Source organism: Budorcas taxicolor, chromosome X, assembly GCF_023091745.1.
Source record: "Budorcas taxicolor isolate Tak-1 chromosome X, Takin1.1, whole genome shotgun sequence".
Classification (NCBI taxonomy): domain Eukaryota; kingdom Metazoa; phylum Chordata; class Mammalia; order Artiodactyla; family Bovidae; genus Budorcas; species Budorcas taxicolor.
This window is the reverse complement of record NC_068935.1, coordinates 124,275,790-124,347,878: the sequence shown is the minus strand read 5'-3', so window position 1 is coordinate 124,347,878 and position 72,089 is coordinate 124,275,790.

The window sequence follows — 72,089 nt, the reverse complement described above, 5'->3', positions numbered from 1 at the left end:
CCTTGCTGTTTATCATTTTTATGGATAGTAGCGTGTATCTATTAATCCCAAACTCCCAGTTTATTGTCCTTGCCAGTAGTGCTGCTTTTACCTTTTAGCAAATCTCTTTTAAAGCCTGGCTTAATAGAAGATTCATGGATTATCTCATCTGCTTCTGTGATATCACAAGTCAGGTAGCTTCAGGAGAACTCCACTGTACATTCAGAAGGCATGAAAATGAAAAAGATATGTCTTACTTATTTTATTACTATGAAAATAGCTTGATCCTGCAGACCCCCTGAAAGGGTTGTGGGGGCCCTCAGGGATCTCTGGGCTCTACTTTGAGAATGACTGACATAGATGAACTTATTTTTAAAGTGATTTCAGGCAGTTAAAAGTCATAGAGAAACTAAAGGATGACACTAAAGGCAAAAACAGTTTCTGTATAATTAAGGAGGAAAACTTTTTTTCTTTCTAGGTGACTCTGAGAAATAAAAGTTTTGAAAAAATCAAGGATAGGGAAAGCCACTATACCACCACTGTCCAATGGAACTCTCAACAACGATGGAAATGTTCCTATCTGTGCTGTCAAATACTGTAGCCACTGGGCGCAAGTGGCTAATGAGCACCTGCACTGCGGCTAGTGAATCTGCAAACGGAATTGTTAATTGTATAGTTTAATTGATTTAAATTTAGTCTGAAATAGCCACATGTGGCTGATGGCTATCATATTGGATGGCACAGTTATAGACAAAAGAACTGCCTGGAGGTAGCCATTCACTCCATCAAAAGAACAAGAAATCTTCCCATTGGAAAGAGATGCCATTACCTTTTGAAAGAGACATCTCATATCAAAAGAAGCCTCCATTCCCAAGTGACCTTTAAGGACAGAGTTGAGGACATAAAAATGAGGCTACGGATGGCTTTTCTGGGTGGCTGACACCACACCCTTTTTTACAAAGGAGTTTGTGATTCTGAGAACCTAAGGGTAACTTCTCATTGACCAGTATTTTGCACAACACCATCACTTCTTAAGGAGCACTCTTCTGCCATGATCACATGCACAATGTCACTTGAGAGGATTTGACTTTGTCAGGGATGCCAGGAGCAGGGCATCCCCAGAGGGTGGCTGTACCCACCCTGAAGGTGATGGTCCTGGTCAGGCTTGGGACTGCATACTCCTCTTGCCTCACATTAGTCCTGGCATTGGTCTTGGTGAGATGTGTAAGGGAGATAAAGAGGTGGTATGCATGATGACTCTGGTACCTTGTCTCAAACACACTAGGGTCCCCCTAAGTGTTAGTTACATTGTTTCTTAGGGATGAGGAGCCTGGAAAGCAGGAAGGTGGATCTGGAGTTGGTGAGCTGACAGCTGCTGAAGTTCTTGGGCTGTAAATGGCCCAAACTTGGGTTCCTCATCTTAGATGCCAGAGCTGGGATTCTCCCAGGACAAGGAGCTGTGTGCCACTCTAAGGCATGTGACTGTGAGCAGGGCCTCAGGTTCCTCATCTTTAAAATGCAAGGCGTGGAGATCAGTGACCTTCCCCCCAACCCCAGTTCTGAGAGCTGTTCCTTTGCACCACAGTGCCACCGGCCCACAAAAACTATTGAACTTGATGATCTGTATACATTTCCCTAGAAAAGAACATGGATCACTGGTAAGGAACTGCAGTAGTTCTTTCACTGTTTGAACCCATGTCAAGCCCTCCCTTGGAGAAGGCGATGGCACCCCACTCCAGTACTCTTGCCTGGAAAATCCCATGGATGGAGGAGCCTGGTGGGCTGCAGTCCATGGGATTGCACAGAGTCGGACATGACTGAGCGACTTGGCAGCAGCAGCAGCAGCAGCAAGCCCTCCCTGTGGCACTTAACGGACAACTAGAGTGAGATAATTACTCTGTGGTTTTAATCAGGGTAGCCAGTAAAGGTAATTCACAATAGGCCCTGCCCTTTTTTGTCTATGGAATAAATACCCTTAGTCTAGGTCTTGATAAAATAAGGATCTGCCGTGGAACATCAACCATGAGAATGGAGAGGAAATACCTTGCAGAAGATTCAAAGGGAGATAAGAGGGTCCTGATACTGGCTATGGAGGAAAAGAACGGGCAACAATTCTGTAGGTCAGTGGTTCTCCTAACGTGGTTTCTGGACCAGCAGCAAAGCATCACCTGGGAACTTCCTATAAATAGCAAGGCCTTCTCTTCTCTCTCCATTTTCCCCCACTTACTGAATCAGAAACTCTGGGGCTGGGGTCAGTCATTTGTTTTGAGAAGCCCTCCATGGGCCTCTGATGGGCATTGAAGGTGGAGAATCCCTGGAGCAGGGGAGGTGGCTGGTGCCCCATCTTCACCCCTCCCCAGGCCATGCGCCCACCCACCAGCTGCCAGGAATATTGGTTGCTGGCTGCTCCCAGCTGGCCCATCGCAATCTCTGGAGACTTGCCTTTGGCCGAACAGGAGTCACATGGCCTGAGAGATTACAGTCCCCTGCCCCTGCCCCCACGGCCCAGAGTCTGACATCAAGGTACAAAAGCGGGCTCTTCAGTCTCAAATAGGGACAACGTGTGATGCAATTTATGCTCTGGATCTTACCTGAGATCACATCCTTGCCTGGCTCTTTCCCCACCCTACTGTGCCTCCCCTCCCCCATAACAGGCTTTCAGAGAGCAGTCCTCCACTCCATCATGAGCATCTGGATGCCTGTCTCAGGCTCTGCTTGCAGGCAGAGCAGATGGGAGGCTTGAAGAAGGCTTCCAAGATGGGAATGAATATGTAGAGAATATGTGACTTAGGGGGTTTCTCTGGTGGCTCAGCAGTAAAGAATCCGCCTGCAATGCATGAGATGCAGGAGATGTGGGTTCGATCCCTGGGTCAGAAAGATCCCCTGGAGCAGGGCATGACAAGCCACTCCAGTATTCTTGCCTGGAGAATCCCATGGACAGAGGAGTCTGGTGGGCTAGGTCGTAAAGATGCGGACTTGACTGAAGGGACTCAGCACACATGCATGCATGTGGCTTAGGATCACTTAATCTGACCCTGAGTTTAAAAAAATATTTTTTCAAAGAGTAATACCTTTACATGCTTCAAAAATTGAAATGTATAAAATGATATGTGGCGAAAGGTCTCTCTCATAACCTGTTCCCTGCCTGCCCATTCACTTTCTTTCACAGGTCACTGCAGCTTCTAATTGCTTCTGAATTATTCCACAGATTCAAAAAGTACATATACAAACAAATACAGATTTCTATTTTCTTCCTCATCCCTTTTACACAAAGGATAACCTTCTATACCCAGTGTCTGTATCTTGCTTTTTCCCCTTTACACTATATTTTGGAGGACTTTCAATACATGCACATAGAGAGCTTCTTTATTCTGTTTTTATAGATGCACAGGATTCTACTGTAGGGACATACCATGGCTTTTGTAAAGAGCACCCGTATGAAAGTGGCTCAGTTATGTCTCACTCTTTGCGACCCCATGGACTGTAATGGAATTCTCCAGGCCAGAATACTGGAGTGGGCAGCCTTTCCCTTCTCCAGGGGATCTTCCCAACCCAGGGATCAAACCCAGGTCTCCCGCATTGCAGGTGGATTCTTTACCAGCTGAGCCACCAGGGAAGCCCAAGAATACTAGAGTGGGTAGCCTATCCCTTCTCTGGCAGATTTTCCCCACCCAGTAATCAAACCGGGGTCTCCTGCATTGCAGGTGGATTCTTTACCAGCTGAGCTATCAGGGCACCCCTACACACAGCCATTTAGGTTTTTTTCAATCTTTTGCTTCAGTCCATCTTTGAAAACTACTGGACCACATAAAGTTGCCTGTGTAAATATGATTCTCCAAGATTTGGCTGTCCTACATTTTTAATAGTCAGGGGTTCAAGAGGAATGGTAACTCTTTGTTTGGGGGTAGATGTCTATCCTAAACGTTTAGGGTTGTATTGTGGGGAAAGCTCCCCTTTACAAAAACCTAATATCTGAAATGACATGTTAAAAAAGCACACAAATTAAGAGCTGATGATTTTCTTTGAAAAATGCTTTTTTTAATAAGAGCTTTGTCAGAGTTCTTTTGATGGAGAATTGTTAAGTCTTAAAAATATGAGTTAATCTAACAAAACTTAAGTTACTGTTTTCATTGCAGGAACACATCTGCTGCTGCTGCTGCTAAGTCGCTTTGGTCATGTCCGACTCTGTGCGACCCCCATAGACGGCAGCCCACCAGGCTCCCCCGTCCCTGAGATTGTCCAGGCAAGAACAATGGAGTGGGTTGCTATTTCCTTCTCCAATGCAAGAAAGTGAAAAGTGAAAGTGAAGTCACTCAGTTGTGTCCAACTCTTAGCGACCCCATGGACTGCAGCCTTCCAGGCTCCTCCACCCATGGGATTTTCCAGGCAAGAGGAATGGAGTGGGGTGCCATCACCTAGTGTATTATATAAGGCAAGCTACTCCTATATTGTTTTGTATTTATCACACACTCCATTGGAATTTGTAAGGACCATTTAAACATTAATACTACTGTGCTGAAATTTAGTTCAGAGGTTAAAGCGTCTGCCTGCAATGTGGAAGACCTGGGTTCAACCCCTGGGTCGGGAAGATCCCTTGTAGAAGGAAATGGCAACCCACTCCAGGATTCTTGCCTGGAGAATCCCATGGATGGAGGAGCCTGGTGGGCTACAGTCCATGGGGTCGCAAAGAGTTGGACACGACTGAGCGACTTCACTTCACTTCACTTCACTACTGTGTTGAAATTTTGTTATAGTGAATGGGTACTGGTTAGGGTTTTGGCAATCCTATTGTTGAATAAACATTTTTTTGCCAAAATGGTACTTATTTTTATGAAATTCAATCTGGAATGATCCTTGGGGATCCTGAAAGATCTAGTTCACTTTTCAGAACCTGGCTTTGGAAAATATTTTGGCTTGGCATTGTAGATATTTTGTTTTTAATCTGAAAAATCTTTTCAACTTTCTTTACCAGTTTTTTCTTTCATTTGTATAATCCTATAAATAAAAGAATGATTAAAGTTTTCTCCCAGAAGGAAAGAAGCATTCAAAATATTTAAAAAAATTGATTTCTTAGGAACAAATAAACATATTTTTCCAATTTGTGAGGGAAGCCTAATTAAGTTAGAACTATTCATGGGCAGAGGAACCTGGTGGGCTATGGAGGTCTCAAAAAGTCGGACAGGACTGAGGGACTAAACACTCTTGTGATATTCCAAGTAGTTTCCTGAGCATTTTCTCCCTTTTTGGACTTATTAGATTTACCTGGCATACATTAAAATTTCAGGTTCAAAATTTGTTGTTTTAGTTCACTTAAAGTAACACCTTACAGTTAATTCCAACAATGTTACACCTAAACAGATTGCAAATACAGAGAAGTGTTAGCAATACTGTTTCCAAAGAGCAGGGAAGCTGTAGAATGTTAACTGAATGGGGGAATTTCGGCTTTCTACTAGATGAGTGGGTCTTTGCTAGCTCAGTTACCTGGGAAAGTGGGATTCTATATATTAACCCTTGAAAGTGCAAAATAAAAATAGGAGTTGTTGCTGCTTAAGCATACACAGGTAAACATGAGTTCAGGTAAGAATGTGTTACCTAAGGTGAGAACAAAGACTTTCATTACACTGGGGAGGAGTTTTAACTGAAAGGGCACTTTTAGAATTTCCGGATGAGCCCACAGAAATGACAGACAGTGAAGAGTCGCAGACTTTTCTCAACAGAATTTAGTGGCAAAACATGGAAAACAGGGAAAGCATTTCATGTTTTATCCATGTGCTCGGTTGTGCCAATATTGGCTGAATGTTGCATAACAACACAGTAGCTGTACTTACCGCAGCTGTCGTTTAAGGAATGTGGCAGATTTGCTTGACTTAAAAACTCTTCCAGCAAAAATTCCATTTTTACTTTAGGAATTTTACTTAGGAATTGGGGCAAAGGCTCAGAAAAATGCAGCATCAAATGCCCACGCTATTGACCTGTCCCATCCATCTCCCCTGCTATTTGGGGAGGGCACAGCTAGGGTGTGATCCTAACGGGCTAGGTGGGGTGGGAAGGGGGAAACTCAGTGCTTCACACAAGGCTGCAGTCTGCAAAGCTGGTGGGCAAATAGGATCAATTCCGTTGGAGCTGGTGAGGGAGGTGTTCACCTCCAAAAAAGACAAAATATAGCGACAAGGCCCTCTGCCTAATAAGGGCTTAGGAAGCCGGTGGCGGGAAAGGGAATCTGCAGGCGCTGTGGAGCCAAGGGCACTTTCTGTGCAGTTTCCTTGCGGGCTCTCCTGGGTGGGCACGTGCCTCTTAACTCTCCCTTCTCTCCCTGTCTTCACAGTCCCTTTCACCAGTTGACCTGGTGTGGAACTCCGAAAATCTAAGAGCTCACCCATCTGGAATGTTAAGAGGCAGCATCTAGATAAGAGGGTTTGAATTACATGACAGAAACAAGGGGGCTTTTTCCTTCTCCTTCTATCTTTTCTTTTTTTACCTTCTATCAACTTGGTTTATCAAAAAATATAAGATACACATCACATACATTGACCATTCTAATTATTTTTAAGTGCACAGCTCTGTGGCATGAAGTACATCCATACCACTGAGCAACCATCACCACCATCCATCTCTGGAGCTTTTTCATTTTCTCAAACTGAAACTATGTCCCCCGCTTAAACCCTAACTCCCAACTGCCCTTGCCTCTGGCCCCTGGCAACCACCATTCTCCTTTCCGGCTCCAGGTGACTCAGCTAAGTGGCCTCATCATTTTGGGGAGCATAAAAATCCTTCCCTTGGCTCTGGACTTGCTGGCTGAGGGCTCGTATTTGAATGGAGACACTACTGATGGGGACAGGCAGGAGGGTGTCTGTCCAGTTGGGCAAATGCTGAGCGAGGACACACAGCACATCAACCACGTGCCCGGCCGCCCATGAGGACCCAGCCAAGAGGAGCTGCCATTTTAGACTGGAGCTGGTGATGGAGGGTCCTTGTATTTTGGTTACTCGCTGGTAGACAGAGGAAGCTGAATTTTAAAAGCTGTTTAATGAGGGAATGGTGAGGGTTGGGCAAACACGATTAGTCACCGAGCTCCCGGCCTAGGTTATGTATTCTCTGAAGGTGCCCAGCATTTGTGAGTGGGATGGACTGCCGACTGGGAAGCTGAGTAAATGTGACCAAGAGGCCTAAACTGAGGGGGAAACTGGTCTCTTCATGAGCTCTATTGACACTGAATAGAAATGTGGGCTTAACTCCAATTTGTTTCCTAGCAAAAGAAATACACAACTATCAAGGGAACTTCCTTGTTTTCAGAAAGAGGAAAGAGTCAAAGTTATTGCAGGTATAAAAGGCAAATGAAAAGGAGATGAGTGGTTTTGGGGCTACGATAAAAATATCTTGGGAGGCAGTTCCATGAAAGTGTGAAAGGATGCTCTGAAATCTTTCCTGGCTGCAAGGCCGAGGAGGAGTGAATTACATTCCCCAGAAAGGCTGTGGGTGCGATTATATTTGCCGATATGCCGGGCTTGGACACCAGACCAAGTCACAACATAAACCTTAGGGAAAAATGCATTTGTTTCTGCTAAAATCACAACAAACTGGTCTTTCTTAGAATGCCAACATTATGCTCAACTCTAGAACCAAATATGCACGAAAATATTTATCGAGTGGATAGGTGGGCAATAAAGATCCTTTAGAACTATGATGAGTTCCCAGTATAAAGAAATCCTATGCATTTTAAGATACATGGACAAAGTCCCTATTAGCTCTCAGATCTCATTGCTGCATTTGTTTTCATTAAGGATCTTAAGACTATGAAGTGGACCCCTTCTCATTAGGAGCGCAAATGTTACAACCAACATTTTGCACTTGTAAGCAGAGACCAATCTGTCCACGGGCAGTATCTGTTATTACATATAATAAACCAAACATTAAAAAGTGAACTGAGAATTCAAGGTGGGTCCTTTCACACTTCTAGTTTCTTGTAGCATTTCTGAGAATTTATTATTTACTTAACATTTTCATGGCCTGCATCTAAAAAATAACACATGCACACCTGCAACAAAAATAAAAATCACTGGTAATCCACTGTTAGGAGATAAACACTGTTATATTTTGATATATTTTCTCTAATCTGATTTGCGATAGATATATATATACTAAGTCACTTCAGTCATGTCCGATTCTGTGACCCCATGGACTGTAGCCCGCCAGGCTCCTCTGCCCATGGGATTCTCCAGGCAAGAATACTGGAGTGGGTTGTCATGTCATCCTTCAGCGGATCTTCCCGACCCAAGAATCGAACCCTCATCTCTTATGTCTCCTGCATTGGCAGACAGGTTCTTTATCACTAGCACCACCTGAGAAGCCTATATATATATATATATTTACAAACAGAAACAGAGATTACAGTTTTGTATCTTCCTTTTTGATTTAACATTTCATCACGAGCATTTTTCTCAGCCATTAAAATTTTTTCAAACATGGTTATGATAAGACAAGCATCATTTTATCATGTGGCCATAATATACTTTATTTATCTATCCCTCTGGTATCAGAGATTTAGATTCTTTCAGTTTTTGTTATCAGAAATGGCTGTTTGATGAGCATTTTCCCCCCAATAATCTGAATTTTCCTTCTGGTTAGAATCCCTAAGATTGCAAATATACACTTTTAAAAAATTTTGAAAACTTGTGCTACATTCTTTTTCCTCAAACACATTCTCACTAGCAAAGTATAAGAGTGCCTGTTAGTATCTTCAAAATAGAGTAAGCACGGAATTTGAAAATCAACCTTTCCACTTTGGCAGGTGTAAGATGAGTATCTCAGAGTTGTTTGAATTTGTATTTCTTTGCCCTGTGGGCTGAAGAACTTCAATATGTTAATTGGTTATTTGTCTTTCTCCTGAAAATGCTGTCTGTTCATTGTCCTTTGCCTACTGTTTTTAGTTATTTATTTGCTTTTTAATACTTGATGAGAGTTTTTATTGACACTAAGAGTAGAGTCCTTCACTACCGGGAGTAACCAACAGAAAACTGAACAGGAAAACAGAGATTCATAATAGCAATAAAAACTTTAAAGTTCTTGGAAGGATTCTATGGAGAAAAATTTTAACTTTATTCAAGGATCTGAATATATGGAAAAAGTGTTGAAGTGTTATTGCTCAGTCATGTCTGACTCTGAGACCCCGTGGACTGCAACCCGCAAGGTTCCTCTGTCCATGGAATTCTTCAGGCAAGAATACTGGAGTGGGTTGCCATTCCCTTTTCCAGGGGATTTTCCTGGCTCAGGGATTGAACCCAGGTCTCCCACATTGCAGGCAGATTCTTTACCATCTGAGCCACCAGCGAGCTTGCTACATTTATACTTAGGAAGACTTTATAGATGTAAATTTTCCCTAGGTTAAGCTATGTATTTAGTGTAATTAAAACCAAAAACCTTAGAGTATTTTTCCAGTGGTGGTGGGGAACGCAACAACAACTGATTCTAAATTTAGCATGAAACAATGAAAGTATACCACAATCTTAAATACTTTTGAAAAAGAACAAAATACAGTAGTGGTGAGAAGGGAGAAACTCATCCTTTTAGATATCAGTTCAGTTCAGTTCAGTCACTCAGTCGCATCCAACTCTTTGTGACCCCATGGACTGCAGCACGCCAGCCCTCCCTGTCCATCGCCAACTCCCAGAGTTTGCTCAAACTCATATCCATTAAGTCGGTGATGCCACCCAACCATCTCATCCTCTGTCGTCCCCTTCTCTCATGCCTTTAACTTTCTCAGCATCAGGGTCTCTTCCAATGAGTCAGTTCTTCACATCAGGTGGCCAAAGTATTGGAGTTTCAGCTTCAGCATTAGTCTTTCCAATGAATATTCAGGACTGATTTCCTTTAGGATGGACTAGTTGGACCTCCTTGGAGTCCAAGGGACTCTCAAGAGTCTTCTCCAACACCACAGTTCAAAAGCATCAATTCTTCAGTGCTCAGCTTTCTTTATAAGTTCAACTCTCACATCCATACATGACTAGTGGAAAAACCATAGCTTTGACTAGATGGACCTTTGTTGGCAAAGTAATGTCTCTGCTTTTGAATATGGTATCTAGGTTGGTCATAACTTTTCTTCCAAGGAGTAAGCATCTTTTAATTTCATGGCTGAAGTCACCATCTGCAGTGATTTTGGAGCCCAAGAAAATAAAGTCTCTCACTGTTTCCCCACCTATTTGCCATGAAGTGATGGGACCAGATGCCATGATCTTAGTTTTCTAAATGTTGAGTTTTAAGCCAACTTTTTCACTCTCCTCTTTCACTTTCATCAAGAGGCTCTTTAGTTCTTCTTCGCTTTCTGCCATAAGGGTGGTGTCATCTGCATGTCTGAGGTTATTGATATTTCTCCCAGCAATCTTGATTCCAGCTTGTGCTTCATCCAGCCCAGCGTTTCTCATGATGTACTTTGCATATAAGTTAAATAAGCAGGGTGACTATATACAGCCTTGATGTACTCCTTTCCTGATTTGGAACCAGTCTGCTGTTCCATGTCCAGTTCTAACTGTTGCTTCCTGATTTGCATACAGATTTCTCAGGAGGTAGGTCAGGTGATCTGGTATTCCCATCTTTTTAAGAATTTTCCACAGTTTGTTGCAGTCCACACAATCAAAGGCTTTGGCATAGTCAATAAAGCAGAAGGAGATATTTTTCTGGAACTCTCTTGCTTTTTTGATGATCCAACAGATGTTGGCAATTTGATCTCTGGCTCCTCTGCCTTTTCTAAATCCAGCTTGAACATCTGGAAGTTCACGGTTCATGTACTGTTGAAGTCTGGCTTGGAGGATTTTGAGCATTACTTTACTAGCATGTGAGATGAGTGGAATTGTGCAGTAGTTGGGCATTCTTTGGCATTGCCTTTCTTTGGGATTGGAATGAAAACTGACCTTTTCCAGTCCTGTGGCCACTGCTGAGTTTTCCAAATTTGCTGGCATACTGAGTGCAGCACTTACACAGCATCATCTTTTAGGATTTGAAATAGCTCAACTGGAATTCCACCCCTTCCACTAGCTTTGTTTGTAGTGATGCTTCCTAAGGCCCACTTGATTTCGTATTCCAGAATGTCTGGCTCTAGGTTGGTGATCACACCATAGTGATTATCTGAGTAGTTGAGATCTTTTCTGTATAGTTCTTCTGTGTATTCTTGCCACCTCTTCTTAATATCTTTTGCCTCTGTTGGTCCATACCATTTCTGTCTTTTATTGTGCCCATCTTTGCATGAAATATTCCCTTGGTATCTCTAATTTTCTTGAAGAGATCTCTAGACTTTCCCATTCTATTGATTTCCTCTATTTCTTTGCATTGATCGCTGAGGAAGGCTTCCTTATCTCTCCTTGCTATTCTTTGGAACTCTGCATTCAAGTGGGTATTTCTTTCCTTGTCTCCTTTGCCTTTCACTTTTCTTCTATTCACAGGTATTTTTAAGGCCTCCTCAGACAACCATTTTGCCTTTTTGCATTTCTTTTTCTTGGGAATGGTCTTGATCCCTGCCTCCTGTACAATATAGTGAACCTCCATCCATAGTTCTTCAGGCATTCTGTCTATCAGATCTAATCCCTTGAATCTATTTCTCATTTCCACTGTATAATTGTAAGAGATTTGATTTAGGTCATACCTGAATGGTCTAGTGGTTTTCCCTACTTTCTTCAATTTAAGTCTGAATTTGGCAATAAGGAGTTCATGATCTGAGCCACAGTCAGCTCCTGGTCTCGTTTTTTCTGACTGTATAGAGCTTCTCCATCTTTGGCTGCAAAGAATAGAATCAATCTGATTTTGATAGTGACCATCTGGTGATGTCCATGTGTAGAGTCTTCTCTTGTGTTGTTGGAAGAGGGTGTTTGCTATGACCAGTGCATTCTCTTGGCAAAACTCTATTAGCCTTTGCCTTGCTTCATTCTGTACTCCAAGGCCAAATTTGCCTGTTACTCCAGGTGTTTCTTGACCCCCTACTTTTGCATTCTAGTCCTCTATAATGAAAAAGACATCTTTTTTGGGTGTTAGTACTAGAAGGTCTTGTAGGTCTTCATGGAACCATTCAATTTCAGCTTCTTCAGCATTACTGGTTGGGGCATAGACTTGGATAACTGTGATATTGAATGGTTTGCCTTGGAAATGAACAGAGATCATTCTGTCATTTTTGGGATTGCGTCCAAGTACTGCATTTCAGACCCTTTGTTGACTATGATGGCTACTCCATTTCTTCTAAGGGATTCTTGCCCACAGTAGTAGATATAATGGTTATTTGATTGATATTTAGATATCAAGACATAATAAAAATTTTTAACAATTTGAATAGAATAGTATTGGCATAGAAATAGACAAACTAATCCATGAAACAGAAGAGAGACCTCGCCCATTGGCTCATTTCGAAAATCAATTGAGGAAAGATCAATTATATTCAATAAACAGAGTTGGGACAGTTGGCTCTCCATATGGAAAAAAGTTAAAATTAGATCCCTACATCATGTCCCCAAATAAATTCTGCTACATAAATGTCCTAAAGGTTAAAACAGCAGCAGCAGCAACAACAAAACAATGTCCTAGAAGAGAAGAAAATGTAAGAAATGTAGGAAGATGGTGATGACCTAGTTCATGCAGCTATTATCTCTTGCCTGGACACTGTGGTCCTTTCCAACTAGTCTCTCTGGTTTCTCGCATGCCTCCTCTCACCTGTTCTTGGCATGGGAGAACACAGTGACTCTTTGAAATTGTAAGATAAGGTCTCTTTCTTGGCTCTGCACAGTGACCCCGGGTGGCCCCTGCCCTGCTGACCTCTCTCGCTTCATATCTTACCACTTGCCCCTGCTCACTGGATTCCAACTCCACTGGCTTCCTTGCTGATGGCTCCTCCAACACCTCAAACATTTGCACCATCTCAGGGCCACTTCTGTGGCTTTCCCTTCTGTCTGGAAGGCTTCAGTCCCTGATACGTGCACTGCGTACTCTCTCACTCCATCCAGGTGTCTGTTCAGTGGCATCTTCAGACAACCCTCTGAGAGGTAGCTCTCTCGTCCTTGTCTATCCACTTACCGTGCCCGCTTTCCTTCCTAGTACCTTCATTTTCCACAGTCCATTCTACATTTACATCAGTTCTGCAGGGCATGTTAGTTGCTCAGTTCTGTCTGACTCTGAGACTCCATGGACTATAGCCTGCCAGGCTCCTCTGTCCATTGGTTGCCAGGAAATGGCAACGCACTCAACCCAAATTTTCAGTATTCCTGCCTGAAAAATCCCATGGACAGAGGAGACTGGTGGGCTACAGTCCATGGGGTGGCAAAGAATCAGACACGACTGAGTGACTAAGCACAAGCACACCACAAGGGCAGGCCTTACTTGTCTTATTTATTGCTGCAAGTAACAGCAGAAGAGAGAACAGTGCAGAAACTCAATAAACATTTGTTCAGTGAATGAATGAGTGGACGATCTTGGCTTGGATGATCTTGCTCAATCCCTCTCTTCTTTCTCTTCCTCCTTCCATCCTCCTTTCCTCCCTCCCTCCCTTCGTCCTCCTTTCTTTCAACAAGACATAAAAAGTACGACCCATAAAGGAAAAGATCAATAAATTTGCATATCAAACTATAAAATATCTGCTTGGCACATGATATCACAAAAATGTTAAAAGCCATATTATGAACAACAGAAGACACTCAAAAATGATGCATATCCGGAATATACAAAGCAGTCCTCTAAATCAATATGTGAAGGACAAATAACACTATAGTAATGAATGCAAAATATGGCCAGGCAATTCACAGGAGACGCTAAGGACTACCACCCCCAGGAATGACAGAGGAGAGGCAAAAGGTTAGAAAGTTTAAACCTTACAGGCTTAGAGCAGGGGCCACATGGGGCTTGGACTTAGACCTGTGAGGAGGTGGGAGCTGACTAGCTGATCCTGGTGTCCTTGAGCTCAAGGGAGCATGAGGACCTCACTTTGGGAGCATTGGAAAAATTGCAGTCTGGAATCTTCTACCACTGCTGGGGTGAAGAAGCATTCCTGGATTAATGCTGACAGGCACAGGAAGTAAATAGGAAGGAGCATTAACTTTTCCTTCTTCCCCAGACTTCAAGTTTTCTTCTAGAATCCTCCATTGGCAGTCAATATAGGGAGCAGCTGGCAAAGGAGAAATGTGGTTTACAGAAACTCAGTCTCAGCATCACAAAGTGGTATACAGGAAATAGGGTTTGAAGCTGAGAAAAAATAGCTTAATAACTGATACTCCAAATTTTGTGAGTCAGTGAGAGGAAGTCTTGTCTCTGCCAAGTGGGTCAGATATACCCTCTCCCCAACTTCGACAGCTAGAGCATGACCCTGGGCATTTGAATGTACTTTGAATCTTGAGAGAGTGATGCTAAGATTAAGGAAGAGTTGCAAAATTACTCGGGGTTGAAACAGCCACATTGAGAGTCCAGAGATAGAGGTGTCTAATGTAGGCAGTGGTAGCATCAGCGATGGCTCCAAATAAGACTATTCCTCTGCCATAACTTGGTTGTGCTACCTACCGTCCAGTAGCCCTTGTACTTGCCTGTCTTAAGAGGCCATCTCCAGACTTTGTTTCTGTGCTTTAATGACCCAATAACCAGTGTAACCTTCTTTTGCTTACCTGAATTCAAAATTTTGTTGTTTAGTCGCTAAGTCATGTCTGACTGTTTGTGACCCCATGGACTATAGCTGGCCAGGCTCCTCTTTCCATGGGATTTCCCAGGCAAGAACACTGAAGTGGATTGCCATTTCCTCCTTCAGGGAATCATCCCGACCCAGGGATCAAACCTGCCTCTCTTGCATTGCAGGTGGATTCTTTACCACTGAGCCATCAGGGAAGACCCTGATTTCAAATACTCAAACTAATAAAAAAATACCATGCATGAGAATTTTAAACAAATGACTGGAAGCAAACATTAGAAAATACCAACAGTTATCAATTTTGGGTGATGGGGCTATAGGAGTTTGTTATATTTTTCTTTCTATTTTTATAACTTTTAAGTTTCTCAAAAATAGAAAAAAATTAAAATTTAACAATGATGTGTAAATTACTTTAAAAATTCATAAAAGGCAGAAGTCAGCTAAATAGTCACCCATACATTTTCCTATATTTTAAGAAAATGCATTTAACTCTGAAATATATCTGAAAATGAATTGGTAGATATAGGAAGTGAAGCCGATATTTGAAAATGTTTTCCCTAGGAGTCAATTTTCCCAGTGGCTAATTTCCTAGTCCTATTTGCCAAGTAATATTAACTTGAGTTAGTTTTTGAAAGTTATTATGCATTTTAGGGGAATTTTTCTGGTGCTTTACAAATCTTATACTAATAGGTTTGGACAAGCTGTATTAGTGCTAGCCAGAGCTATACACCATTTTAAACCCTCAATTCCATACTCTCCTACTGCAGGCGGGGCTGCCTGGGAAGCAGGCTCTGAGACAGGGTTGAGTGGGCAGGATGTTTATTATGGTGCCCTGGGGTCAAAACTGTGGAGGAGAGGGGGAGGAAGCAAGAGCGGCCAGAGGGAGAAGCTGTGACCCCTTAGGCCAACCCTACAGGGAGCAGTTTGACTAAATGGCCCATCGAAGTTGTCCTAAGTTGGACCCAAAAGGTTAGGCCTTTATACTCCTGCCTTTCCAGGGTGTGGGCCACCCCGGATAGGGTATGCCTCTGCCAAAGGGGAGCCCCAGCTGAGGTGGTGTCTGGACAGGCCAACAGCACTTCTGGCAGCGGGGCCCACCAGCCTTTCCCAGAAGGGGGCTCTGGGTCTACCACATGCTCTACCATTCAAGAAGCACGTTCTCTGTGTCAGGCCTGTGCTGGGGCACATTCACATTAGTTACATCATGCCATTCTCACAGCACTCTGAGGTACAGGTTGTGTTTTGCATTTTACACATGAGGAAACTTGGCTGGTGTTTGTTTTTCCTGATGAAAACCCAGCATGGGGCAATATTTCACAGGTGGCCAACTGCGTGGAGCAGCCCGCCTGCTTCCAGAAAGGAAGAGGGCCAGCTCTTGAGGGGAGGGACAAAAATCTGGGCTTGCTGTTCTGCTTTGAACTTTCTCTTGTACCCTAGAGTAATCGTTCTCTCTCCTTGCTCTCATTCCCTCTTTCATTTCAGTTTCTCATTTTTACAAGATGTGTAAATTAAAACAAAACCAGTCAGAGCTAGAAGGAATTCTCATTTCTCTTTTCCCACTCAGGTTTTTGCAAAGGGGTGGGTTGTCTTGACCTAACAAGCACAATTGTACCAAAGAATCAATCCCTGCTTCTCTGACTTGTTGCCCCAGAATCGCTTCCCTGCCCTTCACGGCATTTCTCGTCAGTCAGCACAAGTGGAGGGCCTAGCCGCTTGGAACACAGAGATGACTTAATTTGTTATCTGATGATTTGGAAAGTTAACACCAGCAGGGCTGTGCTTTAGTCATCAAGGAAAACAAATGGGTACCTATTCAGAAGCTGTTTTTGCTAGAAAGCACAGACATAGCCTTCTCTGTGAGCAGACTGACAGGGAGACTGAAGGGAGCCAGGTATCAGGAGAAAACCAGTGGGAAGGAGGCCAACCCCAGGCTGAACGGGAGAGCGGGGGTCAGAGGGAGGGACTCTCACATCTCTCTGGGCTCTCTGGGCCTCATCCTTTTCCCTGTAAAGGTTCTCCTAACCTCTGTATTTCTCTAGAGAGTCCCTTGGAAAGAGAGGCATAGCATTGGTGAAAACATACATTTTAAAATAAATTGTGTAAAAGCATAAAAGATGAAGCAAAAGGATTGAATTAGATGTTCTTATTCCTTTTTAAAAAATCCTATGAAACCTTTGAGATGATCCAATTCTTTTCTTACTAAGATTTGATGATCATATGAACTGGAGTGGGAAGGGAGGACTGCTCAATCTTGTGGAAAATGAAGATTCAGTCCATTTTCTTCTGGGGAGGGTTATAAAATTGAGCCTTGAGATGGCCACCTTTATACTTGGAAAGGGTAAAATGGACATTTTCACAATGAAAAGAGGAATTTGAAAAACTTGGTACATAATAGAGAAAATGAAAAATTCCTGGAGATAGCAAACTGTGGCTCATGTTTACGAAAAATGCACTGTTGGCTCAAACAAAATGATGAGAGAATAATTCACATGAGTGGAGGCACTGGAGGTAGAATTAATTTTTAAAATACACAAAGATAGAGATTTAGTGGAGATTCTCTGCTGCAACAACAAAAGGAAACAAGGCCTCTACCTTTTACTGAGTCAAAGTGATGTCAATGACTTCGAGGACATTAGCACAGAGTCCTTGCCTTAGACTCCAGCTCCCCGCTACTAGCTTTGTGTCACTGGGAAATCTACTGAAATCTCTTTTTTTGAGTGTTAGTTAGTTCAGCTATAAAATGGAGAAAATATTAGTACCTATCCTCTGAGGATTAAAAGCACCCACACAGTGCCTGAGACAAAAGAGAAGCGTAAAAATATTAGAAGATAAATCTGAAATGAATGCCTTAATTTTTACAAAGCTGTTCTGAAGTTGGTAGCAATTACAGAACAGATAGGGAAGCAAATCGAGGATGTCTGACTAAAGTGACGAAATTCACCTACAAATTCAATTGTTGAGATTTTAGTGCAGGAAAGAGAAGCCAAGAACTGAAATTCTATATTCTAGTCATTATGCCTTTTCACGGCAGAACACCAAAGCTTCAGTAGTATTTCCTGTCGTTTTAAATATTGCACTAATTACTATGTCCTCTAAGAATGAATGAACAAAATTCTGTCTAGATTTGTGAGTGTAGAAATCACCTGATTTTTATAAAGATTTTAAATGGTGTCATCTTGCATAGATACACATGCAACAGGCTATGCACGTCACTGATTCTCTTATCTTGCAAAAAGGTTAATCAAATGCCCTGTTTGAGAAAGAGAAAACAGCCGCTAATGTTTGTGCTGCTTTAAAATGCTTTCCTGCTGTTATCAGTTGGTTGACTCAAAATGTGGCCTTATCCTCCTGTGGTCAGTGAATAAAATCTTTTCTCTCTAACTCAAGAAACATGCATATATGCACATATATATATATATATATATATAGTATATATGTACATGTGCGTGCATGCTCGGTAGCTTCAGTCATGTCTGACTCTTTGCGAGCCATGGACTGTAGCCTGCCAGGCTCCTCTGTCCATGGGGATTCTCCAGGCAAGTATACTGGAGTGGGTTGCCGTGCCCTCCTGCAGGGGATCTTCCCAAACCAGGGATCGAACCCACATCTCCTGAATTTCCTGCATTGCAGGTACCCACTGAGTCACCTGGGAAGCCATATATGTGTATATTATATCATAATATATATTACATATAATTTTTATATAACATACTATGTGTGTCTATATATATATATAATATATATGTATGTATGTGTGTGTAATCCCCCCACTTCCTTAACTCTGTTCTATGCTGTACCTTCTGAATTATCCAGAATGGAATGTTTTTTTTGGCTCCCTCCTCTCTCCTGTTGTCTAAGAAAGTGGTTTGTTGTGTGTAAATATGTATGTATGAGTGTTTGTACGAACAAAACACTGTGATAACACCTCACCTCAAATGAATGCAGGGATGTAGCAACCTGACCTTTCAGGAACCTGGGCAAGAACTAATAAATAAGTAAAATGGGCCTCTGAGTGGCTAAACTAATTACTCAATCTGTGCACACAAGCTGGTACGTTTTATTGTAGGAAACCTTCCTAGACCCTTATTCAGCACTTATTTATTTGTACTGAACACACAATTCTTATCCACACAATTATCTGCCCTCACTCCTACTCCTCATAGTTCACAACAAATTAGAAGCAGCACTCTAGAATTGCAGTTTTGGGAAAGTATACTCCTGGGGTAGCGGTGGGAGGAGAGTGGGGGTGGGTGTATGTCACTGCTGATAACATAGCAAGGGTAGGGGGAAGAAAATTATAAAACAGTCATAGGGATTGAAAAGGCACAGCGATCTGGGACCATTCAGTCTTGGGTAAAACAGATTCCGAAGGTATCAATTTTATACAGAAGAGAACACTCATTAGAATTTCCCATTGTTTTCAAGTCCTAAATCAATAAAGAAAGGTCAGCTTATGTTTAGAGATAGACCACATAAGACAGTAGGTAATAAGATTTCAGTCTGAATTTAAGAAAAAAATTAGACAAGTTTACTGAGGTGTAACCCACATACTATTAAATTCATCCTGTTTAGGTATGGATAGTGCTATGTGTGCTCAGCAGTGTATACAGTTGTGTAACTACACTATGTAGCCCTTCAAATCTGGCTTCTTTCACTTGGCATAATGCTTGAGATTCACTTATATGAGCTGATTACAATTTTAAAAAATATTTTACACCTAAAACTAGAAGAACTTGCCCATCACCTAAAGTTTTCTGATAACTGAGATTCGCTCTACAGGTAACATAAAAATAGAGTTTTCTTAAAATAAATCCACCCTGTGGGAAAACAGGCAGTGGCATTTACCAGTGGTGGAGAGAGTACATTTTCAAACTTTTAAATTCTTTCCCAAGTTCTTCCTTCTCTTCCCCTTGTTAAACACACCAGAACACCTGTGGGAAGTGCCCATCACATTGTATGGCACACAATAGGTGTTCAATAAACAGTCATTCCTTTCCCTTTTATATTCTTTTCTGTTTATATTCCACTTTCTCTTTTTGCCCCACACTCTTTAATACTCTCCCTTCAAGCTGCTTTATAGGTCAGTTAAGATGAGTAATTATGGTAAGAGTTGCTCATTACTGCCCCAATTTCCTTGACTTCTAAGAGGTGCTGCACAAATGGTAATCTTTTCCCAAGCCTCTGGGACTCAGTCACCTGTTGAAAAGTTATCCAAAGAGAAACAGGGTTCACAGTTTTGGCCTTTCATACTGTATTTATTTACACATATGTGTCAGGCCCATTTTAAGATGTCCATGGAACTCACCCCTCTTTGAAATTGTCCTTGAGGAAGGGGAGGACTTAGGCAGCCATATTTGTATAGTATCACCTTTGGCTTCAGCTGATTAGGCTGGGAGTGGCCACCTGATTTGGGACAACGAATCAGAAGCTGGGCTGGTGTGGTCAGGTCATCATCTGAAACAGAAGAATCCAGAGAGCGACTCTCTAGTGGACTCTCGAATTGAAAACTTATAAGCCTTCTCTCTGGGTGCATGAGAGTGGGGAAGTGGAAGTCATTGTTGTAAGGTTCTTATACTAACATGAAGTAGTATATTACTTGAAGGTGGACTGTCATAAGTTAGAGACATGTACTATAAATCTTAAAACAAAGATTAAAATAACAAAGCAAAGAGTTTTAGCTAATGATCACACAAAAAAGGAATGGAATCATAAGAAAACTCAATCCAAAAAAAAAGGCAGAAAAAGAGGAACAAAGGAACACAGAACAGATGGGACAAACAGAAAATAAATAGCAAGATGGTAGATTTAAATCCAACTGTATCGACAATAAGATTAAATGTAAATGATCTAAATACCCCAATTGAAAGAGAGAAATAATCAGGTTAGATAAAAAAGCAAGGCCAAACTATACCATGAAGAAGGCAAGTTAGCTGTATTAGTGTGATTTTTTATTATTTACTTGGTTATTTTCTTTCAAATGTAGTTAAGATACTAGGTATAAATGAAGTGAATATCTTAAGTGTGTTATGTGCTGAAATTTTACTAATCAGGTGAAATATGGATATATGTTTATTATAAGACTGTAAGATCTGTTAAAGTATGAAAATGATTATTCTATTATTATTATTTTTACTTTGCAATATTGTTTTGGTTTTGCCATACATCAACATGAATCTGCCACGGGTGTACATGTGTTCCTCATCCTGAACCCCCCTCCCCCCTCCCTCCCCGTACCATCCCTCTGGGTCATCCCAGTGCACCAGCACCAACATGTATAATATCATATAAGAAAATGATTATTCTAAAACAGCTAAATAAATAAATGCACAGATAATAGGAACGTTAAGAGAGTGTGTTAGCTTAGTAATTTTAGGGACTTCATTACATCCTTTTCAAGTCAACAAATGTTTATAAAAATATAATAACAATAGAAGAAAAAATTTAAAATCACACATAGCAACATTCATGAAATACCATCCTCAATTCGTGCATCATGAAGAATATAAAGAATATGAAGATTAGAGAAGATTATGTTTAAAAATGAACTACATGAAAATATCTTGTTCTTCCACCAGCCTTAGGTGAAAGTGAACATTTATTGAATACCTCAAATTATCGTCCTAGTACTATAATGGCAACATTGAATTTTTAACTACTAACATTTTTATAATGAAATTGTAATTTGAATTAAATTTTGGATAAAAGTTCTAATTTACTCTTGTATCTCAGAAGTTTGTTCTGTGATTGTGAGATTTGGTTTCAGCCACTTATCGATTTTAACACCCAGTCATGTTATATTCAGTCAAAGCATGCATTCAGTATGACTCTGTGTATAGATGTCCATATTCTGTTCTCTAAACTAAACATTATATTATAAATATGAAATTCCCTAAGTATCTAATATTCCTTTAAGGTTTTGAATAACTGTATGAAATAGTCATTAGACTACCATAATTTAATTATTCCCTTATTGTTGGCCACTCCATTCTTTGCAAATTTCTGAGTGGATATAAATGTTCTGAATGTCTAGTACACTATATTGTTATCTTCATCTCTGAATTCTTTTTCCATTCCAGAAACCTAATTTCCACTCCTACATCTAACATATAAGAGTGCCATTTTCCTAAAGCCTTGCCTACGCTATTATTCATTTTATAATTTCTGACAATTTGATAGGCAAAATTGGCATCTCACTATTAATTTAGTCTGCAGTTTCTTTGCTTATTTGGCCCAACTTCTTCTTTTGTGACATTCCTATTTATATCCTTTCTCTTTGGTCCAATTGATGTTAGTATTTTTCATGTTTATTTACAAGTTTCCACTTTATACAGTAAAGATATTAACATTTACTCACTAAAAATGAAAAATGTTGAGTTAGAAATGCCTTCCATATTCTCATGTGTTAGTGACTTTGATAGGCCCAGATGGAGTGGGTGGAGAGGGAATGTGAGGGTGTTTACTGGGAACATTATTGGTGGGGAGCGTATGAGAGTGAGCGGAAATTCACTTCCGTACACCTCCAGACTGACTCTCCTAAAATAATACTGTCAACATGCCTTCTTCAGCTGAGAATCTCCCCATTTATTATTATCAGCCATCTAGCAAAGCATAATTTCATTAACCAGGCATTAACCTTTCTCCATATTTTGGCTCTAAATATTTATTTTCATGTTGTATCCAATCCAACCCAACTCCATGTAGACTACAGCAATGTTTAAGTGCTGAGGATATAGAGGTGACATGGTCTCTGTCTTCAAGGTGCTCCCAGAGGAGGTAGCAAGAATAAACTGAAGATTGCAATCTGTGGTATAGACCTCGTGTGGGAAACATTCAAAGTGCACCGTGGGGAAAGGGCATGGACAGCCTGACTGGAAGAGAGAAGCCAGGGAATCTTACCAGAAAAGAGGAGAGCTGAACTATCTTGATGGGTGGATACATGTCAGTTAGCCAAAGAAAGGTTACAGGGGAGGAATGATATCATTAGAAGAAGGAAGATCAGGTGAGACTCGGTTCGGGTCCAGAAGAGGAATGTAGGGGGAGGGAGTCAAAGCTGAGCTGGGCAGAGTCCAGATAGTCTATTTCATCATGGGGTTGCATTTTAACCCTAGGGTACTGGAAAGTAATTGAAGAGTTGTAAACAGGATTGACCTGATCAAGGTTATGCTTTAGCAAGGCCACTCTGGCCGCATTCTGGAGAATCAATCAGGGGGGAATATTCTGAGTGATGTAAGTGCCAGTTGGCTTGAGGCAGTTTCGATCTACACCTGTTGTCCTGGGATTCTGCCCAGTTTAGAGCGTTTGTCCTTGGTTTTTCATTTTTAAATTAAGTATTATAATTGCAAAGCATTCAATTAAGTCTAGGTGAGTTTGGTAGACTTCCATCGTGTGCTTTCAGCTTCTGTCATGGTCCTGTCTAGTAGTGAGAGGCATATTCGCTGACCAGAGGTCTCACTTTATCGTGTAGTTAAATCTGGAACAAGACCAGTGATAGCCTGCCTCTCTTTTCCTGGCCCTTTCCAGATGCAAGGGAGCTAACGCCTGCCTTTCAATGAAGAGGAACATGCAGGCTGCTCCCTGATAAAACTAAGTGGGTTCAGATTATAGCAGCCCCAGGAACTGAAGCCCTTCCAGTCTTGGGTGGTGATATTTGAAACTACTGTCCTCGCCAGCCTCTTCGTGTGCCAGCCAGTTGCTGTGACTCACACTGAGAGGCCACCTCTTGGCAGCATCAGTGGGAAATGGGGACATCATAGGTTAGATGTATGTGAAGTATGTGCAGGAAATAGAAGCTGATCTGTGCTTCTGTGGAGTGTGGAAAGAGTAGTCTCAAAGCCTTTGCTACAGGGGTTTTGTTGTTTATTGTAGTGTGCTAACCTAGGTCTCTTTCCTCATTTAATGTATCATTTGCTAGTTTTTTTGGTGGTTGTTTTTCCGATAAACCCTTTTGACATTAAGCTTAAGGGAATGTTGATGTTGAGTCTGTGACCTGCACCAAGCGTGGGTGCATATTTATTACCTGCCATGGAGGCCATAGAGATGTCACTGACCATGTGGGAAGGAGAAAAGCCAAAGCTGCTGAAGAAGCATTATCATCTGCTTCAGGAGGTAATCACCACCGTGTGGAGACTGCCTGGAGATGGTGATTTACCACATGCAGCTGCAGACGTGTGTTCTGGTTGTTCCTGACATTTGTGGGCCCCGGGCAAGAGGACAAATGAAAGCCCGCATTCCATTAGGTTTAAATATTTACAAGTGATAAATCAAGCTAGCAAACTGTTCAATAAAATATGTTCTATGCTCCTACCTTGACAAAATACCTTCATTATGACCCCTCCAAAATATGTAAAGCTATGGTATTTATATGGAGTTGGCAAAGACTCAAAGATGATTGAACTTAAATATTGAACATGTCTGAATTTTTCTCTTGATGGGCTGTCAAAGTTTAGATGAGTAATACAAGTAATAGGTAAAACAGGAAATATATTTGTTCTATGAAATTGTTTATTCTTTCATTTCAGCAAAATCACTAAATCCATATTTGTATTTGAGATCGTCACATAATTTGGTTTCTATTCATAGTTAAAATCCAAAGGATTAAAAAATAAAATGTAATTATATTAAATGTATAACACTTGATTTGAACACATGTTCATCGAAATATGTAAAGTGAATTTAAAAATATAAAAAAATAAGTACTTTACGGTTTTCAAAAATGAGGTTTTTCTTCTAAAATATTCCAAATTATCAATTAAATGATCAATTACCAGTTAAAAGGGAAATACAAGTTATGATTCATGTACATCAACAAATTTCAAATCAAAATTAAGAAAGGTGAACATTTCAATTTAAGTTTGAAATTGAAAATCCAGCTGTATTAAGGAATCTTATAAAAATAGAACTACTCACAATTCTAGGGTTCATTGCCTATCCAGTCACAAATTAAAACAATCTGCAACTCCTGGTCAGGAAACTAAGATCCTAAGATCCTGCAAACATCGTGGAGTGGTCAAAAGTGAAAAAGAACCTGCATCACCTTCACCCATGTTATTGCTAGATTTATATATTCTTACACATAATAACCTAAAATGAACTAAATATATTTATATGTATGGATATATGTATACACACCCATTTAAGAATATTATGAATTGTTTACTCTTGCAAATCATTACTAATACATACTAAATCATTAGTACCCTTGGAACCAAGAAGGGGAGCAAAAAGAAAAGCAAGGCAATGGATGCTCAGGACTAATTGGAAATAATATGGTTGTGCATAAATCTCCAGCATTCTTGCTATCTTCAGGGAAACATTTGAAAGATGAATTAATTTGTTTTTTCTCTTATGTAAGTGCCTGTACTCCTTACCTCCTCCTTGCAGTCTAAAACTGTTTCTGTCTTTGATTTCATCAACAGTATTTGCATGCAGTTGCTTTTTGTTTCTAGAACACTAGGGATGAGTTGTGGAAAAGAGAGCCCGGAACTTCAAAAGGTATTAGTTTTGAGTGTGGACATTTAGGGTTTTGGTACTGAGTTTTGGATCATGAGTGACAGGGCTGTCCACAAGTTTTTTAACATACTTATTTTGTGCGTGTTTGTGATGGGCCAGGCCACGTAAAGTTCATGTCCTAGGGCAGGGGTCCTTCCTGTCTACATCTGAGAGTATTTACATATCACTTTGTGGAGTATATAGTTTCATAAATGGCTAGACTGCATTCTAAGTTTCCCTGTGCATGTACAAAAGTGAAACAAGAGTTGTCAACATGTTGGTTCCATCAGAAGATGAAGTTCACAAAGAGTTATGTGATACATTTTATATTAGTGTCATCAAATGTTTTGAATAAAAATTAATTTATTCTAATTATAATTTAATATTTTCATCCAATTCATGGAATCAAATAAAGCTTTTGGAGATTCATTTTATCAAAGGTGAAACATCTGCCATCATTTGATAGTAATTTCATAGTAAATTCATTTTAGAAGTTTAACATTTGAAGATAAAATTGTTTTGAGGATAATGGTTAAAATAAAAATATTGGTGCAGCAGAACATGATGGCAAGAACAACATTCTTACTAAAATTAAGAAATCTTGAGTGTACTTGGAAATTTGTCAAGGTGCAAACATAATTTATAATTAATTGTATAAAAAGCTGCAATATTCTACCAATCAAAATAGAGGAGGCAGTTTGCAGAATTTACAAATGTTTCTATCTATACAACATTAGAGTAACTGAAATACAACATTTTTATGGTAAAGCTGATGCTGAATTAAAAATACTTAATATGATAGTATGTGCTTTCTCTTTCCTGGCAATCATTAAGTGGATTTTAGAAATCTCTGAGGCTTTGAAGAATTACTTTGTAAATCAAACTAAGTGTTCTACATTGGCTTTGAACACTGTTGTGAGTCCTCTAAATTTTATTTCATTGTTTTCTCAAAGCCATTTGGAAATCTTTAATCAAAGCATTCAAAGAATGTTCACATTTGAAGATGTCAGAAAAAGAAAATCATTGCAAACAAAGCTTGCAAACAGAAAAACATAGAGATCTATTTCTTCGAAACAAGAGAGGAACTAAACAAACACGTGGCATTTAAGATGCTTGCTGAGAACTCTTCAATGATTTTCCAGTGACCCTCTGTTAGCCTTAGAATTAAACTGAAATCCTTCAAACTACAAACAACTGACTTATAAACAGAGTTGAAAGAAACTCATTCTCAAGTTAGGGAAAGGACTGGGAATAGGCAGTATGCGCTGAGTTTTTAGGAGATGGTGATGCAAGAGTGAGAGATGGTCACCAAGGAGGCCTAAGATAGGAATGTAGCTTGAGAATGGCTAGGGATGCAGGACTGGCAGCAGAGTTGCTTCCAGGTTGGCAAGCAGGTGACCTGGCGTTAAACTGGGGTAGTTTGGAGAGAAGCCTGGGAGTGTGGGGAGACAGGGCATCAGGCAGAGCAGGGACTCCTGCCTACTTGCATTTTTTTTTTTTTTCTGAACGCTGAAAACCAGGACTAGGGTCAGGCAAGAAAGCTATCAGGTGCACAAAATGTAAGGTGGCATTCCCTCACAAATGTGTGTAAGCACACCCAAAACCTTGAGAACGAGTTCCTCCTTAAATGTGGTGCCATATGTGCTTCTCTTCCTTGGCTCTAGTCCAGGCTTTGTGGAAAGCACATTCTCTCTACATCCAAACACGAGTTATCCAATCTAGCTGAACATCATAGTTACCTACAGAGTTATTCTTGTGTTATTTTTTAAATGCAGATTTAAAAATATAGATCTCTATATCTACAGGTCAACTATACTGAAGTAGAGTCTCTAAGGAACAAAAACAAAGCTACTTCGGTGATTCTGGTGTATGATGTCTATAGGATACACTGGCCTTCAGCACTTAGGTGCTGTTGCTTTGTGTCTAACCTCACAGCTTGATCCTGGTTGTTAACTTGGTGGGTGATATTAATAAAACACATCCCTTTGTCATATGCATTCTGAACCAACTGAGAGATAGATGCAGGATCCATGTATGAATTAAAGAATAGCATCATTGGCTAATCCTAAAGGAAATCAACCCTGAATATTCACTGGAAGGACTGATGCTGAAACTGAAGCTCCAATACTTTGGCCACCTGATGTGAAGAGCCGACTCATTCGAAAAAACCCTGATGCTGGGAAAGATTGAGGGCAGGAGGAGAAGGGGATGTCAGAGGATGAGATGGCTGGATGGCATCATCAACTCAATGGACATGAATTTGAGCAAGCTTCAGGAGGCAGTGAAGGACAGGGAAGTCTGGCAAGCTACAGTCTATGGGGTTCAAAGAGTCGGACACGACTTAGCAACTGAACAACAACAACATCACTGGCTAAAGAAGAGAGCACAAATAAAATTAGAAAATACTTGGAACTGAATATATCAAAAATTGTGGAATGTCAGTAACACAGTGCTTAGATAAAAATTTATAGCATTAAATAGTTGTATTGGAAATAAAAAAGATTTTCATATCAATGAGCCATGTTTCTGCTGTAAGAATCTAGTAAAAGAAGAGCAAATTAAATCCAAACCAAGTGGAAGGAAGGAAATAACAAAATTAAGAGCAGAGCTCAACAAAACTGAAAACAGAAAAAAAGAGAAAAATCAAATTATAAGTAGATTCTATGAAAAGATCAGTAAAATTTCTAAACCTTTGCCCAGACTGATCAGGAAAAAGAAAAGATACAAATTACCAACACCAGGAATGAAAGAAGAGACATCACTAAAAATCATACAGATATTAAATGGACAATAAGGAAATACTGTGGACAGCTTTATGCCAATAAATTTGACAAAGTAGATCGAAAAATCCTGAAAAGCACAAATTACCAAAAGTTCATTCAAGAAGATACACTCAGGATTACTTTATAGCTATTACTTTCTTTCATAGTGAAATGTCTTCCCCTCAAAAAAACTTTACTGGTGAATTCTACCAAGAACTACCAAGGGAAAAAATAATACTACTGCCATACAAACTCTTCAATCAAATAGAAGAGCAGCAAAATTTTCTCAACTAATTTTACAAGGCTTGTGTTATCCTGATACCAAAACCACACAAAGACATAATAAGAAAAGAAAGCTACAGACCAATATCCCTCACACAGATGCAAAATTTTAACAAGATATTAGCACACCTAATCCAACAGCATATGAAAATGATATTGCACAATGAAGAAATGGGGTTTACCCCAGGAATGCAAAGCTGTATCTGTCAATGCAATCAATGTAATTTACTATATTAACATATTTTAAAAAGAAGAACATTATCATACAAAGGTTTTTTTGAAGAGAAGTCCCTCTGTAGCTAAACTTAATGGTGAAAGACTGAATGCTGTCTCTTCCTCAGAACAAGAATAATGCAAATATATTTTCTCTGATCATTTCTATTCCACATTGTACTGGAGGTTCTGGCTAGTGTAAGAGGTCAAGAAAAAAAGGTATAAAGATTGAATAGGAAGAAATAAAACTGCTTTATGAACAGATGAAATGTTCATCTACATAGAAAATTCAAAACAATCTATCAAAAAGTTACTAAAACTAAAAGTGCGTTTAGCAAGTTTACAAGATACAATGCAATATACTAGCTATCAACAACTGGAAATTGAAGTAAAAATGCCATTTAAAATATAAAATTCGGATATACTCATGTATAAATCTAACAGACTATGTACAAGATTTCATTGCTGAAAGAAGTTTTAAAAGACCTAATAAATGTAGAGATATGTCATATTTATGGACTGGAAAATTCAGAGCTAAAATGCAATTCTCTCTGACTTGATCTATAGATTCAATGCAATACTAATCAAAATCCCTGCAGGAGTTTTTGATAGAAGTTTGCAAGTTGACTCTAACATTTGCATTCCCATGCAAAAATATAACACCAGCCTTACTGCTAGATAAAATGATGCTGGTAAACATTTATTGAATGCTTACTGTGTTCCAGGTATTGCCTCATGCACTCTGAATGCAGTCAGTCCTAAAGGAAATCATTCCTGAACATTCATTGGAAGGACTGATGCTGAAGTTGAAGCTCCAATACTTTGGCCACCTGATGTGAAGAACTGACTCATTGGAAAAGACCCTGATGCTGGGAAAGATTGAAGGCAGTAGAAGGGGATGACAGAGGATGAGATGGTTGGAAGGCATCACTGACTCAACAGACACGAGTTTGAGCAAACTCCGGGAGTTGTCAAAGGACAGAGAAGCCTAGTGTGCTGCAGTACTTGGGGTCATAAAGAGTCGGACATGACTGAGCTACTGAACAACTCTGAATGCATTAAGAAACTGAATTTTCACAACAACCTTTTAAGGGACATGAAATAGTGTTATACCCATTTGATGGATATACAGACACAAAAAGGGGAAGTATAACTTATCTGAATTTTATCAGCTTTTGGACTGATTCAGTTAGAACCAGACTCTGGTTGTTTAATTACTTAGAACCACCAGTTTCTGTACCAACTAGCTACAAAATCTTAGTGGCAAAATAATAATCAGCATTTAGGTTCCACACGTCTGCAGGTTGGCTGGCACGGATTTGCCAGTATCAGCTGGGCTCAGCTGGGCAGCTCCAACTGTAGGTTGAGGTCATGTCTGTTCTACATGAATCTCACTCTCCTTGAATTATTGGCTTAGTCATGGCCTGTTTTTCACTTGGTGATAACAGAAACAAGAAAGTGTCCTCCCATTAGAACTAAGGCCTACATCAATCTTTCTACAATTTCCACCTTTAATTGCCCAAACAAAGAGGGAGCAAGCAGAAAACTGAAGGATTCTCCAGCACAGCAAGAAAGATTCCCCCACACCACCAGTGTGCTTATAACGGGGAAGAGACAGCAAGCCTCCCATGGGTAGGATGTCTCCAAAAAGTCAAATGCCACTTCTGTCAGTGACATTTCTAACACTTGATGGAAGATCAATGGATGTTAGATTTTTGTCTCTCTTCATGTCTTACCAGGAAGGGAGTGAAGGGTGAAACCTCCTGTCTACCATGTCCCTGAGGACATAAAAGTATAAAGAGAACTTTATATTTAAGGGCAAAGGAGAAATAGAGAAAAGAGCTTTTTCTGTCCCAGAAGGTGAGGACTGGCTTCTACACTTCATGATATTCATCTTCCAGTGTCTATCAGAACTATCGACTATAGAAGGATCTCAAGAAATATTTGCAGTTGAATATTTAAGAGAAACTACTGTGTTTTCACTCTTGAAAAATAACCTCCCAAATTTCCCCTTCTCAAAATCACTTCCTGGGGTTCTTCTCAGCTGGGCAAGAGAAACACTAGTTTGCATTCTGAGGAATATTTTGGCCATTTTTTTTTCAGTTACCCCAAGTTCCTCCAGTGTGGCACAGAAGATGCTTGTACGGCTAGGGTTTATACTTCATTTCAAGGACTTCCCTGGTGGTATGGTGAATAAGAATCTGCCTGCCAATGCAGGAAACACAGGCTCAATCCCTGGTCTAGGAAGATTCTACATGCCACGGAGCAACTAAGCCTGAGTTACAGCTACTGAGCCCAAGCTCTAGAACCTGGGAGCTGCAACTATTGAAGCCTGCCCTATAGCCCATGATCTGCAACAAGAGAAGCCACCACAATGAGAAGCCTGAGCACTGCAATGAGGAGTAGACCCCTCTCACCTCTGTTAGAGACATCCTGCATGCAGCAATGACAATCCAGTGCAGTCAAAAGTAAAGGAAGTGAAAGTCTCTCAGTTGTGTCTGACTCTTTGTGGCCCCGTGGACTATACAGCCCATGGAATTCTCTAGACCATGATACTGGAGTGGGTAGCCTTTCTCTTCTCCAGGGGATCTTCCCAACCCAGGGATTGAACCCAGGTCTTCCACATTGCAGGCGGATTCTTTACCAGCTGAGCCATCAGGGAAGCGAAAGTAAATAAATAAATTTACAAAAATATTTCAGAACTACCCCTGCTAGCGAGACTGGCAAATTTTGTTGTGTGTGTGTGTGTGTGTGTGTGTGTGTGTATGCGTGCGCACACACATGCATGCACGCACACTATTGCATTTGTGGTTGTGATTTGTGTGTGTGTGTTTCTGTGCTTTGAACAGAGTTTCCATAAGAAAAAGAAAGGCAAGATGTTGCCCAGCTGTATTGTTCTGGCAGGACTGTTTCACATAATTCTCTGTGGAAGTTTCTACAGTGCTCCTCTCCCTTCCTGGCTTCCTGTTTATATAGAATGGCAAAGATTTACTGAGTCTTTCCAGCTGTAGCCAAAGTCATCACAGAGACAGTTTCAGACGTCCATTCTGAGGTGGGAGGGTGTAGGAGGGGAGGTAAGGAGGCCTGTTCCCTAATTATATAAACCACTCATCAGTGGAAGGAATTTAGGGTAGGCAACTAATATATTCTGCCCACTCCAGAGGCTGTGTTACTTTCAGCATAGCTGGAATACCTTCCAGCATGAGTTTTCTAGGAAATCATGATGGAAATGCTAAGGTCTTAAGGATGGAAATGCACTCCCCATTCCCCTCCAGTTTTTAGTCAAGTTCATTGTGCATCAGACCTATCTCCACCTCCTCCTCAGACTTTCGCAACCTCACTTGTCTCCTGGACTCTCTGCGACTTGTGTTGTTATGGCAATGGTCTCTGTGTGGGCCCAAGTGGTTCCCTTTCTGGAGTCTGAGGCCTAGACTCTGGCTGTTCTCATTCATCCCTAACTCAAATACAACCGATGGGTGTAGGGTCTAGTTTACCCAGGCAGTTAATGCAACAGGGAAGAGCAGGTGAGTTAATGCCACATGTACTGAACTTTGATCTACTGGAAAAGGAGACAGGGGTGAGCCAGCAGGTGAACTCCCTCTCCATCCCTCCTCTCCATTAACATATAAAGCACTGATTCTCAGCCAGGGCTTCCCAGGTGGGGCTAGTGGTAAAGAACCCACCTGCCAATGCAGGAGATGTAAGAGACATGGGTTTGATCCCTGGGTCAGGAAGATCCCCTGGTGGAGGGCATGGCAACCCACTCCAGTATTCTTGCTGGAGAATCCCATGGACAGAGGAGCCTGGAGGGCTACAGTCCAAAGGATCGCAAAGAGTCAGACATGACTAAAGCAACTTAGCATGCATGCAGGCACATGCATCCTATTTTCTCTCTCTGTACACTCTCATTGATTTATTTACCTCTTTTATCTCTTTTCAGTACCTGGTATTACCATGTTATCAAATTTTCCAAGTGAGCAAAGGAGTCATCTTTGACCATTCCTCTCTTTTATCACCACTGTACTGAATTAGTCACCAGGCTTTCAATCCTGCTTCCTTAATAGCTCTTTCAGCATCCATTGTCCTCCAGCCCTAAGACTCCAGATAAGGCCTTTTTAATTTTTTTGTCTGGATTAATCTCCCTGTCTCCAGGGATCTTACATTCTTCCAATCAATTCTCTACACAATGGCAAGAATTATCTTTCAAAAACCTGAATCCTTTATTTAGGTTATTTCAAAGTTTATCTTGAGAAAGAAGAATGGAACTGGAAAAACCAACCTGTTTGACTTCAGGCTATACTACAAAGCAACAGTCATCAAGACAGTATGGTACTGGCACAAAGACAGAAACATAGATCAATGGAATAAAATAGAAAGTCCAGAGATAAATCCATGCACCTATGGACACCTTATCTTTGACAAAGGAGGCAAGAATATACAACGGAGAAAAGACAATCTCTTTAACAAGTGATGCTGGGAAAACTGGTCAACCACTTGCAAAAGAATGAAACTAGAACACTTTCTAACACCATAAAAAAAATAAACTCAAAATGGATTAAAGATCTAAATGTAAGACCAGAAATTATAAAACTCCTAGAGGAAAACATAGGCAAAACACTTTTTGACATAAATCACAGCAGGATTCTCTATGACCCACCTCCCAGAGTAATGGAAATAAAAGCAAAAATAAACAAATGGGTCCTAATTAAACTTCAAAGCTTTTGCACAATGAAGGAAACTATAAGCAAGGTGAAAAGACAGCCTTCAAAATGGGAGAAAATAATAGCAAACAAAGCAACTGACAAAGAATTAATCTCAAAAATATACAAGCAACTCCTGTAGCTCAATTCCAGAAAAATAAACGACCCAATCAAAAAATGGGCCAAAGAACTAAACAGACATTTCTCCAAAGAAGACCAACAAATGGTTAACAAACACATGAAAAGATGCTCAACATCACTCATTATCAGAGAAATGCAAATAAAAACCACAATGAGGTACCATCTCACGCCAGTCAGAATGGCTGCTATCAAAAAGTCTATAAACAGTAAATGCTGGAGAGGGTGTGGAGAAAACGGAACCCTCTTACACTGTTGGTGGGAATGCAAACTAGTACAGCCACTATGGAGAACAGTGTGGAGATTCCTTAAGAAACTGGAAATAGAACTGCCATACGACCCAGGAATCCCACTGCTGGGCATACACACCGAGGAAACCAGAATTGAAAGAGACGCGTGTACCCCAATGTTCATTGCAGCACTGTTTACAATAGCGAGGACATGGAAGCAACCTAGATGTCCATCAGCAGATGAATGGATAAGAAAGCTGTGGTACATATACTCAATGGAGTATTACTAAGCCTTTAAAAAGAATGCATTTGAATCAGTCCTAATGAGGTGGATGAAACTGGAGCCTATTATACAGAGCAAAGTAAGTCAGAAAGAAAAACACCAATACAGTATATTAATGCATATATATGGAATTTAGAAAGATGGTAATGATGACCTTATATGCAAGACAGCAAAAGAGACACAGATATAAAGAACAGACTGTTGGACTCTGTGGTAGAAGGCGAGGGTGGGATGATTTGGGAGAATAGCATTGAAACATGTATATTATCATATGTGAACTAGATCGCCAGTCCATGTTCGATGTATGAGGCAGGGTGCTCAGGGCTGGTGCACTGGGATGACCCAGAGGGGTGGGATGGGGAGGGAGGTGGGAGGGGGGTCAGGATGGGGAACACATGTACACTCATGGCTGATTCATGTCAATGTATGGCAAAAACCACCACAATATTGTAAAGTAATTAGCGTCCATTTAAAATTAAAAATAAATAAATAAATAAATTCTCATTTAAAAAAAAAAAAAGCAAAGTTTCCTTCGAGCCATCAGGATGTAATCTAAGATTCTTACTTTGCAAACAAGGCCCAAGGTGCAGGACTGGAAGTAGGAGGAGGCAAGAAAGGCACTTGGGTGCAAAATTTAAGGAGGCACTCACTCTCAAGGATTGTGGAAATGTAGAGTTAGCATTTGAGTGTGAATACCACCTTAAATTTTACTCCCTAGGTAGCTTACTTGCCCCAGCCAAGTAGTTTTGCCTTTTTGCAGGCCCCTGTTACTCTCTCAGATCTCATCTCTCATCTTCTTGCCATTCAAGTTCTCATTTTTAACATAGTGGGCTGCGTATCCACCTCTGAACTCACCTTACTCTTATTGTTGCTATTTCTGCTTTATTGACTATGCCAAAGTCTTTGACTGTGTGGATCACAATAAACTGTGGAAAATTCTGAGAGAGATGGGAATACCAGACCACCTGACCGGCCTCTTGAGAAATCTGTATGCAGGTCAGGAAGCAATAGTTAGAACTGGACATGGAAAAACAGACTGGTTCCAAATAGGAAAAGGAGTACGTCAAGGCTGTATATTGTCACCCTGCTTATTTAACTTATATGCAGAGTACATCATGAGAAACACTGGACTGGAAGAAACACAAGCTGGAATCAACATTGCCGGGAGAAATATCAATCACCTCAGATATGCAGATGACACCACCCTTATGGCAGAAAGTGAAGAACTAAAAAGCCTCTTGATGAAAGTGAAAGAGGAGAGTGAAAAAGTTGGCTTAAAGCTCAACATTCAGAAAACTAAGATCATGGCATCTGGTCCCATCACTTCATGGGAAATAGATGGGGAAACAGTGGAAACAGTGTCAGACTTTATTTTTTGGGGCTCCAAAATCACTGCAGATGGTGACTGCAGCCATGAAATTAAAAGACACTTACTCCTTGGAAGGAAAGTTATGACCAACCTAGACAGCATATTCAAAAGCAGAGACATTACTTTGCCGACTAAGGTCTGTCTAGTCAAGGCTATGGTTTTTCCAGTGGTCATGTATGGATGTGAGAGTTGGACTGTGAAGAAGGCTGAGTGCCGAAGAATTCATGCTTTTGAACTGTGGTGTTGGAGAAGACTCTTGGGAGTCCCTTGGACTGCAAGGAGATCCAACCAGTCCATTCTGAAGGAGATCAACCCTGGGATTTCTTTGGAAGGAATGATGCTAAAGCTGAAACTCCAGTACTTTGGCCACCTCATGCGAAGAGTTGACTCATTGGAAAAGACTCTGATGCTGGGAGGGGTTGGGGGCAGGAGGAGAAGGGGACGACAGAAGATGAGATGGCTGGATGGCATCACTGACTCGATGGATGTGAGTCTGAATGAACTCCGGGAGTTGGTGATGGACAGGGAGGCCTGGTGTGCTGCGATTCATGGGGTCGCAAAGAGCTGGACACGACTGAGCGACTGAACTTTACTGTAGCAGGAAGTGAATTCTTCCTGAGGCTTCAGGGTAATGATAGAGGGACAGAAACCCAGAAAATATTTTTCTTATGATGAACCCAAATATCAAGAAAGCAGGAAATGTGATTTAAAAAATTTTATAGTGACAAAATACACCTAATATAAAATTTACCATTAACACACAGTTCAGTGACATTAAATACTTTCATACTGTTGTGCAATCATCACCACTATCCAGCTCCAGAACTCTTTGTCTTGCAAAACTAAGACTATAAACCTACCTAAGGAGGCAGAATACCTGAACTCTGAAATCTATAAGATGCTGATGAGAAAGAAACTGAAGATAACACAAACAGAAAGATATTTAGTGTTCTTGAATTGGAGGAATCAATATTATAAAAATGACTATACTACCCAAAGCAATCTACAGAGTCAGTGCAATCCCTAGCAAACTACCAATGGCATTTTTCACAGAATTAGAATAATAAAAATTTTACAATTTGTATGGAAACACAAAAGAACCCGAAGAGCCAAAGCAATCTTGAGAAACAAAATGGAGAAACATAGATCAATGCAACAAGATAGAAAGCACAGAAATAAACCCAAGCACCTGTGGTCAATTAATCTATGACAAAGGAGCTAAGAATATACAATGGAGAAAAAGCAGTCTCTTTTAAGTGCTGGGAAACTGGAGAGCTACATGTAAATGAATGAAATCAGAACATTCTCTAACACCATACACAAAAATAAGCTCAAAATGGATTAAAGACCTAAATGTAAAATGGATACTATAAAACTTCTAGAGGAAAACATAGGCAGGACACTCTGACAAATCACAGCAATATCTTTTTGGCTCTATCTTCTAGATTAAATGAAATAAAATGAAAAAATAAAGAAATGGGAAATAATTAAACTTAAAAGCTTTTACACAACAAAGGCAACCACAAACAAAACAAAAAGACAAAACTACACAATGGGAGAAAATATTTGCAAACAATGTGACCGACAAGGGATTATTAATCTCCAAAATATACAAACAGCTCATACAGCTCAATACCAAAAAAACAAACAACCAAATTAAAAAAAAATGGGCAGAAGACCTCAATAGACATTTCTCCAAAGAAGATAAGTAATCAACAGGCACATGAAAAGATGCTTAATGTCAGTAATTATTAGAGAAATGCAAAGCAAAACACAATGAAGTATCATCTCACAGTGGCCAGAATGTGTGTGTGTTGTGTGTTAGTCATGCTCAGTCATGTCCAACTCTTTACAACCCCGTGGATTGTAGCCCATCAGGCTCCTCTGTCCATGGGAATTTCCCAGGCAGGAGTACTGGAGTGGGTTGCCATTTCCTTCTACAGGGGATATTCCTGACCCAGGGATCGAATCTGGGTCTCCCGTGTTCCAGGCAGATTCTTTACCATCTGAGCCATTGGGTCAGAATAGCCATCATTAAAAAGTCTACAAATAATAAATGCTGGAGAGGGTGTGGAGAAAAAGGAACCTTCCTGCACTGTCAGTGGGAATGTAAATTGGCAGAATCACTATGGAGAGCAGTATGGAGGTTCTTTAAAAAAACTAAAAATAGGGCCACCATATGATCCTACAATCCCACTTCTGGGCATATATCCAGAGAATACCATGATTCAAAAAGATACATGCACTCCAGTATTCCTAGTAGCACTATTTACAGTAGCCAGGACAAGTAAGCAACCTAACTTTCCATGGTCAGAGGAATGGATAAAGATGTGGTGCATGTATACAATGGAATGTTACTCAGATATTAAAAAGAAAGCAAGAATGCCATCTGCAGCGACATGGATGGGCCCAAGGATTGTCATATCAAGTGAGGCAGTCAAAGACAAATATCCTATGATATCACTTATATGTGGAATCTAGAAAAAGTGGAAAAAAATGAACTTATATACAAAACAGGATAGTCCCACAGACATAGAAAACAAACTTATGGTTACAAAAGGGGAAAGGGTGGGGAGTTTGGGATTAACATGTATACACTGCTGCTGCTGCTACTGCTGCTGCTAACTTGCTTCAATCGTGTCTGACTCTGTGCGACCCCATAGACGGCAGTCCAACAGGCTCCCCTGTCCCTGGGATTCTCCAGGCAAGAACACTGGAGTGGGTTGCCATTTCCTTCTCCAATGCATGAAAGTGAAAAGTGAAAGTGAAGTCACTCAGTCGTGTCCGACTCTTCACGACCCCATGGACTGTAGCCCACCAGGCTCCTCCATCCATGGGATTTTCCAGGCAAGAGTACTGGAGTGGGGTGCCATTGCCTTCTCCGACATATACACTACTATATATAAAACAGATAACCAAAGGACCTACTGTATAGCAGAGGGAACTATACTCAATATTTTTAATAACCCATATGGGAAAAGAACCTGAGAAAGGACATTTATATATATATATATATATATATATATATATATATATATATATCAGTATGTATTATATATATATCTATGCATGCAGGCTAAGTTGCTTCAGTCGTGTCTGACACTTTGCCATCCTATGGACTGGAGCCCACAAGGTTCCTCTCTCTGTCCATGGGATTCTAAAGGCAAGAATACTGTAGTGGGTTGCCATGTGCTTCTCAAGGGGATCTTCCTAACCCAGGGATTGAACCTATGTCTCCTGTAGTTCCTGCATTGCAGGCAGATTCTTTCCACTGAGCCACTGGGGAAGCCCATATATATATATGTATACACAAACACACATATATGTATATACATACATATATATATATCAGGATCACTTTGCTATATACCTGAAACTAAGACAACACTGTAAATCAGCTACATTTCAACTAAAAAAAAAAAAAACAACATCAGTGCCCCTTTTCCCAATCCCTTAATCCCTGGCAACCACCATTCTACTTTCTGTCTTCATGATTTTGACTACTCTAGGTACCTCATATTGGAGCAGGAAATAGAAACCCATTCCAGTATTCTTGCCTGGAGAATCCCATGGACAGAGGAGCCTGGTGGATTACAGTCCATGGGGTCACAGAGTCAGACACGACTGAAGCGACTTAGCACAGGTGTCTCATATAAGTGGAACCATACAGTATTTGTCTTTTTGTGACTGGCTTATTCTGCTTAGCATAATGTCCTCAAGATTCATGTACATTATAGCACATGTCAGAATTCCATTTTTTTCAGTTCAGTTCAGTTCAGTCGCTCAGTCGTGTCCGACTCTTTGCGACCCCATGAATCGCAGCACGCCAGGCCTCCCTGTCCATATCAACTCCCGGAGTTCACTCAAACTCACGTTCATCGAGTCAGTGATGCCATCCAACCATCTCATCCTCTGTCGTCCCCTTCTCCTCCTGCCCCCAATCCCTCCCAGCATCAGGGTCTTTTCCAATGAGTCAACTCTTTGCATGAGGTGGCCAAAGTACTGGAGTTTCAGCTTTAGCATCATTCCTGCCAAAGAACACCCAGGACTGATCTCCTTTTTTAAAAAGTCTGAATAATATTTCGTTGTATGTATATACCATATTTTCTTTATCCATTCATTTCTTCATGGACACTTGGGTTGCTTCCACATTTTAGCTGTTGTAAATAATGCTGCTATGAACATGGGTCTACAAATATCTCTGAGACTCTGCTTTCTGCTTTCAATTCTTTTGAGTTTATACCTTGAAGGTGAACTGCTGGATCATATGGCAATTCTAGCAAAAGTGATGTTTAAGCTTAGCTCAAAGGCATTCATCTGGACAAAAGCTTATACATGTAAAGCAAACAAAATATTGAAATTTATCTTTTATTATAATCATTGCCATAACAACATCATATCTCATAGCATATGGTTGCTGTGGTGTAATTTACTTTATTAAATGTCAGGAAAGACAGTATGATAGATATTTACATCTCTTAATTTTAATCTATACCCTAGGGGCAGTTGTTAACATTTGAAGTCCTCTAATTAAAGATATTCATTCTAGGGATTATTCTCCCTTGAAAGACTCTAATCAGAAATCAACATTCCCAAAGCAACTGCTATAAGCCCTCGAATATCTTTATCTTAGATCAATATCACAGGCTTTGTTAATTGGCCTAATGGGGATGTTAGAAATAATTTCTCATTGATGAAATAAAAGGTATTTAAGCAGTGTGCAGTAGCTAGAAATATTGTTCAGAAAGTTCTAGTCTTGCATGCTAGGGGTATAAGAATGTAGTGATGCCAATAGCCCACAGCCCTTTAGAATGGCACTTGAGGATTAGGATTCTAGACTGGTCCCTTGTTTCCCCATTTTGGGGGGGATTTGGTTACCTGATTCTGGCTAGAGGTTTTGTAAATTCAACAATCCTAGTATTGCACATAGATCTCATGTGAACCTTACAATGCAAGGTGCAGTAGGAGCAGCCAAAGGGTCACCAGGATGGGACATCATTGCCCTTTCAGGACAGATTGTATGGCGGTTAAGCTGTCTCCTTGCTATGAACGCTTGCATGAGTGTCCAAATTTGAGCTGACACTTGGTTTAATTATAACACACTACCTGATAGTGAGATTGTTGGAGAGAAGAACTATCACCCTCATCTACTTCTAACTCCTATCGATCCCCAAACCCTGAAAACTTGTGACTCAACAATTTCCTAAGATCAATTTTCAGGGGGTGCCTTAGCAGAAGCAAATGGGAGGGTAAATCTACCTACTCAATCTTTGTCCCGATTTGGATATGCTTGCCTGCTTGTCACGGAGATCTCGCCCAGTCACCCTCTCATCTCGTGGCCCTTGGCATCTTGTAACATATAGCCCCTGTCCAGCAGAGCTGAGAAAAAAAATCATCGCTGTGGAGCTGGAACTCTGACACCTTGGTAACTTGTTCTCATATATTGCCTCCTTAATGTTCAGCACTAAAGCTCAGATAAAATTTAACAAGTATATATAGATAAAAGGTAAAGGTAGAATATGCTACTACATTTTCCTTTCATGGCTCTGGTCTAAGAAATACAAGATGTTAGATGTACTAAGCATAACAGAAGAGAAACACTGCATATTAAATGTCTGAAAGAAGGAACAGACATTTCATGGTGCCACAGCCAAGGATCATTGACTTCTTTAAATGGAAAATCATAGAATTTTTAGAAACAATTAAATGGAGAAAAAGCAATATGTGATTTGAGTAACAGTTAACATTTTCTTCAATTGTTTCAGCCATGACCACATTTTCTGAGCAGCAAATTACAAAGATGGAAAATTCATGGTATAATTATAAAGTAAAAAGATTAATTTTCATATATTGCTCATAGAATAAGTCTCATGGATTATTATCAGAATCAAATATAACTTGAAACCACACCAACAGGACACATTTTAATGACATGCCCATAATTGCTATTGTGCCAAGTGGTGATTTAGGTTAAACAGTAAATAGATCACTTAAAGGATATAATTAGTATTATATTTACAGAGTTAAATCAATTTCTGTGTTTTTCTCTTCTCATGCTGATGCAGATTATACATCTTGGAAAATTCAGGCTGACAATTTCTTCGCATCTTTAAACTGTTTCACATGTACACACAAAATGGCACCCACTTAAAGCTGAGGCTGGGCTCAAACATATTAACATAGGGGGTTTCATTGTCCCTCATTCATCAGCCCTCTAGCGGTAAGGGCAAGGCCTCTATGTTGCCCCTTCCCACCTTGGGTCCCTGTACCAGCCTGAGTTGTAGCACAAAACCAGGGAGTGTGGTACTGTCATAGTGAAAGTGTTAGTCACTTAGTCATGTCCGACTCTGTGACCCCATGGATGGTAGCCCACCAGGCTCCTCTGTCCATGGGATTTTCCAGGCAAGAATACTGGAGTGGGTAGCCATTCATTTCTCCAGGGATCTTCCCAATCCAGAGCTAGAACCTAGGTCTTCTGCATTACAGGTGGATTCTTTACTATCTGAGCCATCAGGGTACTGTCATAAGGAGGAAAGTAAACTCCTTGGGTACAGGGGAGATTACTAAAAGAGGGGAGAACCTGAAATCTGGGGAACAGTGGGCTCAAGGGTGACTCATGTAGGCCTTCTCTTCTCCTTCTCACTCTTGGTTCAGTCTCTTCTCCAAATCACCATTGTGGAGACCATTGTGGGGAAAACATGAAATTGGATATTCAGTGCACTTGCTTGGCACCAGACTGTTATGAAAAGCTGTCAGAGTCAAATTTTCATGTCAATATGCTTTAACAGTTATTTATCAATAGACTGTCTCTGCATCTTTGAAAATATCAATTAATAATAATAATAAAGTAGCCCTGCCCTGGTGGCTCTCTTACTCATGGGTCCCTGACTATACCCTGAGATACCCTCTCCTCTTTCTGAGACTGCCAGTCTAGGCTTATCAACCTCAGCTCATTGGCCCAGAGTCCACAGCCTCAAAACCTCCTTGATGATACCACCTTGGCTGAAAGATGATGGCGGGGGAGGGGTTGGCAGCATGACAGTACCTTTGAATAGTGTAGACAGCCTTTACCTTGGGCTATGGAGGATGGAGGGGTGGGAGAATCAGGGACAAGGGAAACTTAGGTGTACATGAATTTGAGTTCAGTGTTGGGCTTCCCAGGTGGCTTAGACAGTAAAGAATCTGCCTGTAATGCAGGAGATCTGGGTTTGATCCCTGGGGCGGGAAGATTTCCTGGATAAGGGAATGGCAACCCACTCCAGTATTCTTGCCTAGGAAATCCCATGGACAGAGGAACCTGGCAGGCTATTGGAGTCACAGAGAGTCGGACACGAATGAGTGACTAACACACACTTAACTGTTGAGTGGGTGCTGTTTTGTGTGTGGCAGTGAGTGATTAATTTTGTGCCTGGAGAAAAGCAGATAGAGAAATGAGCTCTGGAATCTGAGTGGCCGGAAGTCCTGGAGTAGGGGATGATAATATTGGGGTTGAGGTTAAACAGGAGAGAATGGAAGATGAAAGGGTGTCTTTGTTTTGAAATCTACCAGGAAACACCCGACGGAAACACCCAATGAATACATTTCCAGGAACTGAACTTAATTGTATGTTCCAAAGCTAGTATGACATCCTATGGTTAGTGGATTGAGCACTGTCTTTGGATTCAAATCTAACGGGGCAACTTTGAGATAGTTTCTTAATCTCTATAAGCCTCACTTCATTATCTACAAAATGAGGATGCATCTGGATTTATTCAGTGAAAGATTAGACTAACACACCTACAACTGGAGTATAGGGGAGCCGTGGTGGTCTATTATAACCCCAGCCCCCATGAACCATGTTTCCCTATATTCCTGCCCTTGTGTAGTTCCTGTCCCTTGAATCTGGGCTGGCACTGTGACTCACTTTAATTAACAGAGTGTGTTCAGTGCCTAAGCCATAGGAAGGCATGGTAGTTCCTGCATTTGTACTCTTGGGAGCTCTGAGCTGCCATACAGGAAGTCTGCCTGCCATATGGGAAGTTCTCTGAACTGAAGGGAATACATGGCGAGAGAGAGGATTTGAGAATTTTATGGAGAGAGGGAGATCCAAGCATTCTAGTGTCCTAGCTGAGCCTAGCTTTTGGCCAACACACCAGGTGAATCCAGGCACATGAGTGATTGCTGGTAAGACTAGCAGAAGAACTGCCTAGCTGACTCCAACCCAGATTGTGGAGCTGTCAATAAATAAAGTGTGTGTTGCTTTGAGACACTGAGTTTTGGGGTAGTTTGTTATGTAAGAATAGATAACTGAAAAGGTTATGCAGACTTTTTTGTATAGTAAATCCACATCATTCATATAGTGTCTCAGGCCCTCTTGAAGACTTTATGACATTTAAACTCATAATATGCAATCAGCTAAGATGAAAATATCTGAGTAGTCCCTTCAGGCTTATGATGATTTTTGAATATAATGTGGTTCTAGTTTTTAGAAAAGATTCAGTCACTTCTTCACTTCAGCACCAACATCAGTAGTTGCCATTACCTGAGGGACGCTTTCCCTAAGGAACAAAGTTTGCCTCTTATTAAAGCTGTGTAGATTTAGGAGAGAACAAAACCACTCTGAGATGTGGTTGACAGGTGGTCAGCTAGGCTCATGCACTACCTAAGCACCATTTCCCTGGCTTTGTATTAATACATGGGCAATTCAATTTTTACGAATGTTATGGATATTCAAGATGACTCAATGGGACTTCCCTAGTGGGCCAGTGGTTAAGGATCTGCCTTCCAATGTGGGGGATGGGAGTTCAATCCCTGGTCAGGGAACTAAGATCCCACATGCCACAAGGAGGCAAGTAAGCCTGATTGTCACAACTAAAGGACCCCACACACCACAATGAAGACCTCATGTGCTGCAACTAAGACCGGAAGCAGCCAAATAAATAAATATTAAAAACGAAAAACATGACTCAGGAACCATGAATGTTAAATCCACAAGTGGAAAGTGTAGCAAGCTGGGGTAGTTATAGTTACTGTCCACCTAATAAACTGTCCTTCCTTCCCTAACCTTCTTCTTGTAGCAGAATTTATTTTGCTTGTGGAAAATACATCCTGGATAAACTTTGTGGAAATGACCCCTCCTCCTTGCTAAGGGTTGGGCATGTGATCCAGTCTTGCTGGTCAGCAGATGTTGGACTCCCTTGGGAAGTTTTGGGAGCCTGTGGTGGTTAGCAATTGGTGAAAGGAAGCAATTGGTGCCCTTCCTCCTTAACCTAACTATCCAATGAAACCAAGTCTTAGACTAAGTACTATAGAATGTACATTTTTTAGCGAGCAGCCCCAAGCATGCCATTGTCTGCTCTGTAGTTCAGGGAAGTTCCATTCTTTCCTAGACACTGAGAACAGCACCTTGCATGGGAGCCCTTTGTGGATGACGCAGCACTCTGACAGCAGGACAGGTCAGCCGTATATGTGGGCTTGTGATAGCGTTCTTGAAGGGAGCAACACGGAGAGGTGAGGTTCTGCACCCAAGGGTCGCCTATGGCATGAGGTTGCTGGTCCTGCCAGATTCTCACACAGTAGCAGTACAACCACTATAGCTTTTCAAACCATGTACTACTTTGATTATTATACATTTCATCAATTACATTTCTCTAGGCGGCGGCGGCGGCCGGCGCACTAAGCACAGGCGGTGGCGGCGGCGGCCGAGAGCTACCCCACGTCCGAGGTCAGGGACAGCAGCCTAGAGTGCCAGGCTGCGACGGCACAGGAACGGCCGAGAGGAGCCACCCCGCGTCCGAGGCCGGGGCGGCGACCGGGAGGAGCAACCCCATGCCCAAGGAGTGGTGGCTGCCCGGGGGCAGGAGGGCCTAGAGGAGCCATCCCACGCTGAAGGTCAGGAAGGGTGGTGGGAGGAGATACCCCTCATCCAAGGTAAGGAGCAGCAGCTGTGCTTTGCTGGAGCAGCCGTGAAGAGATACCCCACGTCCAAGGTAAGAGAAACCCAAGTAAAATGGTAGGTGTTGCAAGAGGGCGTCAGAGAGCAGACACACTGAAACCATATTCACAGTAAACTAGTCAGTCTAATCACACTAGGACCACAGCCTTGTCTAACTCAATGAAACTAAGCCATGCCTGTGGAGCAACCCAAGATGGGCGGGTCATGGTGGAGAGGTCTGACAGAATGTGGTCCACTGGAGAAGGGAACGGCAAACCACTTCAGTATTCTTGCCTTGAGAACCCCATGAACAGTATGAAAAGGCAAAATGATAGGATACCGAAAGAGGAACTCCCCAGGTCAGTAGGTGCCCAATATGCTACTGGAGATCAGTGGAGAAATAACTCCAGAAAGAATGAAGGGATGGAGCCAAAGCAAAAACAATACCCAGCTGTGGATGTGACTGGTGATAGAAGCAAGGTCTGATGCTGTAAAGAGCAATATTGCATAGGAACCTGGAATGTCAGGTCTATGATCAAGGCAAATTGGAAGTGATCAAACAGGAGATGGCAAGAATGAACGTCGACATTCTAGGAATCAGTGAACTAAAATGGACTGGAATGGGTGAATTTAACTCAGATGACCATTATATCTACTACTGTGGGCAGGAATCCCTCAGAAGAAATGGAGTAGCCATCATGGTCAATAGAAGAGTCTGAAATGCAGTACTTGGATGCAATCTCAAAAACGACAGAATGATCTCTGTTCGTTTCCAAGGCAAACCATTCAATATCACAGTAATCCAAGTCTATGCCCCAACCAGTAATGCTGAAGAAGCAGAAGTTGAACAGTTTTATGAAGACCTACAAGACCTTTTAGAACTAACACCCAAAAAAGATGTCCTTTTCATTATAGGGGACTTGAGTGCAAAAGAAGGAAGTCAAGAAACACCTGGAGTAACAGGCAAATTTGGCCTTGGAATGTGGAATGAAGCAGGGCAAAGACTAATAGAGTTTTGCCAAGATAATGGACTGGTCATAGTAAACACCCTCTTCCAACAACACAAGAGAAGACTCTACACATGGACATCACCAGATGGTCAACACTGAAATCAGATTGATTATATTCTCTGCAGCAAAAGATGGAGAAGCTCTATACAGTCAACAAAAACAAGACCAGGAGCTGACTGTGGCTCAGATCATGAAATCCTTATTACCAAATTCAGACTTAAATTGAAGAAAGCAGGGAAAAGCGCTAGACCATTCAGATATGACCTAAATCAAATCCCTTATGATTATACAGTGAAAGTGAGAAATAGATTTAAGGGCCTAGATCTGGTAGATAGAGTGCCTGATGAACTATGGAATGAGGTTTGTGACATTGTACAGGAGACAGGGATCAAGACTATCCCCATGGAAAAGAAATGCAAAAAAGCAAAATGGCTGTCTGGGGAAGCCTTACAAATAGCTGTGAAAAGAAGAGAAGCAAAAAGCAAAGGAGAAAAGGAAAGATATAAGCATCTGAATGCAGAGTTCCAAAGAATAGCAAGGAGAGATAAGAAAGCCTTCTTCAGTGATCAATGCAAAGAAATAGAGGAAAAGAACAGAATGGGAAAGACTAGAGACCTCCTCAAGAAAATTAGAGGTATCAAGGGAACATTTCATGCAAAGATGGACTCGATAAAGGACAGAAATGGTCTGGACCTAACAGAAGCAGAAGATACTAAGAAGAGGTAGCAAGAAAACATGGAAGAACAAAAAAGATCTTCATGACCCAGATAATCACGATGGTGTGATCACTCACCTAGAGCCAGACATCCTAGAATATGAAGTCAAGTGGGCCTTAGAAAGCATCACTATGAACAAAGCTAGTGGAGGTGATGGAATTCCAGTTGAGCTGTTTCAAATCCTGAAAGATGATGCTGTGAAAGTGCTGCACTCAATATGCCAGCAAATTTGGAAAACTCAGCAGTGGCCACAGGACTGGAAAAGGTCAGTTTTCATTCCAATCCCAAAGAAAGGCAATGCCAAAGAATGCTCAAACTACTGCACAATTGCACTCATCTCACACACTAGTAAAGTAATGCTCAAAATTCTCCAAGCCAGGCTTCAGCAATACGTGAACTGTGAACTTCCTGATGTTCAAGTTGGTTTTAGAAAAGGCAGAGGAACCAGAGATCAAATTGCCAACATCCGCTGGATCATGGAAAAAGCAAGAGAGTTCCAGAAAAACATCTATTTCTGCTTTATTGACTATGCCAGAGCCTTTGACTGTGTGGATCACAATAAACTGTGGAAGATTCTGAAAGAGATGGGAATACCAGACCACCTGACCTGCCTCTTGAGAAATCTGTATGCAAGTCAGGAAGCAACAGTTAGAACTGGACATGGAACAACAGACTGGTTCCAAATAGGAAAAGGAGTACGTCAAGGCTGTATATTGTAACCATGCTTATTTAACTTATATGCAGAGTACATCATGAGAAACGCTGGACTGGAAGAAACACAAGCTGGAATCAACATTGCCGGGAGAAATATCAATCACCTCAGATATGCAGATGACACCACCCTTATGGCAGAAAGTGAGGAGGAACTAAAAAGCCTCTTGATGAAAGTGAAAGAGGAGAGTGAAAAAGTTGGCTTAAAGCTCAACATTCAGAAAACGAAGATCATGGCATCTGGTCCCATCACTGCATGGGAAATAGATGGAGAAACAGTGGAAACAGTGTCAGACTTTATTTTTTGGGGCTCCAAAATCACTGTAGATGGTGATTGCAGCCATGAAATTAAAAGATGCTTACTCCTTGGAAGAAAAGTTATGACCAACCTAGACAACATATTAAAAAGCAGAGACATTACTTTGTCAACAAAGGTCCGTCTAGTCAAGGCTATGGTTTTTCCAGTGGTCATGTATGGATGTGAGAGCTGGACTGTGAAGAAGGCTGGGCACTGAAGAATTGATGCTTTTGAACTGTGGTGTTGGAGAAGACTCTTGAGAGCCCCTTGGACTGCAAGGAGATCCAACCAGTCCATTCTGAAGGAGATCAGCCCTGGGATTTCTTTGGAAGGAATGATGCTGAAGCTGAAACTCCAGTACTTTGGCCACCTCATGCGAAGAGTTGACTCATTGGAAAAGACTTTGATGCTGGGAGGGATTGGGGGCAGGAGAAGAAGGGGACGACAGAGGATGAGATAGCTGGATGGCATCACTGACTCGATGGACGTGAGTCTGAGTGAACTCCGGGAGATGGTGATGGACAGGGAGGCCTGGCGTGCTGCGATTCATGGGGTCGCAAAGAGTCGGACATGACTGAGCGACTGAATAGAACTGAACATTCTTTCTGTTCATTAGGAAACATCCCATGTTTAGGTTTTGAGTGCTGTATCATCACATCTTTTGCTGAATACTTTCTGTTGGCCTGTCCAGATCGTACTCTCCACCCTTCCTGTCTCTGCTGTCTGGCCTGCATGAACTGTGTCAATGGGCTCCCATACATGCTTCCTAGCTTCCAACTGAGTTTGGCCAAAGATGAGGCCAGCAGGTGATTGGGGAGAGGGAAGAGAGTGGTTACTGTATTAATTCCCAACTCTATCTCTGCAGGGTCTCCTTAAGCTGTCTGTGACACATCTTGAAGGTCACAATTCCTTCAATGGGGCAACCTCTACAGGACTGTCTCCTTTAGGTTCTCAGAACTGCTGCTTCCTTTCGTCCCTTTGGGCCTAGGGTGTTAATAGCCTCACTGTTACTAGCTCCTAAGTACTGTACTATCCTTTGAGATTTCTTGACACCCTATCTACACCTTTGTAAACCATATGCTTATTAAACCCTGCTTGAATTATCTTAATTTGAGTGGGCTACCTTTTTCCTATTGGGACTTTAGAAAGGTGTTGATTACTGATTAGAGTGCACTTCTAGCTAATCACACCTGGGGTGTTGATTCCTGATTAGAAGATTTCAAATACTAACCACCCCTTGGGTGGAGATTCAACTTGATTTAAACACATATTTCACACTGTTCATACTGAAACATTTTGAGAATTGTCACATTGACAATTTAGCACAAAACTTCCTAGTAGTGACTGTTCAAAGAAGGATCTGTAACTCTTGATGGACCAACTAGAGCTTCCCCAGGAATTTTTGCTAAGACAACTTGTAAAGAGGCAACTGCTTTTTGCAGTGATTGCTAGATAAAAGGGTAAGTAAGTCTTGAACTTCTAATGGATATATCTGCCACCCAGCAAGAAAACCATATCTGAGACTGAAAGACAACAAGAGGAAGACAGAACTGAGAGATGGATAGAAAGGGATGAATTTCTGGTTACATTACTGGACTCCTGGATCCAGGTATGCCTGAAACTGAAGCTTTCCTTCTAAACCTCAGATATGAGAGTAAATAATTTTTTGGTTTGTGTGTCTAAGCTATTTTTTAATTGAAGTATAGTTGATTTACAATGTTCTGTTCATTTCAGACATACAGCAAAGTGATTCAGATATACACACACACATATTCTTCTGCAGATTCTTTTCCATTATAGGTTATTATAAGATATATTGAACATAGTTCTCTGTGCTATATGGTAGGTCTTTGCTGTTTATCTAATTAATATATAGCAGTGTATATCTGTTAATCCCAAACTCCTACTTTATCCCTCCCTTTCCCCTCCAACCTCCTTCCCCTAACCATAAATTTATTTTCTATGTTTGTTAGTCTCTTTCTGTTTTGTATATAGATTCATTTGTATTAGCTTTAGCTTCAATATATAAGTGATATCATATGGTGTTTGTATTTCTCTTTCTGACTTACTTCACTTAGTATGATCATCTCTAGGTCTATCTATATTGCTGCAATATTTCATTCTTTTTATGGTTGAGTAATATTCCACTGTATATATGTACAACTTCTTTATCCATTCATCTGTTGATATTTAGGCTGTTTCCGTGTTGAGGCTATTGTAAATAGTGCTGCTATGAACACTGAGGCACACATGTCTTTTCCAACCATGGTTTTCTCCAGATATATGCCCAGGAGTTGGATTGTCCTCTTTGGAGGAACATCTATTTAGGCCTTCTACTCTTTTTTGATTGGGTCGCTGTTTTTTTTTTTCCCTTTGGTATTGAGCTGTATGAGCTGTTTGTATATTTAGTTTATTAAGCCTTTGTCGGTCTCATAGTTTGCAAATATTTCCTCCCATTCTGTAGGTTGTGTTTTCATTGGGTTTATCATTTCCCTTGCTGTACAAAAGCTTATAAATTTGATTAGGTCCCATTTCTTTATTATTATTTTTTATTTCTTTTGCCTTGGGAGCCTGATTTAAGAAAATACTGTTATGATTTATGTCAGAATGTTTTGCCTGTTTTCGTCTAGGAGTTTTACAGTATCACATCTTATATTTAAGTTTTTAAGCCATTCTGAGTTTCTCTTTGTTACTTAAGCTAATCTGAGTTGGGGTTACTCCACTTGCAACTGACTGATACTTGACAAGTTCATCAAGTGTCTATTTTCATGATATTCTTATATCTTTTGGAAAAAAGGCTACACCTTTTCACAGGTACCTGAAATGAGTTCACCCAATTCAGGCCACTGCTACATTTTGACAGAGGAGATAGAGATGTCATCAAGGAAAGATAGCTGGCCACCCAGGCCAGGATTCAGTAGGATGGCAAGAACCTCAGGAACGTATACATTGAGACCTCAACATTGGAGGTCCAGGAAACTGATTGTGTTAGAATGACTGACGCTAACCAACTTTGGTGGGGTGGGAGTGGCGGGGGGCGGGGGGCGGGTGTTGGCTTCTGCTAGTCATTCTCACAGAGACTAATGTATAAATGCAAAGTAAATTCACAATAGGAAACATAACAGCTGAGCTGACCAAAAAGGTTATGTCTTTGTTGAGTAGGGTGGATGCCCATTTTGGCTGTTCAGAGTTCCTTACTCTTGGATGGTTGTAGAGATGCTGACTAATTCTTGCTTTCCAAGTCTTTGTTTTCTAGCTTTTAATCAGAGCATCCTTTTTTGGGGGCAGAGGTTGTTAAAATCTTTTTTTAAAAAAATCAGAATTTAATCCAATCAGCTTTTAAAAGTTCTAGTCATTTTCCTTGAGATCCTTCTCAAAATATTTTTGGTGGGATGGGGAGTATCCTCAAATATTTTCAGTCACAATTTCATAGGGTCTATATAGATGATTTTTGTGAATGCTAATCACATCCATTACCTAACCTCATCCTTTTCTGGATATGCCTAAATGTCACACCTCCATATATTGACTGCAACAGAGATTCTTCCTATCCATCCTTTCCTTCTCTGCCTCCCTACTCTAATATGCGTGCATGCACACACACACACACACACACACACACACACACACACACACTGTTTCTTAAATTTTTGGAAACTTCTGGACAATTCTCCCACTTCTGTAATTCTTTTGGCTTGTTTAGATTTGGGCAGAATTGAGTTTTCACCTCTTATTTAATGTCAATACAAATAAGATTTAGCTTATTTAATGATCTCAGCCAGCTTTGAATTAGTAAGGACTATAAGTGTACGAAGCAGGCACAGTGGTTATGTTCTGATTTTCTCCTCCTTAGTATAGAGCATTTAAGGTACCTATGATTCTGGATAGCTTTCAGAAAAATACAAGGCATTCCTTCAACTTTGGCAGGCATGTTAGCCATGAGGAAACTGCCAGAATCTGCTTGAGAGTTTAAAGGGTAGAAAATGGAACCCATAAATTTGACAAGCTCTTTATGTTCTATGCATGAGGGTTGATGATAACCAAATCTTGGTTAAATGTTTATTTGTGCTGTTCTTGGCTTTCAGAAGAGGAAAATATTTAATTCCACTCTGATTGTAGGTGACTCTTCTTGGGACTCCTGCCTTCCTTTTTCAACACAGGGCAGATTTGAATCAATATTTAATGTGTAAACACACGGCTCAACCTCATGGGTGATGACTTCTGGTCACCAGACCCCAGCTGAGTGTAGCATCTCCATTCAATAGAGGTCTCTGTATTAGTTTACAAAGGTTGAGAGACTTCATACAAAATTTCTTTTTCTTTTTGGCTACATTCTTTTCTCTATTAAGCAAATGAGTTAAATCATATTCGGGTTACCTTGGAATACATGGTCTAATAGTGCTTTACCTTTTGGAAAAAAACCAATTTCCTGAGAAAGCTTATCTAATGCTACTTTCTTGCTTAAAATATTAATCAGTGGTGCCTCACAAGTTACAGGATAAAGACTGAACTCGTTTACTGATATTCATGTCTCTCTACCACCTGCCCGCAGGAAATCTCTCCAATCTTCTCATCTCTAACCATTTGCTGTTACGAAATTACCCCAGGATATTAATTTCTACCTCCTTCTCTTCCTCTCTTATTCCCTCTCTCTCTTACTCCCTCCCTCTCTTTTTCCTGTTGTTCAATCCTTCTTTCCTTTCTCCCTCCATCCCTCCCTCTTTCTCTCCCTTGCTTCCTCCCAGCACCTACTCATTAGGCATCTACAATGTGACGGACTCTGTGTTCAGTGTAGGGGGCAGGATGAAGTTAGCCGTCCAGCTCCCAGCATCACGGGGGAGAGGGACATAGCAGCCATACTTAAGTGCTTATAATGGTGAATGAATCACCCAACTTTGCTTGAGGACCTCAGACAAATCCTCAGGGAATTGAGGACTTGTACCCTGAGCTTTGACACACAGTTGGGGCTCACCAGGTTGACAAAGTCAAGGCATTCATTGTTGGCAGAGGCACAGCAGAAAAGGGAGAGCAGGGGTAAGAAACCTCATATCTTCCTGCCTTCCCTCCCTCCCCCTCTCTCTATCTACTGAGTGCCCAAAACCTGGCAAGCACTGGTCTAGTCCCCAGAGATACAGCACTGAAACAGAAAGATGCTATCCCCACTAGTGATGGAATGGCACATGATTTGCTGAGACCAGCATGTCCCAAAATGTGTCTGGGACACATCTGTCCCATGAGATATTTCACATAATGTTCAAAAAATGTTGCTGCTGGAGATTCACAATGTACAATTTCATAGTCAAGGTCCCAGGAAGTCCTATATTAAGAAACCTGTTATCTTAGGTTACTCAGTGTTTCCCAAACGTGTTTAACCAAGGGAGCCTTGTTCTAAGTTGCAACTATTATCATCACACCAAGCCAGTTTTCTAAAGGAGTTTCCACAGGAGGCACTTGAGTACTCCATTCTTCCAACCTCTGCCTATTACATCACTTACCCATTTTCATAATAATGCAGCATGAAAACAGTCACAGAACTTCAATGTCAGGCAACAAGAAGCTCTTAGTGCTTGCACAACTGGGGTGGTTGACTAGGTGGCTCTGCTGACCTTGACTCAGCTGGCTCCTAAGACTGGGGTCTGTCTTCTTCTTGGCTGGGACCACTGGGGTGAAATGGCTTTGCCCTGCTGGTCTCTCAGTCTCCAGCAGGCCAACCTGGGCATATCTGCCTGGTGGTGCCTGAGGGTGTAAAAGGCAAGCAGAATAACGAAAGCCATTTTTCAGACCCCTGTTCCATCAAGTCTTCTAACACCCCCCTGTCCAATGCAAGTCACATGGCTGACTTGCAATTGGTTAGGGAAGTGGGGAGAGCTACAAAGTTACATAACAAAAGCTGAGGATACAGGGAGGGGGAAGAATTGGGGCCATTTTAGTAATAGGCCACACCTCTGGATAGCATCACTGACTCAATGGACATGAGTCTGAGCTAACTCCAGGAGATAGTGAAGGACAGGGAAGCCTGGCGTGCGGCCGTCCATGGGGTTGCAAAGAGTCGGACACAACTGAGAGACTGAACACTACCAACACCACCTGCACTAAGGCCCCAGCTTAGGTATCACTTCTTCCAGAAGCCTTTTCTGACTCCCTCAGACTTACACCCATTTTTTTTTCCTTCTGAGATTCTCCACTGCATATCCAGTCCTCACTGCAGAGTTGAGGATTCTCTGGAACTCCTGAATTCTTGACTTGTTTCCTGTTGATTCCCCCAGTTAGAAGACAAACCCCTTGAGGGTGGAGACCATATTTATACTTCATTTTCTCTGCCAGACCAGCTAGCACAGCACTACGCACACAGGGGTCATTTACTAAAGACTAATTAATTGAGGTCAGTGTTCCAACATATGCATGGGATGAACCTCAGGGCCTCAGGTCAGGCTGTTGCCTGGGGGCTACCCCTGAACACTCCACACCGCCCCAGTGCTACCACCCAGGTCTGTGCCCAACTACAGACCGGGACCACCTCCAAGGGGTTGGCCCCTGTGTTAGAGAAACGCCAGGAAAGCCGTGCTGCAGAGCCGGAAGTGGCTCTGCTCTTGCTGTGTTCTCAGCCCTCGCTGGGACTCTAACCACTTCCCCTGAACTTCAGACCCTCCCCGAACCTCAGCCCTCCTGCGGTGGTGGTCCTCCTAAATTCGGGTCACTTGGCTCATTCCTTCCTGTCTCACCGTGCATTTCCTGTCTCTTGTGACTGCGAGGGCTCGGAGGCCTGGTCTCCATTTCCCGCCCCAGCTGAGCCGTCTTGCCCCCCAGTCATGTGGCTGGAGAGGAGAGCGATACTGTGAGAAACACTGGATCTGTGTCCCATGTTGGCCTCGCCTGAGAGCTGGGTCACAAAGCACAAGGCCCGGAACTAGACTCTGCCTTGTACCCAGATCCCTGGAGGCACAGGCAAGTCTGAGAAGCAACAGCATTGGGTCACAAGCTCTCCTGCTCCCCAGCCCTGTGACCTGGGCAAGTCACTTCACTTCCGTTTTCTCATTTGCAAAGTGAGGGGTTTGAACAAATTGATCTCCCTGATATCAAAGTAGACACATTTAATGATGCATGATTCTTTTGTCAGATAAGTACAAAGGTGTGGAGAGTGGCAGAAAATCATATTCTGTGCAGAATCAAGGACTTTGAGAGCCAGAAGGAAGAGCCTCATCGAACATCTATCTCCTGTAGCTCCCTCTTGTTTTACGGAAAAGGAAACAGGTAGCCACAGCCACTTAGGGTCAAGCCCTGCTAAGGAGAAAGTCCATCTCCTGCCATCTGGACCCTCACTGGACAAAGTCTGGTCTCCAGACCAGCAGCATCACTGTCATCTGGGCACCTGTGAGAAATACAGACTCTTGGGCCCCAGGACAGAACTTCTGAGTCAGAATCTGCATTTACCAAGCCTCCCAGCTGATCTATATGCACAGCCAAGATTGGGGGGCTTCAGGGTCCAATGACGCAGTTACTGGGAATCCCTGAAGACAAACTAGGTCCAGAACAGAAAGATCAATTCACAAAAAGTGAAAGCCCTGGCCCTAGAAACAGGAAGCGTGGATTTGAATCTCCACTTGCCAGTTTCAGCCCTGTGGTTTTCAGGAAGTTACTTAACCCTCCCTGAGCTTCAGTTTCCTCTCCTGTGAAACGTGTAAAGCACTTAGTATGATGGCCAGCACTCGGGAAGTACTTAGGAAATGTTAGCACAACAAGGCTTAGCGATTAAAAGCACAGATTCTGCAGCCGCCAGACTTCCTGGGTTTATAAGCCTCAGTAGCTGTGTGACTTTCAGCAAGTCATTTAACCTCGCTGTGTCCCAGGTTTCCCCATCTGCAAAATGGGACCAACAATAGGGTTGTAATGTCAATTTCATGGGTGAATATTTGTATTCAGATAGTATCTGGCCTATAGCAGGAGCTAAATGTCTGTGAAAATTGTAATATTGTTATTTTATAGACTTGGTGAAAGGAGGAAAGGCAGGCATATATAAATATTTTTAAGCTGTAATAAGAGAACAGTCATTGACATAGTACACTGCCATGTGTAAAATAGAGAGCTAGTGGGAAGCTCTGTATAGCACAGGGAGGTCATCTCAGTGCTCTGTGATGACCCTCTAGGTGGGATAGGGTGGAGGGAGGCTCAAGAGGGAGGGGATATATGTATACATATGGCTGATTCACTATGTTGTAGAGCAGAAAGCAACACAACATTGTAAAGCGATTATATTCCAGTTAAAAAAAATAATAAGAGAGCAGCCTCTTTCTCTCACATACAAAGAAAGTGGGGAGCGCAGCCCCAATGTTCGTATCGTCAGGACCCAGAGGCCTGTCTTTCATTGCCATCTTATCATGTAGACTCTGTCCTTAAGGGCCAGGATGGCTTCTGTGATTTTGACTCTCGTATCCAGGTATCCAGGCAGGAGAACAAGAAAGGGGCTCTGCATCAGTTACATTTCACTGCTTAACAAGTCATCCTAAAACTTAGGGGCTGGAAATAAGAAACATTCATTATCTCAGTTTCCATATTATCTCCTAGATATTATTATCTCATAGTTTCTCACCACTGGGAGCAGCTTAGCTGTGTGTTCATGGCTCAGTGTCTCCCAGGCTGCAAGTAAGGCATCAGCTGGGCTGCAGTCACCCCAAGGCTCCATTCAGGAGATCTGCTTCCAGCCCACTTACATGGTGTCGGCAGGGCCTGAACACCAGGAGATGGGTGTCACTGGGCCATCTTAGAGGTTGCCTCCCACAGGCTCTTCCCAGTGACCCAGCTTCCTGCAAGCAGCCTTTCTGGAGTTTCCACCCAACACTTCTCCTTCTAGCTCACAGGCTAGAACTTAGTCATGGGGCCACATCAAATTGCAAGAGAGGCTAAGAAATAGAATCTTTTGGTTAGATGCATTTCCACCCTGATTTAAAATCTGTTTCATCAAACTTATTTACACAACGAAAAGAGACTCACAGACTTAAAAAACAAACCTATGGTTACCAGGGTGGAAGGGAGGGGGGCGAATGGATTGGGAGTTTGGGAGTGACCAGCACACACTGCTATGTCTAAAATAGATAACCAACAAGGACCTACTGTACAGCACAGAGAACTCTGCTCAGTACTCTGTAATAACCTAAATTGAAACAGAATTTGAAAAAGGATAGACACATGTATATGCATAACTGCTGTACACCTGAAACTAACATAACATTGTCTATTAATTATTTATAATTGTTTAGGCACTCAGTCATGTCCAACTCTTTGTGACCCCATGGACTGTAGCCCACCAGGCTCCTCTGTCCACCAGATTCTCCAGGCATGAATACTGGGGTGGGTTGCCATTTTCTCCTCCAGGGGATCTTCCTGACCCAGGGATCGAACCTGCGTCTCCTGCATCACAGGTGGATTCTTTACCACTGAACCACCTGGGAAGCCCCAGTCAAGTTATATGCCAATATAAAATAAAAATTTTTTAAAAGTCTCTAAAAAATCAGTTGTATTAGTAAAGAGGGAAAAGGCAATGGCTAGTTCATTTTCCATAACCTTTCTATAGAGTGCTGAGTCTCAGGTCTGGACTCCAGACCGTCAGCATCGGCAACATCTGGGAACTGGTTACCAAGGCAAATGTTTGAGTCCCACCACAAAGCTGCTGACTCAGAAACTCCAGGGTAGAGCCTGCTGATCTGTGTGAACAGGCTCCCCAGGGAATTCGGGGGGAGTGTGAGAACCACTGTGATAGAGGACAAATTAGCTGCCATTCAAAGGGATGCTTCAATACAACATGTAGTCTATTTACAAGAACCCACAAGTTGGGTTATCTCTAGTCTGCCCTGCTCATGAACTAGCAGGCTTTTAAAGATGAACTGGGGACTGACTATCTAATGATTTAAGTATAATCCACTTCAGTGGTTCCATCTTGAGATACCAGAGAATTTATCAGGTGGTAAGCTCCGTTGTACAGATAAAGCAAAGAGATCCTGAATGAAATTTCCTGTGTGGTGAGGAAAGAACCGTAGGTTCCCAGTGGCTAGAAATTCCTTCTCTAAGTACTAGAATCATAACAGGATGATATAATGAACTACTTAAATAATCAAGTCACACAAAGCTGAATGTTTTACTCAAATCTCAGGAAATAATAAATGAGGACAGACTACAGAAGGGTGTTACAGTCTGAATTTTTGTGTCCATCCCACATTTATATATTGAGACCTCACCCCCAAGTTGATGGTATCAGGAGGTGGAGCTTTTGGAAGTTGTTTAAGGCATGAAGGCAGAGCCCATGACTGCTGCTGCTGCTACTGCTAAGTCGCTTCAGTCGTGTCTGACTCTGTGTGACCCCATGGATGGCAGCCCACCAGGCTCCTCCGTCCCTGGGATTCTCCAGGTGAAAACACTGGAGTGGGTTGCCATTTCCTTTTCCAACGCAGGAAAGTGAAAAGTGAAAGGAAGTCGCTCAGTCGTGTCTGACTCTTAGCGACCCCATGGACTGCAGCCCACCCTCCATCCATGGGATTTTCCAGGCAAGAGTACTGGAGAGGGTAGTGCTCCTATAAAAGAGACCAGGAAAACTCCCTTGCTGTCTGCTGAGGGAAGTTACACCTAGAAGGCACTGCCAATGGTCTACTGAACCAGGAAGTGGGCTCTCACTAGACACTGAATCTGCCGATGCCTTGATTTTGGACTTCTCAGAATCCACAACTGTGAGAAATACATTTCTGTTATTTGTAAGCCACCTGGTGTGGAGTATTTTGTGATAGCAACCCAAATGGTGTGAGACAATGGGAGATGTCAATAACCCACAAGTAGATTGTTGGAAGGCAGCTGCATGGGATGGAAAACAGGACATGGAATCTGTGGCCTAATTCCATTTCAAAATGTGCCAAAATTTCAGTAAGACTCAGGACTTCTGAGCTCCATTTTTCTCCTAAAATGGGGATAATAATAGCTACAGGTTTATTTGGCAGAGGAGAGAAATTTCTCTGATGTCCTCCATGTGCAGCACTAAACTCAATCCCGTGGGACCAACAATGTGATGTGGACTCTCTTCTTTTCCTCCATTTAAATCATGGGTAGAGAGATGATATGCACTCACAATACTTTTAAGTAGTTTCAGAACTTACAAGGAAATGAAGTATTCTAAATTTGGTTCTGATTTCCTTAAAAATCTGTATTTTCTTTTGTTTTATTCCATTTCTCTTCATTATGCCAGTTTACATCAAGTTACACAATTCTTGCTCCATTTGGTGTTTATCGTCAATCTTTATTTTTTCTTTATTGTTGCTGTACCCTCTTTTGCAAATGGATGTTGCTGCTTAAACATACTGGTTCCTTTTTGTTTTTGTTTGGTTTGGGGTTTTTTTGGCTCTTCTTTTAGTTAGATATTCCTGACAACTTCTTGCTTCTGAACAGCTGACAGGATCAATCAGAATCCATCATTTGGGGTGTGCCTCTACCATAGGCAGGAATATGACCTTGTGCTGAGGTGACCCACTGCTAAAAACAATGCCATCTTTCTATTTCTTGTGTGTGGTGGGGTGGAATTTTAGGTGTTTAAATTCCAAGTCCCATTTTCCTCCATACCCATCTCTGCTCCAGCACAACCAACAGCCCACGCCTCAGCTCCTTGTTTGAAATGCCTGTGGCTGTCGTAGGGGGCTCAGGACACCCGGACTCTGACCCAAGAAAGAAGCTACTCCTCTTGCTGAATACAAGGCCCCTTCTCTCAGAGCAGAACCAGCTGGTGGTTCAGAGGTGCTGGGGGAGGAAGTTCAACAGTGATCACTAGAAGGTCTTCTGAGGGCACTGGGCCCCTCACAGGCCGACAACCCAGAAGCTTCCCTCTTTGGCCCTCTTCTCTGCCCTGGCTTCTTGTTTGGCTCTGGCTTTGGTATTTAAGCAGAACTGGCCTATCCTCTGAGGGAGAAAGGGCTTTTCCCTGGGGGCTGTGGGGTGTGTTGCTCTTTTTAGGTTTTCTCTGTGGCTCTGAGTATGGAAGACAAAGTCGTAGGGTGGCCCCATGGAGCAGTCAGTCCTGGGACCAGTTCTGGTGTAGCAGCTTAGGGTCTGGGGTCAGGCAGGGTCCAGTCAGGGGATAGAAGCCACATCAGTTATTTGAACGATAAGGTTTTCCTATGAAGACATCACTAACTAGGTATACAATTGTTAACTAGGTAACCAAAAAGGTGAAAGGAGAATTCTAAGAAGTCACTAAGGTAGCAACTGTAGGAAGCAACTCTGACCCTTGAGGCTGAGAGAGCAAAGGAAGAAACTGGAAATAGTAAAGGCTAGAGACTTGGCATGGAGGGAGGTGGGATTCCCAGTGGCTCAGTGGTAAAGAACCCGCCTGCCAGTGCCAGATCCAATGGGTCAGGAAGATCCCCTGGAGAAGGAAATGGCAACCCATTCCAGCATTCTTGGCCCGGGGAAATCCCACGCAGAGAGGAGCCTGGCCGGCTACAGTCCACAGGGTTGCAAGAGAGTCTGACACAACTGAGCAACTGAGCATGCACACAGAGATTTGGGGAAGCAACACGTTGCTGAAACTCGGATCTCTGGGGAGGTCACTGGTGCTGACATCTCCAAGAAAAGGGGCTCATGGGCCCAGGCACTGACCCCCACAGAGGGGGTGGGTTGCTGGCCGAGCCAAACCATGAGCAACCAGCAAAACAGAAATGTAGTTTGCAGAGTCCCAGCACCAGTGTCACAGGACAGAGCATGGAAGGGTGAGCTTGGGAATAAGAGAACACGTGAATCAATGGACAACTTAACAACTGGCACAAGTCTCTTCTGACAATTGAGTGCATCCCAGGACAATGCATCTCAACTTTAAGGTGCATACAAGTCCCCCGGGCCTAAGCTTCTGCATCTCTGACAAGCTCCCAGGGATGCTCACATTTGAGCGGCGAGATCCTAGGAGGTCTTGAAGAATTTGGTGCTTGTGCCTTCCTGTTCAGCGTGGAGAGCAGCCATTTACAGGACTACTCGCTGGTCAGTTGTGTCTTTGTGCCACCTTTGGGGAAGGCATGTGGTGTGCCCTCCTTTCCCACGTCTCTTACTCTAGGGCTTTCTCGTTTCTTGCTTCTGCATCAAATCTGCCAGGACTTCACTGACTGATGGGGATTCAGAGAGTTCCGAGGTGAAAGCCTGGCCTCTCCCAAATGATATTAATGTTTTAACTTGAGCCATTTCATGCCATCAGTCAAATAGGAAAGCAGGAAGGGGCTCATCCGGGCTGATCTCAGATGGTTCATCCTACGTACCTGAAGACAATGTTCTATTGATGGACCACACTTTGTGATAACTCATCAGGGTGTCTACTCTGTAGACACCTTGTTTAAGAGGTGATGTTAAAGAGGTGATGAAGAATTCCTAAACTCACCCATGATTTCCACACAGGCTCTCCGTGCTATTTCCATCCTTTCCTAAGGGGATCATCTTACCAAATTGGTGTGAAGAGAAAGTAGATTGTCCCCAAACAGTTTGAATTATAAGACCACACTTTGTAAATTGAAGGTATAATAAACAAGGTGGTAGCCACAGCCCCAACGTGAAAATCTGGGGACATCTTGAGGAAATGGCAGCCAAAGAATGAACTCAAAGCAGCCATGGCCAACGTCAGTTCTTGGCAGCTTGCTATGGGATCTCGGTAGCTCCGTAGCTGGACCTAGTAGTAGTCCCCAGTTCCCTCTGTAGCGGGTATTTGAAGCTGGCCTTATTCTTCCTTATCACAAGGGATCTCTCACAAGAGAGTGGATGCAAAGGTGAACAGGCTGTTAGAAATAAATACTATGATTCAGATATGTCAAGGTGCAAAGAGGAAAATATTTCTTGCCTAGGTCACTTATACTTTCCATGATGGTGTCCATAGAAAAACTTTCCTCCTGGCATCTGAAGTTATAGTGCCCCCATACCTTTCCCCATTCATGTATTAATATCAGGAATATTATTTTATGTATGATCACCACAGCATTCTGAAATAAGAGCAAGAATGACTTTTTGTGGACTGATTCTACAAGTGAGAGAACTGGCAAAGAGATTCCAAGTTGGCAGAATAGTGATCTAGTCCACTGGCTAGAGAGAGACGTGCTCTGAAGACCCTGAAATATGGCTGCTCAAGTCTGGAGCCCATTGCTTTATACCAGGGGTCAGCAAACTTGTCCTATAAAGTGTTCAATAGCAAATATTTTTGGCTTTGTGGGCCATATGGTCTCAGTTGCAGCTACTCATCTCTGCCGTTGTGGCATGAAAGCAGCCGTAGATGGTGTGTAAACAAATACGTTTGGCTGTCTTCCAACAAAACTTTATTTATGAAACAGGCAGAGGTCTGGATTTGGCCAGAAGGTTGTAGTTTGCTGACTCCTGCTTTATATCAATGGCCAAGATAGATACTGTGAACTGTGTACCTGGTTTAATTCTTACAAGAACAGGAAAGAATCTGAGATAAAAAAGAAACATAGGAGGTGTAGGGCAGACACAGGTGAGAAAAAGAGCACTGGGTGAATCACAGGGGTTTTTTTTGAGTGGGATTTTTCTTTTTTGGGCAAAGCAGCACATGGGATTTTATCTCCCTGACTGGGGATTGAACTCGTGCCCTCTGCATTGACAGTGTGGAATCTTAGCCACTAGACCACCAGGGAAGTCTGGGAGTTGAGTGAGAAGAAGGAATAAGAAATAGGTGGAGGATGTCAATGAAAAGAGACAAGAGATGAAAACAAGAAAAAGAAAGAATAGCTGTTAAAACAACTTCAATTTTTTTGATAAAAGTGAATTCTGAAGCTTATCCAGGGCTGTGTGAAAGCCAGTGAAATTTTATCATAGTTTTTCCATGTGAAATGAATTCACTTAAAATAAGTTTATTTTCTGACAAACTTAATCAGGGCAGGCCCAGTGAAGTTCGTGATATCAAATCACTGTCAAGTTATGCCTCTGTAAAAAGAATTGTCCAGCCAACTCTGGCAGTTGGCTAACAACAATTTAGAAATGCCTAATTTATGACCAGGAATGATGAAATCTAGAAAATATTTCCTAGGAGAGAAATGTGTTTTAGTTGCCCGACAGCAAAACAAGGCCCTTGTTATAAATGCACTGATTCTATGACGTCTTTACTCTTTCAGAGATTAAAGAGGTTTTTTGTAGATATCAAGTACCTGGTATTGCTAAAGCTTTGAGAAGGCTTTGGAGACAGTTCTTATTGTTTTGCAAACATATCCTCCTTCTACATAGTCTGAAAGATAATTTCAGACCTGTTTAAAGAAGCTTTCATTTGTAGTTTTCTTATTGGCTTTACTGCTTTCCAATGCCAGCAAGAATACTATCTGAGCCAGCAGCGCAAAGACTTCAAAACTTTTAAAGAAGCAGTTTGAGTTGCTACTTTAGAGAATATGTTTTCCTAAAAACACAGGATCCTAGGAGCTGGGAAATTGCGTGACTATGGACAGCGAGCCTAATCAAATAGGACATTTATCATGGCTGCACTGTTTTGTACTCCTCCACTTTCGAGTTCTGGAATATTCTATGTCCAGAAGCTCTGTGGGTGGTGATGCCTCCTTTTGCTGAGAGCAGTGATGTGCAGTAGTTATGGACACAGATACCCTTGACTTGACTCCCAGCTCTGCCACTTGCTGGGTGGGCAATATGAGAACAGTTAGTCTGACTGTGGCTCACCTTTTCCATCTGTAAAATGGACATGATGACATCAGTATCTACCTTCAAGGATCTTTTCAAAGATTGAATGAACTGAAATACATATGAGCGCTTAGGAGGATGCCTGTAGAAAGCACTAATGAGAAATAGAGAAAAACCATAATGAATCAGATTTTCTTTCAAAAGGTTGTCACCTATGGAATTGTGTCTGTGTGGGTGTCTGTATATGTATGTGTGTGTGTGTGTGTTTGTGTGTGTGTATGTGTGTGTGTCTGCCAGGTCGTTAAATATTGGCAATGTATAGCTGTATAATGTATACATACATGCGAAATTGCCATGGCAATTTTTGTGCAGAGGTGATTGCATAGTTAATGAGGTTCTAATCAAAGCACAATTATTGTTGATTGAAACCTGCCATAACTATCAATGTATTGGTAGATGAGATTGATTATATTTAAAGATTAAACTTTGGCCCACATATCTCCTCTGAGCTGTAGACCCCTTTTGGATGTTAAAGGTAACTCAAACTTAATGTATCCCAAACTCATCTCAAACTTAGTTCAACTCCAGCATAACTTAACTTAGTGAGAACATCACTGACCAGAAACCTGGAGTCATGTTTGACCCCTTCTATTTCTCACTTCACCTAACCCACTATCTTGCCAATGTTATGTCATATGTTTCTCTCAAATGTGGGCCTATCTTTCCATTATCATTATGGAGAACTCTTGTAACCCAAGCTACAAATATTTCACATGAACTATGTTAGCCTCCTATTTGGCTTGCAACCATTTATTCTTTTTCCCCATGAAATCCGTTCTTCTTAAAACCAAGATTCAGTTTTATTCTTGTAACTGACATCACACTTAATCACCCGGCTCAGTTTAACAGTACTCTTCAATGATTGTGCTTGCGCTCAGTTGCTAAGCCATGTCAAACTCTTTGTAACCCCATGGACTATAGCTCACCAGGCTCCTCTGTCCGTGGAATTCTCCAGGCAAGAATACTGGAGTGGGTTGCCATTTCCTCCTCCAGGGGATCTTCCAGACTTAGGGATCAAACCCACATCTCCTGCATTGGCAGGCAAGTTCTTTACCACTGAGCCACCTGGGAAGCCTGCTCTCCAATGATACCCTTTTTAAAAACACAGTCCATGCCCACAGCACACTGCTTACTCACTGCTAGTAGACTGCTCTCTAGGATGCATATATATATTTCTGCTCCTACCAATTGGGCTGCATGTTTACTAAGAGTCTCTAACCTGTTTTTGTCAGTTTTTGAAATAAATACCAAATTTAATGTATTGTGTAAGCTGATGAAACATGAACACATTCATATTTCAGAGGGCTTTTCTTTTTCCCTCTGAAAACTGGGTTGGATACTTTGGGAAGACTCAATAAATTGCTATAAAGAAAATTATTCACTTAAGTATAAGTGAGAAATATATAAAAGATCTAATAAAATAAAACTCTTGAATAATTCTGCTCTCCGAATTCTTTGCACGTGTATATCAGTTCTTTTCTAAAGGCAACTGAATTGGAAAACTGCAGTCAGCACATTATATGGATAAGACAGAGACCAAGGAAAGACATTCATCGAAACCACACTTAAAGTCTTGGATCTTCATGGAGTGATCGATGAATGAATACATGTTTCAAATAAAATGTGAAAGGTATACATGTGTCATTTTAAATGATTCTTATTTTATGGAGCCTTTTCAACCAACTGCTTAATCTTCTATATGGATTACACAGCATCCCTTGTACTTCATATGTCTGAATTCTTTTCTGTTTACCTTAGATTATACACCAGGGACCCTTAAAATGGTTGGTAAGGTCTGGTCTGGATGGACTGGAACCGTACGGTCATCTAGAGACCTGATACTAGCCAGGGCTGCCTTCTTTCCCAGGGACTTTCCATGTGTCTTTCCCTCTGCCCAGAGGATTCACTCACTGCTTCCCTCTTCATCCCTCAGATCATTTCCTGATCTTCCCGAGGAGGTCAGAGCTCTGTGGTATTGGCTTACATCACTTAACTCTTCATCATAACTTTCAGCACCACTGCAATTTTATATTTATTTTGTGGCTACTTGACTAGTATCTGCTGAATTAGTTTTCTAGGGCTGCTGAGACAAATTGTTACAATTTTGGTGGCTTAAAAAACTAGAAATATGTTTTCTCACAGTTCTGAATCCCAGAAGTCTCAAAGCAAGGTGTAAATGGGGCCACAGTAACTCTGAAGGCTCTAGGGAGACTCTTTCCTCACCTCCTCCTGGCGGCTCCTGGCATTCCTTGGCTTACGGCTACACCACTCCAATCTCTGTCTCCTGCTTCATATGACCTCCCCTGTGTCTCAGAGTCATCCTGTTCTGTCTCTTAGGACACTGATTAGATTTAGCCACTGCCACCTCCCCCCTCCCATTCAGGGTGATTTTATCTCAAGAACCTTACCTTAATTATACCTGCCTTTTACATATGCCTGTATATATACCATTTTTTCCAAATAAGGTAATACTCACAAGTTCCAGGTAGACATCTTTTGTGGGCCACCCCCACTAGACTTTAAGTTTTGCAAAGGCAAAGATTATTTGTCTTTGCCTATTGCAATGTCTGACACATAGTAGATACTCAATAAATATTTGCTCTTTGAATGAATAAGTGGATCTTGTGTGGTCTCCAATATTAATCAGTTAGGTAGATGTGTTGGACTACCAAAACACTAATATAGATATGCTGATCACATTTTAAAGAATTGCGAACTCATTTCTATAAAAATTCTATTGTTCTGTAAAGTCAGTCCCTGCTATTTTGTAAACGTACTGAACTCTCTTTTCAAACCAACTGACCACCTATTTCACAATCTTGTAAAGTCAAGCTTTAAAATCTAAGATCTAATTCCTTCTGGTTTATTATTATTCATTTAAAAGTTTAATAAGGGTCTATTTACCCTCGCCCAGTTAGCACTTAGTGACAAAGAGGTAACCATGGGGATAATAGGATAAAAAGAGTGACAGGAGGCAACACTAACAGCGAGAAACCACATTATAAATATAAATACCTCAAAGCAAGTGTTCTATAAAAATAGCACTGTCGAGTTATACGTTTCTGGGCAGTGTTGTTTATTATGATTATTAGAGCTTATAGTAATACTTGGAACTTTTACTTAGGAACAAAGGTAAAAAAAACCCTCAACAACCCCAAAATACACTCCCATCACAAAAACTTGAAGCCCCGGCTGTCCATTTTATTAAAGTTTTGGCCTTAAGTTAAATGTGGCACAGTCAGAGTGGTTTCAATATTGAATTTATATATTCTACAATTAAAGAAAACTTTTTATTCTCTAAGCTGTGCCTAGATTTTCAGACATTACCTGACTCTCTGGAATTTAAGAGAACAGCAAGAGAGGCATCGCAAGTAGTAGAGGTGTCTTTCTTTCTTTTTGCTTCACCATGAGTCATGTGGGAACTCAGTTCCCTGACCAAGGATTGAACTCATGTTCCCTGCAGTGAAAGCATGGACTCTTAACCACTGAACCACCAGGGAATTCCCTAGAGGTGTCATTGACCCCTTTCATAAAGCAGGTCTCAGTCAGGAGAGGTTAAAGCTGACTAAAAGTAAAAGTCACTGGGTCAAGGGGTCCTATCCTCCTCTTGATGAGAAGCAACTATCAATTTCTATCAAGTCTTTTTGGCTGATAGATATGGGAGTGGGCTGTTAGCCTCATCTTCATTCCCATGATCTACAGAGAGGAGGAGCTTGGAAAGCAACCAGCAATTTACCATTTATTAAGAATTTAGAAAGTAGAAAGTGCTAGTTACTCAGTCATGTCTGACTCTTTGCAACCCCATGGTCTGTCCATGGAATTCTTTAGGCAAGAATACTGGAGTGAGTTGCCATTCCCTTCTCCAGGGGATCTTCCATATTATAGCAAATTTTCCTAACAACCTGGTATGGTAGAGATTCTTAGGCTTGACTTATAAACAGGGAAAGCAAGATTCAGAGAGGTTAAGAAACTGGACCTAGGTCACACAGCTAGCAAATATCTCTCAGGATTGGGACACAACCTGTCTTGTTTCCAAAACCACAGGTTTTCTACTTTGCCAAGCTGCCTTCCAGAGTTTGCTTTCTAAGGAAAAGGGCTAGTCCATTGATGACTCATGGCTAAGATAGCCTCAGAGAGCCCCTGGGTTCTAGCTTTTCAAACTGAGATATTTGTACCACAAGATCCATGTGGTGACATGCCAGGGTAAGCAGAACTACATAATAAACGTGATGCATCTTCAATGTCAAGTCTTATTCATGATGCATATGTGTATAAAAAGAAAAGTTTTAATGTGAAGCAAAGAGATTGAAAATATATTTCCTGCTTTTGGAAACTACTTTGGGTTAAACCATCAGATGCCAGGTATGGGGAACAAAGCTATCACCTTCAGCCTTCTCTACTTCAGAAGGATTTCTATAGGAAAGTTTGAGAACTATTGCAATAGTATGGGAAAACTTAGTTGTATGGGTGTATCAGTCAGTGGTCTGTCAGGAAGACAGAGTTCATCCTAGGTCTTTCAGGGGGAATTTAGTACAGGAAATGGTTTACACAGTGTTGGCAAGGCACAAAGAGCTCACAGAAAAGATGAGGAAAGCCTGAGAGTAGTAATTGCAGGAAGCTACCTCCGAAGACTGTTAGGAATGGAGGAGCAAAAGGGAAGAGGTGGTGCTCCCAGAGGGGGACGCTCATCAGTGAAACTCTCTAAACACTGCTGATGCTTTCGGAATCCTGCTTCCTCCTGAAAACACCAAAGGCCACTAGAGCCTGTAGCTATCCCTGATGTCAGATCTGCTACTTTCACTGTAGTCCTTAGTTGCTGGCAGTCACCAACAACTCTCCACCAGCACAGCTGCTGGAAAGACAGAAGGCCACCGTTGTGCCAGAACTACCCCCAGAAGCAGGAGAAAAAGAACAACTTCTTTTCTTTCGCCTTCCAGTCTCCTGTCATTCTCTCCCACTGGCAGAACCCAACCAGCTGCCAACAGGCAAGGGAGTCTGGGAAATGTAGTTTGCAAGTTTCCTGTCCCTGCCAATAAAGAGATGAGTGAAGAAAAGTGGGAATGATGGAATTAGGCAATTGAACAGTTATGGCCTGTTATGTTATTATTAATCTGTTTCCATGAAGGCTTATTTTTTTATTTCTTCCCTAAGGATGGTAAAGAATATGTATCTCATTTGACAGGGATAAATACAAATATTCCTTGCTTCTCAACTCAGTTTAGCTTCTGCCTTCAGACAGTGAGAGTTTAGCGAATTTCAGATAGTGAGAGATATCTTTCTCTCTTTTTTTTAAAGTGACCAGCCTTTGTTAAATGTTCCAGCCTCACACAAAAAGTCAGGGAAGTACCAAAGTCATCCAATGGGTTCACTTCTAGGTCCAGCAAGCAGTCATATTACGGCCCCACTGAAAATAATTTCCTTAGGGAAGGGTTTTGTACTCTCTGCTATAGTTAATATGTATTGTGGTTAATCAGCCATACTCCATTATAAAATAAAAAGTTAAATAAATATGTATTTTGCAAAAGGCAAATTTTCCATGGGCCAATATTTTCTTTTTGGTATATGATGGGTACTACAGTCTCACCATTTTTTTTGCATTTGCATCAATTCTCCCCTCCCCCAACTTTCTTGAGATATAACTGACATAACATTGTATAAGTATAAGGTGGACAACATGATGATTTGCTACACGTATCTACAGAACCTTGAACAACTGGGGTTAATCCATGTATAACTTACAGTTGGCCTTCTGTATTCAACCAACCATGGACTTTGTAGTATTGTAGCATTACTATTGAAAAATATTCACTTATAAGTAGACCTGTGCATTTCAAACCTGCTTTGTTTAAGGGTCAACTATACTATGAGATGACTATCACAATAAGGTTAACGAACATGTCCATATCCGTCATCTCACATGGTTACCTTTTTCTGTGGTGAACAATTTTAAGATTGACTTGCTTAGCAACTCTCAAGTACACAGCATAGTACTGTTAACAGTATTACCCTGTCCTATAGCCCCTTTTTTACAGCTTTGTAATACACACCTATATTGAAGGCTTTGAGAAGCTCTGCAGGAGACAACCCCGTTTAACCTCATCTTATTTGATCCTGGAAGCCTCTTCTCACTAACAGCTGGCGGGGCCCTATGACCTGCTGCCATGGGGAATCACCATCAGAGAGGGCTGTCTCAGCCAAGTTGTGATGTGTCCAAATTTTCTTTCAGGGAAGCATAATGTTAGCTTTGAACTTTATTCCTTGGCTCCGCTCTCTTGCTTTGTAACTCTGGCAAATTATTTTTCACCCTCTGAGCCTTCGTCTCTTCATCTACTAAATGGGGTAAATAATATCTACTTCACAGGCTTTTTCTGGAGACCAAGGGAGGCTACATGAAAACTCTCTGGTAAAGTATAAGGCACCACACAAACACAAGGACTCCAGGCTTCTCTAAGGTCTACTTGAGGTCCCCACCCATAAGGCTGCTCAGAGAGGCCCAGATGCCTCTCTGTGACAGCCCCTCTTGGACAGAGTCTTCACTCTGCAGCCCTTTCTTCACCTTCCTGTGACGCAGCGCTTACCTGGGGCTTACCACACGCTTCTGGTTCCAGCTCTCAGGGGACTCCTGACAGCCGTAACTGATTCACCTGCCTCTCTTCTATGTCTCCCACTGAACCATCCTAGATACTGCTGCTACAAATATCATTCTAAAACAGATTTCTGATCTTTTCATTCCCATTCGTTAAATAAAACTTGCACTGACTTCCCTTTGACTTCAAGTCCACTGGCATCAAATCCAACAATCAAGACCCTTTTCTAACCTCATCTGCCCTTCACCTCCAGCAACAAAGCTCTAGTCAATGGTCCCTCCCTTGTTCTTTCTTTATTGAAACTGTAAAAGAACTGGATTTAAATTCTGGCAGAGCCATTTGTTAGCTATGTGGCCTTGGACGTATTAATCTCTCTGTGCCTCAGTTTTTCTCCTTTGTAAAAGGGGATAATCATATACTTATTTTATGGGATTGCTTTCTAGGGTGACAGGAGGTAGAGTCTATTAAGTTCATAGGACTGTGCCTGCTTTGTTAAGTGGTCAAGAAATGTCAGCAATCTACTATTACTATTTTTGTTACTCTTAGAACCTTATAATTTTCTTTCTCTCCTCCTGCTTCTTCATCTGAGGATGCTCATCATCCTAGCTCCACGACTTAAAATCTGACTTATCTATTTTAAACGCACCTTTAGCAAATTACTTTTAGTTCTCTCAGCCTTCATTTTCTTACCTATAAAATATGTGTAAAACATATATATAACTATATATGTCATATATACTCATTTATACTATTCATCTCCACTTTGATACTCTCTGCATGCTATAATCTCAGAAGGCTTTGTATCTCATTTTTGGTATTTCTCATTTCACAGTATCATTACAATTTGCCTTGTTATTTCTGTACATGTATAGATCAGAATCTTCTTAAACATAAACTGATGTGTCCAGCTGGCACAGTGCAAGGCAGCAGAGTGAGCTTGCTGAATTGAGCTGAACTCAAATTCATAATACAGGTTTAGTTGATAACATGGGTTAGTATATTTGATTTGTACATTTCTTTACTCCAGGAAAGGAAATCTCCAAAGGTGGAATTTCAATCTTCACTGAATAGGCTAATACTATTCACAGGCTGATTCCCAGGCCAGCAGCATCAATATTAATTGGGGACTTGTTAGAGCTGCCACATCTGGGGTTCCACCCCAAGCCTGATGAGTCAGATTCTCTGAGAGTGGGTAGGAATCTCCTTTTGACAAGCTGCTAAAGTCTGAGAAGCGCTGGTATAGACAGTTTTAAGGAAGAAATCTTAATTTTCTACATTTGACATTTTATAGAGGAGTGCCTATTTGTGATACCTATTTAATCAAGGGCAACTTAAGCAAATTTCTTAGAATCTGACAGAATTTTCTCTAGTTCCCCAAGGTATAAGAAGCAGGAATTTTTATTAGTTTATCTGTGGGAAATTTTAATTTAAAAAAGAAAAAGGGAAAAAAAGTGTAAGAGAAAAAAAACACCCCAGCACCTCTGGGTACTTTGTTAATGAAGCCTATAAAACTGTGACTTGTTTTTGCAAGAATGTGAAGCTGTTGACTGTATCCTCCTTAAAAGGGTTCCCCCAAACTGTTAAATTGGAGAAAATATCTTAGGTTCTCTCTTTTTATACTTTAAAGGCTTTCTCCTTCCTTATTGAAAATGGGGATTATATATTGCAAACAGTAATGGTTTGTGGCTGGAAGCTGTTATAAATGTCGTCTTCTCAACTGCGGGAGTAAACACTTTAGAGCTTAGATACTAATTACTGTCACATGAAAAGCAGGGAGACATATTGTGACTTCTTGCGCTGTCAGAAAGCCCTTCTTCTTGCAAATGGCCGCACTTCACAGAGACTTTGACACTGTACAGTTTATAATTTCCATGGGTGATCTGTTATTTTAAAATACCAACAGGAAGATTAAGAATGTGTTGACACAAAAACGGCACCAACCAATGCCCTCTGGCCCTCCTAAACTTGAACCAGAAAGCTGCCTCGCCTTTTAAGGAAGATTATAATCTGCCAAAATAGAAAAAAGGGTTACAAAAGGATTACATTCTATAATAAGTTTAAGACAATCCA